This window comes from Oncorhynchus masou, chromosome 13 (assembly GCF_036934945.1).
Source record: "Oncorhynchus masou masou isolate Uvic2021 chromosome 13, UVic_Omas_1.1, whole genome shotgun sequence".
NCBI classification, from domain to species: Eukaryota; Metazoa; Chordata; class Actinopteri; order Salmoniformes; family Salmonidae; genus Oncorhynchus; species Oncorhynchus masou.
The window spans coordinates 573,764-645,852 of record NC_088224.1 but is presented as its reverse complement, the minus strand read 5'-3'; the positions used below and the strand labels follow the sequence as shown (position 1 = coordinate 645,852).

Genomic DNA, 72,089 nt, shown 5'->3' with positions numbered 1-72,089 from the left:
CAACAGATGTAGACCTCACAGTGTAATGCTTAATACAACAGGTGTAGTAGACCTTACAGTGAAATGCTGAATACAACAGGTGTAGTAGACCTTACAGTGAAATGCTTAATACAACAGGTGTAGTAGACCTTACAGTGAAATGCTGAATACAACAGGTGTAGTAGACCTTACAGTGAAATGCTGAATACAACAGGTGTAGTAGACCTTACAGTGAATTGCTGAATACAACAGATGTAGTAGACCTTACAGTGAAATACTGAATACAACAGGTGTAGTAGACCTTACAGTGAATTTGCTGAATACAACAAATGTAGACCTCACAGTGAAATGCTTAATACAACAGGTGTAGTAGACCTTACAGTGAATTGCGTACTTACAAACCCCTAACAAACAATGCAGTTAAAAAAATAGGCTATATACAGGGGTACCGGTCCAGAGTTAATGTGGAGGTTATATACAGGGGTACCGGTCCAGAGTTAATGTGGAGGTTATATACAGGGGGTACCGGTCCAGAGTCAATGTGGAGGCTATATACAAGGGGTACCGGTACAGAGTCAATGTGGAGGCTATATACAGGGGGTACCGGTCCAGAGTCAATGTGGAGGTTATATACAGGGGTACCGGTACAGAGTCAATGTGGAGGCTACATACAGGGTGTACCAGTACAGAGTCAATGTGGAGGCTATATACAGGGGGTACCGGTACAGAGTCAATGTGGAGGCTATATACAGGGGGTACCAGTACAGAGTCAATGTGGAGGCTGTATACAGGGGGTACCGGTACAGAGTCAATGTGGAGGCTATATACAGGGTGTTACGGTACAGAGTCAAGGTGGAGGCTATATACAGGGGGTACAGGTACAGAGTCAATGTGGAGGCTATATACAGGGGGTACCGGTACAGAGTCAATGTGGAGGCGATATACAGGGTGTTACGGTACAGAGTCAATGTGGAGGCTATAGACTGGGTGTTACGGTACAGAGTCAAATTGGAGGCGATATACAGGGTATTACGGTACAGAGTCAATGTGGAGGCGATATACAGGGTGTTACGGTACAGAGTCAATGTGGAGGCTATATACAGGGGGTACCGGTACAGAGTCAATGTGGAGGCTATATACAGGGGGTACCGGTACAGAGTCAATGTGGAGGCTATATACAGGGGGTACCGGTACAAAGTCAATGTGGAGGCTATATACAGGGGGTACCGGTACAAAGTCAATGTGGAGGCGATATACAGGGTGTTACGGTACAGAGTCAATGTGAAGGCTATATACAGGGTGTTACGGCACAGAGTCAATGTGGAGGCGATATACAGGGTGTTACGGTACAGAGTCAATTGTGGAGGCTATATACAGGGTGTTACGGTACAGAGTCAATGTGAAGGCTATATACAGGGTGTTACGATACAGAGTCAATGTGGAGGCTATATACAGGGGGTACCGTTACAGAGTCAATGTGGAGGCTATATACAGGATGTTACGGTACAGAGTCAATGTGGAGGCGATATACAGGGTGTTACGGTACAGACTCAATGTGGAGGCTATATACAGGGTATTACGGTACAGAGTCAATGTGGAGGCGATGTACAGGGAGTACCGGTACAGAGTCAATGTGGAGGCTATATACAGGGGTCACCTGAACAGAGTCAATGTGGAGGCTATATACAGGGGGCACCTGAACAGAGTCAATGTGGAGGCTATATACAGGGGGTACCGGTACAGAGTCAATGTGGAGGCTATATACAGGGGTACGGTACAGAGTCAATGTGGAGGCTATATACAGGGGTACCGGTACAGAGTCAATGTGGAGGCTATATACAGGGGGTACGGTACAGAGTCAATGTGGAGGCTATATACAGGGGGTACGGTACAGAGTCAATGTGGAGGCTATATACAGGGTATTACGGTACAGAGTCAATGTGGAGGCTATATACAGGGGTACCGGTACAGAGTCAATGTGGAGGCTATATACAGGGGGTACCGGTACAGAGTCAATGTGGAGGCTATATACAGGGGGTACGGTACAGAGTCAATGTGGAGGCTATATACAGGGTGTTACGGTACAGAGTCAATGTGGAGGCTATATACAGGGTGTACCGGTACAGAGTCAATGTGGAGGCTGTATACAGGGGGTACCGGTACAGAGTCAATGTGGAGGCTATATACAGGGTGTTAAGGTACAGAGTCAATGTGGAGGCTATATACAGGGTGTTACAGTACAGAGTCAATGTGGAGGCTATATACAGGGGGTACCGGTACAGAGTCAATGTGGAGGCTATATACAGGGGGTACCGGTACAGAGTCAATGTGGAGGCGATATACAGGGTGTTACGCTACAGAGTCAATGTGGAGGCTATAGACTGGGTGTTACGGTACAGAGTCAATGTGGAGGCTATATACAGGGGGTACCGGTACAGAGTCAATGTGGAGGCGATATACAGGGTGTTACGGTACAGAGTCAATGTGGAGGCTATAGACTGGGTGTTACGGTACAGAGTCAATTTGGAAGCGATATACAGGGTATTTCGGTACAGAGTCAATGTGGAGGCTATATACAGGGTGTTACGGTACAGAGTCAATGTGGAGGCTATAGACTGGGTGTTACGGTACAGAGTCAATTTGGAGGCGATATACAGGGTATTACGGTACAGAGTCAATGTGGAGGCTATATACAGGGGGTACCGGTATAGAGTCAATGTGGAGGCTATATACAGGGGGTACCTGTACAGAGTCAATGTGGAGGCTATATACAGGGTGTTACGGTACAGAGTCAATGTGGAGGCTATATACAGGGTGTTACGGTACAGAGTCAATGTGGAGGCTATATACAGGGTTGTACCGGTACAGAGTCAATGTGGAGGCTATATACAGGGTGTTACGGTACAGAGTCAATGTGGAGGCTATATACAGGGTGTACCAGTACAGAGTCAATGTGGAGGCTGTATACAGGGGGTACCGGTACATAGTCAATGTGGAGGCTATATACAGGGTGTACCAGTACAGAGTCAATGTGGAGACTATATACAGGGGGTACCGGTACAGAGTCAATGTGGAGGCTATATACAGGGTGTTACGGTACAGAGTCAATGTAGAGGCTATAGACAGGGGGTACCAGTACAGAGTCAATGTGGAGGCTGTATACAGGGGGTACCGGTACAGAGTCAATGTGGAGGCTATATACAGGGGGAACCGGTATAGAGTCAATGTGGAGGCTATATACAGGGGGTACCTGTACAGAGTCAATGTGGAGGCTATATACAGGGTGTTACGGTACAGAGTCAATGTGGAGGCTATATACAGGGTGTACCAGTACAGAGTCAATGTGGAGGCTGTATACAGGGGGTACCGGTACAGAGTCAATGTGGAGGCTATATACAGGGTGTACCAGTACAGAGTCAATGTGGAGACTATATACAGGGGGTACCGGTACAGAGTCAATGTGGAGGCTATATACAGGGTGTTATGGTACAGAGTCAATGTAGAGGCTATATACAGGGGGTACCGGTACAGAGTCAATGTGGAGTCTATATACAGGGGGTACCTGTACAGAGTCAATGTGGAGGCTATATACAAGGTGTTACGGTACAGAGTCAATGTGGAGGCTATATACAGGGTGTTACGGTACAGAGTCAATGTGGAGACTATATACAGGGGGTACCGGTACAGAGTCAATGTGGAGGCGATATACAGGGTGTTACGGTACAGAGTCAATGTGGAGGCTATATACAGGGGGTACCGTTACAGAGTCAATGTGGAGGCTATATACAGGGGGTACCGGTACAGAGTCAATGTGGAGGCTATATACAGGGGTACCGGTACAAAGTCAATGTGGAGGCTATATACAGGGGGTACCGGTCGAGAGTCAATGTGGAGGCTATATACAGTGGATACCGGTACAGAGTCAATGTGGAGGCTATATACAGGGTGTTACGGTACAGAGTCAATGTGGAGGCTATATACAGGGGGTACTGGTACAGAGTCAATGTGGAGGCTATATACAGGGGTACCGGTACAGAGTCAATGTGGAGGCTATATACAGGGTGTTACGGTACAGAGTCAATGTGGAGGCTATATACAGGGTGTTACGGTACAGAGTCAATGTGAGACTATATACAGGGGGTACCGGTACAGAGTCAATGTGGAGGCTGTATACAGGGGTACCAGTACAGAGTCAATGTGGAGGCTGTATACAGGGTGTACCAGTACAGAGTCAATGTGGAGGCTGTATACAGGGGGTACCAGTACAGAGTCAATGTGGAGGCTGTATACAGGGGGTACCAGTACAGAGTCAATGTGGAGGCTGTATACAGTGGGTACCAGTACAGAGTCAATGTGGAGGCTATATACTGTGGGTACCGGTACAAAGTCAATGTGGAGGCGATATACAGGGTATTATGGTGCAGAGTCAATGTGGAGGCGATATACAGGGTGTTACGGTACAGAGTCAATGTGGAGGCTATATACAGGGGGTACCGGTACAGAGTCAATGTGGAGGCGATATACGTGGGGGTACCGGTACAGAGTCAATGTGGAGGCTATATACAGGGGGTACTGGATGTCAGAAGGTGAATTCACCAATTTGTAAGTCGCTCTGGATAAGAGCGTCTGCTAAATGACTTAAATGTAAATGTAATGTACCGTTACAGAGTCAATGTGGAGGCTATATACAGGGGGTACTGGTACAGAGTCAATGTGGAGGCTATATACAGGGTGTTACGGCACAGAGTCAATGTGGAGGCTATATACAGGGTGTTACGGCACAGAGTCAATGTGGAGGCGATATACAGGGTGTTACGATACAGAGTCAATGTGGAGGCTATATACAGGGGGTACCGTTACAGAGTCAATGTGGAGGCTATATACAGGGTATTACGGTACAGAGTCAATGTGGAGGCTATATACAGGGGCTACCGTTACAGAGTCAATGTGGAGGCGATATACAGGGAGTACCAGTACAGAGTCAACGTGGAGGCTATATACAGGGTGTTACAGTACAGAGTCAATGTGGAGGCTATATACAGGGTGTTACGGTACAGAGTCAATGTGGAGGCTATATACAAGGTGTTACGGTACAGAGTCAATGTGGAGGATATATACAGGGTGTTACGGTACAGAGTCAATGTGGAGACTATATACAGGGGGTACCGGTACAGAGTCAATGTGGAGGCGATATACAGGGTGTTACGGTACAGAGTCAATGTGGAGGCTATATACAGGGGTACCGTTACAGAGTCAATGTGGAGGCTATATACAGGGGGTACCGGTACAGAGTCAATGTGGAGGCTATATACAGGGGGTACCGGTACAAAGTCAATGTGGAGGCTATATACAGGGGGTACCGGTCGAGAGTCAATGTGGAGGCTATATACAGTGGATACCGGTACAGAGTCAATGTGGAGCCTATATACAGGGTGTTATGGTACAGAGTCAATGTGGAGGCTATATACAGGGGTACTGGTACAGAGTCAGTGTGGAGGCTATATACAGGGGGTACCGGTACAGAGTCAATGTGGAGGCTATATACAGGGTGTTACGGTACAGAGTCAATGTGGAGGCTATATACAGGGTGTTACGGTACAGAGTCAATGTGAGACTATATACAGGGGGTACCGGTACAGAGTCAATGTGGAGGCTGTATACAGGGGTACCAGTACAGAGTCAATGTGGAGGCTGTATACAGGGTGTACCAGTACAGAGTCAATGTGGAGGCTGTATACAGGGGTACCAGTACAGAGTCAATGTGGAGGCTGTATACAGGGTGTACCAGTACAGAGTCAATGTGGAGGCTGTATACAGGGGGTACCAGTACAGAGTCAATGTGGAGGCTGTATACAGGGGTACCAGTACAGAGTCAATGTGGAGGCTGTATACAGTGGGTACCAGTACAGAGTCAATGTGGAGGCTATATACTGTGGGTACCGGTACAAAGTCAATGTGGAGGCGATATACAGGGTATTACGGTGCAGAGTCAATGTGGAGGCGATATACAGGGTGTTACGGTACAGAGTCAATGTGGAGGCTATATACAGGGGGTACCGGTACAGAGTCAATGTGGAGGCGATATACGTGGGGGTACCGGTACAGAGTCAATGTGGAGGCTATATACAGGGGGTACTGGATGTCAGAAGGTGAATTCACCAATTTGTAAGTCGCTCTGGATAAGAGCGTCTGCTAAATGACTTAAATGTAAATGTAATGTACCGTTACAGAGTCAATGTGGAGGCTATATACAGGGGGTACTGGTACAGAGTCAATGTGGAGGCTATATACAGGGTGTTACGGCACAGAGTCAATGTGGAGGCTATATACAGGGTGTTACGGCACAGAGTCAATGTGGAGGCGATATACAGGGTGTTACGATACAGAGTCAATGTGGAGGCTATATACAGGGGGTACCGTTACAGAGTCAATGTGGAGGCGATATACAGGGAGTACCAGTACAGAGTCAACGTGGAGGCTATATACAGGGTGTTACAGTACAGAGTCAATGTGGAGGCTATATACAGGGTGTTACGGTACAGAGTCAATGTGGAGGCGATATACAGGGTGTTACGGTACAGAGTCAATGTGGAGGCGATATACAGGGAGTACCGGTACAGAGTCAATGTGGAGGCTATATACAGGGGGTACCGGTACAGAGTCAATGTGGAGGCTATATACAGGGGGTACCGGTACAGAGTCAATGTGGAGGCTATATACAGGGGGTACGGTACAGAGTCAATGTGGAGGCTATATACAGGGTGTTACGGTACAGAGTCAATGTGGAGGCTATATACAGGGGGTACCGGTACAGAGTCAATGTGGAGGCTGTATACGGGGGTACCGGTACAGAGTCAATGTGGAGGCTATATACAGGGTGTTAAGGTACAGAGTCAATGTGGAGGCTATATACAGGGGGTACCGGTATAGAGTCAATGTGGAGGCTATATACAGGGTGTTACGGTACAGAGTCAATGTGGAGGCTATATACAGGGTGTTACAGTACAGAGTCAATGTGGAGGCTATATACAGGGTGTTACGGTACAGAGTCAATGTGGAGGCTATATACAGGGGGTACCGGTACAGAGTCAATGTGGAGGCTATATACAGGGTGTTACGGTACAGAGTCAATGTGGAGGCTATATACAGGGGGTACCGGTACAGAGTCAATGTGGAGGCTATATACAGGGTGTTACGGTACAGAGTCAATGTGGAGGCTATATACAGGGTGTTACGGTACAGAGTCAATGTGGAGGCTATATACAGGGTGTTACGGTACAGAGTCAATGTGGAGACTATATACAGGGTGTTACGGTACAGAATCAATGTGGAGGCTATATACAGGGTGTTACAGTAGAGAGTCAATGTGGAGGCTATATACAGGGTGTTACGGTACAGAGTCAATGTGGAGGCTATATACAGGGGGTACCGGTACAGAGTCAATGTGGAGGCTATATACAGGGTGTTACGGTACAGAGTCAATGTGGAGGCTATATACAGGGGGTACCGGTACAGAGTCAATGTGGAGGCTATATACAGGGTGTTACGGTACAGAGTCAATGTGGAGGCTATATACAGGGTGTTACGGTACAGAGTCAATGTGGAGACTATATACAGGGTGTTACGGTACAGAGTCAATGTGGAGGCTATATACAGGGTGTTACGGTACAGAGTCAATGTAGAGGCTATATACAGGGTGTTACGGTACAGAGTCAATGTGGAGGCTATATACAGGGTATTACGGTACAGAGTCAATGTGGAGGCTATATACAGGGTGTTACGGTACAGAGTCAATGTGGAGGCTATATACAGGGGGTACCGGTTCACGGTCAATGTGTCAATATGCGGGGGCACTGGTGTCGAGGTAATTGAGGTAATAATGTACATGTAGGTCGAGTTATTAAAGTGGCTATAAATAGATGATAACAGAGAGAAGCTGCAGCATAGGGGAATGGGGGTGCAAATAGTCTGGGTAGCCATTCTGTTCAGGAGTCTGATCACGTTGAGGGAGAGGTTGTTGTCCTGGCACCACAAGGTAAGGTCTCTGACCTCCTCCCTATAGCCTGTCTCATCGTTGTCGGTGATCAGGCCTACCACTGATATGTCATCGGCAAACTTAATGATGGTGTTGTTGTCTTGCCTGTCCGTGCAGTCATGAGTGAACAGGGAGTACAGGAGGGGACTGAGCACGCACCCGTGAGGGGCCCCTGTGTTGAGGATCAGCGTGGTGGATGTGTTGTTACCTGCCCTCACCACCTGGGGGCCCGTCAGGAAGTCCAGGATCTAGTTGCACAGGGAGGTGTTTAGTCCCAGGGTCCTAAGCTTATTGATGAGCTTTGAGGGTACTATGGTGTTGAACGCTGAGCTGTACACTACTTACCTAACCACTACTGACCTAACCACTAGTAACCTAACCACTACTGACCTACCCACTACTGACCTACCCACTACTTACCTACCCACTACTGACCTACCCACTACTGACCTAACCACTACTGACCTAACCACTACTGACCTAACCACTACTGACCTAACCACTACTTACCCACCCACTACTTACCCACCCACTACATTTACATTTACATTTAAGTCATTTAGCAGACGCTCTTATCCAGAGCGACTTACAAATTGGTGAATTCACCTTCTGACATCCAGTGGAACAGCCACTTTACAATAGTGCATCTAAATCATTAAGGGGGGGTGGTGAGAAGGATTACTTATCCTATCCTAGGTATTCCTTGAAGAGGTGGGGTTTCAGGTGTCTCCGGAAGGTGGTGATTGACTCCGCTGTCCTGGCGTCGTGAGGGAGTTTGTTCCACCATTGGGGGGCCAGAGCAGCGAACAGTTTTGACTGGGCTGAGCGGGAACTGTACTTCCTCAATGGTAGGGAGGCGAGCAGGCCAGAGGTGGATGAACGCAGTGCCCTTGCTTGGGTGTAGGGCCTGATCAGAGCCTGGAGGTACTGCGGTGCCGTTCCCCTCACAGCTCCGTAGGCAAGCACCATGGTCTTGTAGCGGATGCGAGCTTCAACTGGAAGCCAGTGGAGAGAGCGGAGGAGCGGGGTGACGTGAGAGAACTTGGGAAGGTTGAACACCAGACGGGCTGCGGCGTTCTGGATGAGTTGTAGGGGTTTAATGGCACAGGCAGGGAGCCCAGCCAACAGCGAGTTGCAGTAATCCAGACGGGAGATGACAAGTGCCTGGATTAGGACCTGCGCCGCTTCCTGTGTGAGGCAGGGTCGTACTCTGCGGATGTTGTAGAGCATGAACCTACAGGAACGGGCCACCGCCATGATGTTGGTTGAGAACGACAGGGTGTTGTCCAGGATCACGCCAAGGTTCTTAGCGCTCTGGGAGGAGGATACAATGGAGTTGTCAACCGTGATGGCGAGATCATGGAACGGGCAGTCCTTCCCCGGGAGGAAGAGCAGCTCCGTCTTGCCGAGGTTCAGCTTGAGGTGGTGATCCGTCATCCACACTGATATGTCTGCCAGACATGCAGAGATGCGATTCGCCACCTGGTCATCAGAAGGGGGAAAGGAGAAGATTAATTGTGTGTCGTCTGCATAGCAATGATAGGAGAGACCATGTGAGGTTATGACAGAGCCAAGTGACTTGGTGTATAGCGAGAATAGGAGAGGGCCTAGAACAGAGCCCTGGGGGACACCAGTGGTGAGAGCGCGTGGCGAGGAGACAGATTCTCGCCACGCCACCTGGTAGGAGCGACCTGTCAGGTAGGACGCAATCCAAGCGTGGGCCGCGCCGGAGATGCCCAACTCGGAGAGGGTGGAGAGGAGGATCTGATGGTTCACAGTATCGAAGGCAGCCGATAGGTCTAGAAGGATGAGAGCAGAGGAGAGAGAGTTAGCTTTAGCAGTGCGGAGCGCCTCCGTGATACAGAGAAGAGCAGTCTCAGTTGAATGACTAGTCTTGAAACCTGACTGATTTGGATCAAGAAGGTCATTCTGAGAGAGATAGCGGGAGAGCTGGCCAAGGACGGCACGTTCAAGAGTTTTGGAGAGAAAAGAAAGAAGGGATACTGGTCTGTAGTTGTTGACATCGGAGGGATCGAGTGTAGGTTTTTTCAGAAGGGGTGCAACTCTCGCTCTCTTGAAGACGGAGGGGACGTAGCCAGCGGTCAGGGATGAGTTGATGAGCGAGGTGAGGTAAGGGAGAAGGTCTCCGGAAATGGTCTGGAGAAGAGAGGAGGGGATAGGGTCAAGCGGGCAGGTTGTTGGGCGGCCGGCCGTCACAAGAAGCGAGATTTCATCTGGAGAGAGAGGGGAGAAAGAGGTCAGAGCACAGGGTAGGGCAGTGTGAGCAGAACCAGCGGTGTCGTTTGACTTAGCAAACGAGGATCGGATGTCGTCGACCTTCTTTTCAAAATGGTTGACGAAGTCATCTGCAGAGAGGGAGGAGGGGGGAGGGGGAGGAGGATTCAGGAGGGAGGAGAAGGTGGCAAAGAGCTTCCTAGGGTTAGAGGCAGATGCTTGGAATTTAGAGTGGTAGAAAGTGGCTTTAGCAGCAGAGACAGAGGAGGAAAATGTAGAGAGGAGGGAGTGAAAGGATGCCAGGTCCGCAGGGAGGCGAGTTTTCCTCCATTTCCGCTCGGCTGCCCGGAGCTCTGTTCTGTGAGCTCGCAATGAGTCATCGAGCCACGGAGCGGGAGGGGAGGACCGAGCCGGCCTGGAGGATAGGGGACATAGAGAGTCAAAGGATGCAGAAAGGGAAGAGAGTAGGGTTGAGGAGGCAGAATCAGGAGAAAGGTTGGAGAAGGTATGAGCAGAGGGAAGAGATGATAGGATGGAAGAGGAGAGAGTAGCGGGGGAGAGAGAGCGAAGGTTGGGACGGCGCGATACCATCCGAGTAGGGGCAGTGTGGGAAGTGTTGGATGAGAGCGAGAGGGAAAAGGATACGAGGTAGTGGTCGGAGACTTGGAGGGGAGTTGCAATGAGGTTAGTGGAAGAACAGCATCTAGTAAAGATGAGGTCGAGCGTATTGCCTGCCTTGTGAGTAGGGGGAAGGTGAGAGGGTGAGGTCAAAAGAGGAGAGGAGTGGAAAGAAGGAGGCAGAGAGGAATGAGTCAAAGGTAGACGTGGGGAGGTTAAAGTCGCCCAGGACTGTGAGAGGTGAGCCGTCCTCAGGAAAGGAGCTTATCAAGGCATCAAGCTCATTGATGAACTCTCCGAGGGAACCTGGAGGGCGATAAATGATAAGGATGTTAAGCTTGAAAGGGCTGGTAACTGTGACAGCATGGAATTCAAAGGAGGCGATAGATAGATGGGTAAGGGGAAAGAGAGAGAATGACCACTTGGGAGAGATGAGGATCCCGGTGCCACCACCCCGCTGACCTAAAGCTCTCGGGGTGTGCGAGAACACGTGGGCGGACGAAGAGAGAGCAGTAGGAGTAGCAGTGTTATCTGTGGTGATCCATGTTTCCGTCAGTGCCAGGAAGTCGAGGGACTGGAGGGAGGCATAGGCTGAGATGAACTCTACCTTGTTGGCCGCAGATCGGCAGTTCCAGAGGCTACCGGAGACCAGGAACTCCACGTGGGTCGTGCGCGCTGGGACCACCAGATTAGGGTGGCCGCGGCCACGCGGTGTGGAGCGTTTGTATGGTCTGTGCAGAGAGGAGAGAACAGGGATAGATAGACACATAGTTGACAGGGTACAGAAGAGGCTACGCTAATGCAAAGGAGATTGGAATGACAAGTGGACTACACGTCTCGAATGTTCAGAAAGTTAAGCTTACGTAGCAAGAATCTTATTGACTAAAATGATTGAAATGATACAGTACTGCTGGAGTAGGCTAGCTGGTAGTGGCTGCGATGTTGACACTACACTAATCAAGTCGTTCCGTCGAGTGTAATAGTTTCTACAGTGCTGCTATTCGGGGCTAGCTGGCTAGCTAGCAGGTTGATTGCGTTACGTTACCTTAAAAGAACGACAATAGCTGGCTAGCTAACCTAGAAAATCGCTCTAGGCTACACAATTGTCTTAGATACAAAGACGGCTATGTAGCTAGCTAGCTACGATCAAACAAAACAAACCGTTGTACTGTAATAGTTACTACAGTGCTGCTATTCGGGGCTAGCTGGCTAGCTACGTTAAAAGAACAACAATAGCTGGCCAGCTAACCTAGAAAATCGCTCTAGGCTACACAATTGTCTTAGATACAAAGACGGCTATGTAGCTAGCTAGCTACGATCAAACAAAACAAACCGTTGTACTGTAATAGTTACTACAGTGCTGCTATTCGGGGCTAGCTGGCTAGCTACGTTAAAAGAACGACAATAGCTGGCCAGCTAACCTAGAAAATCGCTCTAGACTACACAATTGTCTTAGATACAAAGACGGCTACGTAGCTGGCTAGCTACGATCAAACAAATCAAACCGTTGTACTGTAATGAAGTGAAATGAAAATGTGATACTACCTGTGGAGCGACGCGGAATGTTGACCGGGTAGTTGGAGTTCAATTCGGTAGACGTTGGCTAGCTGTTGGCTAGCTAGCTAGCAGCATTTCCTACGTTAAGGACGACAAATAGCTGGCTAGCTAACCTCGGTAAATTAAGATAATCACTCTAAGTCTACACACTCTAAACTGCACAATTATCTTGGATACGAAGACAGCGAAGACAACTATGTAGCTAGCTGACACTACGCTAATCGAGTCGTTCAGTTGAGTGTAATAGTTTCTACAGTGCTGGTGGACAGTGGATGTTAGCTAGCTGCTTAGCTAGCTGCTGGGCAGATACGTTAGGACGACGAAATACGATAATTATGCAATTATCGTTGATACAAAGACGGCTATGTAGCTAGCTAAGAAGAAATTGCTAAGATTAGACAAATCAAACCGTTGTACTATAACGAAATGTAATGAAAAGTTATACTACCTGCGGACCGAAGTGTAGATGCGACTACTTACCTAACCACTACTTACCCACTCACTACTGACCTACCCACTACTGACCTACCCACTACTGACCTAACCACTACTGACCTACCCACTACTGACCTAACCACTACTGACCTAACCTTTTAGCACCTCCTGGAGTGCTAATCAAAATACAGGGGTCCGCCCAGGTCTTACCTAGTGTGCATAGACAGTACATACTACAGGTTATGTATGCCTGCAGGCCTCTTGCCAAATACTCCCAAAGGTGCCTTCCCTTTCCCCCTGGGGAAAAATAAAACAAAATAGTTACTAACTTAAAGTGAACAATTTCAATCAAAAACACTGAGTCCTATTGGCATACACATACCTCAGAAGTAGAGGCTACAAAATAATTTAAACAAAACTGTTACTGGGCAACAACCAACACAGGACATCAAAGAAGCTCTCTCCTTTTGGCATAGGAGCACTGGCTTTTATCTGGCTGGAGAAGTTGGTAATTGGTAATTGAAAAAGGTGTTTCCCCTGAGGAGAGGCAGGGTTCAGAGCTCCAATCATCGATGGGGCCGACCAATCAGCTGCTTAGAATCCAGGAAGCCATTTCCTGAAATACCCACAACACAGAAACTGGGGAACGTAACAATGGCTACAGATGTGATTGCTGCAGGTCGGTAGTAATTTAGGCAACTTGCCTTAGAGTTCTTGGGCACAGGGACTATGGTGGTCTGCTTAAAACGTGTGGGAATTACAGACTCGGACAGGGAGAGGTTGAAAATGCCAGTGAAGACAGTTGCCAGTTGGTCAGCGCATGGTCGCAGTACACATCCTGGCAATCTGTCTGCTGACCTGTTTAAAGATCAAACTCACATCGGCTGTGGAGAGCGTGATCACACAGTCTTCCGGAACAGCTGGTGCTCTCATGCATGTTTTAGTGTTATTTGCCTCGAAGCGAGCATAGAAATGGTAGGCATGTGTCACTGAGCAGCTCTCGGCAGTGCTTCCCTTTGTAGTCTGTAATGGTTTGCAAGCCCTGCCACATCATACGAGCATCAGAGCTGGTGTAGTGCGATTTGATAGTCCTGTATTGTGATGCTTTGCCTTTTTGATGGTTCGTCTGAGGGCATAGCGGGATTTCTTATCAGCTTCCAGGTTAGAGTCCAGCTCCTTGAAAGCAGCAGCTCTAGCCTTTAGCTCAGTTTGGATGTTGCCTGTAATCCATGGCTTCTGGTTTGGGTGGTTTGCGAAAGCATTCACCCCCTTGGTATTTTTCCTATTTTATTGCTGTCACGTATGCTCCCTCTCCGGCCTCTAGGGCACCAGGCTGCTCGTTATGGCGCGCACCTGTCACCATCGTTACGTGCACCTGCTCTAGAGCAGTGATGTTTTGGGGCTGTTGCTGGGCAACACGGACTTTCAACTCCCTCCAAAAATGTTGGGGTTGAGATCTGGAGACTGGCTAGGCCACTCCAGGACCTTGAATGCTTCTTACGAAGCCACTCCTTCGTTGCCCGGGCGGTGTGTTTGGGATCATTGTCATGCTGAAAGACCCAGCCACGTTTCATCTTCAATGCCCTTGCTGATGGAAGGAGGTTTTCACTCAAAATCTCATGATACATGGCCCCACTCATTCTTTCCTTTACACGGATCAGTCGTCCTGGTCCCTTTGCAGAAAAACATCCCCAAAGCATGATGTTTCCACCCCCATGTTTTACAGTAGGTATGGTGTTCTTTGGAGGCAACTCAGCATTCTTTGGTCCTCCAAACACGACGATTTGAATTTTTACCAAAAAGTTCTATTTTGGTTTCATCTCACCATATAACATTCTCACAATCTTCTTCTGGATCAACCAAATGCTCTCCAGCGAACTTCAGACAGGCCTGGACATGCACTGGCTTAACCTTTGCGACTAGCAATCCCGTATCCGGGAGCGTAATCATAGCCTCAAATGCATTAGCATAACGCAGCGGACATAAATACCACTAGAAACTTTTCCTATTCATGGAAATCGCAAATGAAATGAATCAAATATATTCAAACACAAGCTTAGATGTTCAAAATATGCGTTACAGCCAACGCTAGACAAGCATTTGTGTAAGTTTATCATGGCATAATGCTATGCTAGGCTCTGCTGGCAGCAGGCAACATTTTCACGAAAATAAGAAAAGCAACCAAATTAAATCATTTACCTTTGAAGAACTTCAGATGCTTTCACTCAGGAGACTTCCAGTTAGATAGCAAATGTTCCTTTTTTCCAAAAATAATATTTTTGTAGGCGAAAAAGTTCCCGTTTCTTCATCATCCTTGGCTGAGAAATCGACCGGAAAATGCAACTACTACTTTTTTCAACACCCGTGTGGCTCTGGGATTTTTGCTCACCGTTCTTGTGATCATTTTGACCCCATGGGGTGAGATCTTGCGTGGAGCCCCAGATCAAGGGAGATTATCAGTGGTCTTGTATGTCTTCCATTTCCTAATAATTGCTCCCATAATTTGATTTCTTCAAACCAAGCTGCTTGCCTATTGCAGATTCAGTCTTCCCAGCCTGGTGCAGGTCTACAATTTTGTTTCTGGTGTCCTTTGACAGCTCTTTTGTCTTGGCCATAGTGGAGTTTGGAGTGTGACTGTTTATGGTTGTGGACAGGTGTCTTTTATACTGATAACAATTTCAAACAGGTGCCATTAATACAGGTAATGAGTGGAGGACAGAGGAGCCTCTTAAAAATAATAAGTTGCAGGTCTGTGAGAGCCAGAAATCTTGCTTGTTTGTAGGTGACCAAATACTTATTTTCCACCATAATTTTGCAAATAAATTTGTAAAAATCCTACAATGTGATTTTCTGGATTTTTGTTTATCATTTTGTCTGTCATAGTTGAAGTGTAACTATTTTGAGAATTACAGGCCTCTCTCATCCTTTTAAGTGGGAGAACTTGCACAATTGGTGGCTAACTAAATACTTTTTGCCCCACTGTATATGTCCATCTCTTTGGTTCCTTCCCTATATATGTCAATCCCTTTGGTTCCTTCTCTATATATGTCAATCCCTTTGGTTCCTTCCCTATATATGTCAATTCCTTTGGTTCTTTCCCTATATATGTCTTTCTCTTTGGTTCCTTCCCTATATATGTCTCTCTATTTGGTTCCTTCCCTATATATGTTACTCCCTTTGGTTCCTTCTCTATATATGTCTCTCTCTTTGGTTCCTTCCCTATATATGTCCCTCCCTTTGATCCTTCCCTATATATGTCACTCCCTTTGGTTCCTTCCCTATATATGTCACTCCCTTTGGTTCCTTCCCTATATATGTCACTCCCTTTGTTTCCTTCCCTATATATGTCACTCTCTTTGGTTCCTTCCCCAAGCGTTATTGTTTCTGCTTCATGTTTGTGTGTTGTTAGTGTTTCTTGTTTTGTATTATGTTGTTATGGTTACTTCATTTACAGGTTGTAATGCAAGGCCCTGTCCGGTCACTGTGGGGACGACGTCATCGATGCACTTATTGATGAAGCCAATGACTAATGTAAAAGAGTCCTGTAGCTTAGCATCTGCTTCATCTGATTACTTTTTTATTGATCGAGTCACTGGTACTTCCTGCTTTAATTTTAGCTTGTAAGCAGGAATCAGGAGGATATAATGATGGTCAGATTTGTCAAATGGAGGGCAAGCTTTTGTGTGTGGAGTACAGGTGGTCTTGAGTTTTTTCCTCTGGTTGCACATTTAACATGCTGATTGAAATTTGGTATGACGGATTTAATATTCCCTGCATTAAAGTCCCCGGCCACTAGAGCGCCGCCTCTGGGTGAGCGTTTTCCTGTTTGCTTATGGGGGAATACAGATCATTGAGTGCGGTCTTAGTGCCAGCATCAGTCTGTGTTGGTATATAGACAGCTACGAAAAAAACAGATGAGAACTCTCTAGGTTGATAGTGAGCAAAACCTTGAGAATTCCTTAGATGTCGTGCACCAGCTGTTATTTACAAAAATACATAGTCCGTCGCCCCTTGTCTTACCAGACACCACTGTTCTATCCTGCCGGTGCAGCGTATAACCAGCCAGCTCTATGTTGATAATGTCATTATTCAGCCACGACTCTGTGAAGCATAAGATATTACAGTTTTGAATGTCCCATTGGTAGTTTAATCTTCCGCGTAGGTCATCGAGGTAACTCTGGGTCTTCATTTCCTGTGGTGGTCCTCATGAGAGCCAGTTTCATCATAGCACTTGATTGTTTTTCAGACTGCACTTAAAGAAACTTTCAAAGTTCTTGACATTTTCCGGATTGACTGACCTTCATGTCTTAAAGTAATGATGGACTGTAATTTCTCTTTACTTATTTGAGCTGTTCTTGCCATAATATGGACTTGGTATTTCACCAAATAGGGCTATCTTCTGTATACAACCCTTACCTTGTCAGAACACAATTGATTGGCTCAAACGCATTAAGAAGGAAATAAATTCCACAAATTAGCTTTTAAGAAGGCACAGCTGTTAATTGAAATGCATTTCAGGTCACTACCTCATAAAGCTGGTTGAGAGAATGCCAAGAGTGTGCAACGCTGTCATCAAGGCAAAGGGTGACTATTTGAAAAAAAAACATTCAACACTTTTTTGGTTACTACATGATTCCATATGTGTTATTTCATAGTTGTGATGTCTTCACTATTATTCTACAATGTAGAAAATCGTTTTTTTTAAATAAAGAAAAACCCTTAAATGAGTCGGTGTTGTATTCTAAAATTTTGACCGGTAGTGTAGTTTCAAGTTTCATTGGTCATATGTACAAAGGATAGGCATGGAATACATCGGCCAACTAAATGCTTGGTTGTGGGTTCCTTCTCAACAATGTAACAGCAATTTTACCCCCTTTATTTAACCAGGCAAGTCAGTTAAGAACAAATTCTTATTTTCAATGGCTGCCCAGGAACAGTGGGTTAACTGCCTGTTCAGGGCCAGAACGACAGATTTGTACCTTGTCAGCTCAGGGATTTGAACTTGCAACCTTCCGGTTACTAGTCCAACGCTCTAACCACTAGGCTACCTGCCACCCACTCGAACCACTAGGCTACCTGCCGCCCGCTCGAACCACTAGGCTACCTGCCGCCCCTACACTCTAACCACTAGGCTACCCTGCCGCCTCTACACTCTAACCACTAGACTACACTGCCGCCTCTACACTCTAACCACTAGGCTACCCTGCCGCCTCTACACTCTAACCGCTAGACTACCCTGCCGCCTCTACACTCTAACCACTAGGCTACCCTGCCGCCTCTACACTCTAACCACTAGGCTACCCTGCTGCCTCTACTCTCTAACCACTAGGCTACCCTGTCGCCTCTACACTCTAACCACTAGGCTACCCTGCTGCCTCTACACTCTAACAACTATGCCACCCTGCCGTCTCTACACTCTAACCACTAGGCCACCCTGTCGCCTCTACACTCTAACCACTAGGCTACCCTGCCACCTCTACACTCTAACCACTAAGCTACCCTGCCACCTGCCGCAATAAGAAATGACGAAAGAGAAGAATAGGAACATAAAATCTCAGTAGAATAGAATAAATATTTTAGCATCAGTATAATACAGGAAGTCACAATTTTTATAGTCCAATATTTATTTAGATGATCAATTTACTGTCTCCTCATAAACAGGGAAAGTCACTAACACTGATGATACACACTCTCAAGGTAATGACGAGATAAACACACACCCACAAACACACACACACAGTCAAGCAGCCAAACGCCACGCCGTACGGTGTACACACACACACACGCACACACGCACACACACACACACACACACACACACACACACACACACACACACACACACACACACACACACACACACACACACACACACACACACACACACACATCTTTGTTGATGAAACAGCTTCAGCACTCGTACCACCAGATAACACTCCTGCCTGTGAGCTGGCCACCTGGCGTCACGGCTACACCAATGACACGGCTTTCTCCATACGGCTACACCAATGACACGGCTGGATTTCTGCTCACTTCCTGGGTAGTGACCCTCATTCAACCAATCAAGGCTGGGCGGGCCACACTCTTTTTAATGATTATCTCAGTGCTTGTCCTCCATGCCTCTTTCTCTCTCCTTCCATTTCTCTCTCCTCTCTCTCATTCTCTCTCTCTTTCTCTCTCCTTCCATTTCTCTCTCCCTTTCTCTCATTCTCTCTCTCTTTCTCTCTCCCTCCATTTCTCTCTCCCTCTGACTCATTCTCTCCCTCCATTTCTCTCTCCCTCGCTCTCTTTCTCTCTCCCTACATTTTTCTCTCTCTCTCTCCCCCTACCTCTCTCTCCCCCACCTCTCTCTCCCCCTGTCTCTCAACACACACAGTCAGACACTCGTGTTCATACAAATGCAGACCTTAATGTGGGAAAAAAACAGAAGATTGTATCCAAATGATAGATTTTTTTTGCTATTTTTCTTCCAGGTGTTAAGTCATGATAAGACGCTTGTGTGAAATAGGTTTCCGATAGCTTGGATAGATAACGTGGATATTACAAGTGTTATTTCTATTTAAACAGGCATTTAGATTAAACGTTTCCCTCTGTTCTCATATGTATTCTCTCATATTAAGGCGTAGTAGTAAAATACGTGATAAGGGCTTTAGATCCTCATTATTCTCTATGCTTGGTTAGGTGTGACTCGGGTGGGAAAATCTATGTTTTCTATTTCTTTGTGTTTTTGGCTGAGTATGGTTCCCCAATCAGAGGCAGCTGTCTACCACGCTGCACCTTGGTCCTACCACGCTGCACCTTGGTCCATCACGCTGCACCTTGGTCCTACCAAGCTGCACCTTGGTCAAGTCACGCTGCACCTTGGTTCTACCACGCTGCACCTTGGTCCATCACGCTGCACCTTGGTCCAGTCACGCTGCACCTTGGTCCTACCACGCTGCACCTTGGTCCTACCACGCTGCACCTTGGTCCATCACGCTGTACCTTGGTCCTACCACGCTGCACCTTGGTCCTACCACGCTGCACCTTGGTCCATCACGCTGCACCTTGGTCCAGTCACGCTGCACCTTGGTCCTACCACGCTGCACCTTGGTCCATCACGCTGCACCTTGGTCCTACCACCCTGCACCTTGGTCCTACCACGCTGCACCTTGGTCCATCACGCTGCACCTTGGTCCTACCACGCTGCACCTTGGTCCATCACGCTGCACCTTGGTCCTACCAAGCTGCACCTTGGTCCAGTCACGCTGCACCTTGGTCCTACCACGCTGCACCTTGGTCCTACCACGCTGCACCTTAGTCCTACCACGCTGCACCTTGGTCTGGTCACACTGCACCTTGGCTGGTCACGCTGCACCTTGGTCCAGTCACGCTGCACCTTGTTCCTACCATGCTGCACCTTGGTCCTACCACGCTGCACCTTGGTCTGGTCACACTGCACCTTGGTCCTACCACGCTGCACCTTGGTCTGGTCACGCTGCACCTTGGTCCAGTCACGCTGCACCTTGGTCCTACCACGCTGCACCTTGGTCCATCACGCTGCACCTTGGTCTGGTCACACTGCACCTTGGTCCTACCACGCTGCACCTTGGTCCATCACGCTGCACCTTGGTCTGGTCACACTGCACCTTGGTCCTACCATGCTGCACCTTGGTCCGGTCACGCTGCACCTTGGTCCAGTCACGCTGCACCTTGGTCCAGTCACGCTGCACCTTGGTCCAGTTACACTGCACCTTGGTCCTACCACGCTGCTTTTTTGTCTCTTTTTTTCAAGCGAAGGTCTTTTAAACACATTTGTTTGGTTCGCGTAGCAGAGAGAGAGAGAGAGATTTGATTTATCAGAATTGAATGAGTATTTTTGTTCATCTTATTACAGCTGGAAAGATACATTCTAAATGCTGGAAATTATTTATATTTTTCGGGAAAATCTATAAAAATGTTATTTAGGTAAAGTGCATTTACTGTTCAACATGTTATCAACATCTGTTTCCCCTGGAGGTTGAGGAATCTGTGGAATCTTTCTCTCAATTAATCTGGATTGATATGATAACAAACTCTCTCTCTCTGTCTCTCTCTCTGTCTCTCTCTCCCTCTATCTCTGTCTCTCGCTGTCTCTGTCTCTCTGTCTCTGTCTCTCTCTGTCTGTCTCTGTCTCTCTCTCTGTCTCTCTCTCTCTCTGTCTCTGTCTCTCTCTGTCTGTCTCTGTCTCTCTCTGTGTCTCTTTCTCTCTCTGTCTCTCTCTCTCTCTCTCTCCCTCTCTCTCTCTGTCTCTCTCTCCCTCTATCTCTGTCTCTCGCTGTCTCTGTCTGTCTCTATCTCTGTCTCTCGCTGTCTCTATCTCTCTCTCCCTCTCCTCCTTGCTAGGTGAGTCCGGCGCAGCCCTGTCGCGCCCACAGCGTCCCCTCTCGGCCCGGGTGGCCCACCACGGCCCCCCGGCCTCCTCCATGAAGGGGTATCATGTCAGCCGCAGCCTGTCCCAGCACTCTTCTGGCGGGGGGCACACACAATGTGACCCGGGCCCCGGCTCCGTCCGAGAGTACCACCGCCACCCCTCTGAACACTACGACCGGGCGGCGCACCCCTTCTACCCCCCCGGTGGTCCCCCAGAACCCCTAGCTCTGGAGCATCGCTCCCATACCCACTCTGGAGGGGGGACGTTCCCCCGCTCCCACCCCAACCAGCATCCCCCGACCCAGCAGCTGTACGACTCGTGTGAGGATTGTCTGTCCACGGTGGGGGGTCACGGGGGTAAGATGCATCGCACGCCTCCTAACCTCCAGGATCAGTTTGAAAAGCAGCTTCCCTTCCACCCTAACGGGTTTCACACCCTGCAGTACCAGAGGAGCGCCAGCGGGGGGGTGGAGCCGCGCGGCGAGAGCCCCTCCCGTATCCGCCACCTGGTTCACTCAGTCCAGAAACTCTTCGCCAAGTCTCACTCCCTCGAGGCGCCGTCGAAGAGGGAATACAATGGCACACGAGGAGGAGGGGGGCGGAGCGGAGGAGAGGAAGGTGGCGGGCATAATCATTCGGGCCACCAATCCCGTTCGGCGAGGCGCAGCAAGTCCCGCGAACGCTCCAAGAGCGGGGATGGGCGCCACGAATCCTCCAGCAGGCGGCACAGGAGCCGAACTGCGGGGTGGTGGAGCTCCGACGACAATCTCGATAGTGACAGCAGCTTCTTGGTAACCGGGGGCAACACCGGGCCAGGTGGTCGAGGTGGCGGGCGAGGCGGATACCCCACGGGCCACGAGAGTCTGGACGCTGCCATCCAGGAACTGACCATGAAAAAACTGCCCAGACAGGGGAGTGTACCACCAGGGTCCGGGCCGGGGGAGTGCATGGCCTGTACCACTCTGGCCCTGGCAGGGGGAGGGTGGCGGAGGGGGAGTGGCAGGGTACCATGGAGGGCCAGGACAACACTCTCTGAAGAGGAGCACGTGGTCGGCCATGACGGTCAGCCAGGCCAGAGAGGTGTACCCATCGTCTGTTCGGGGAGGAGGAGGAGGAGGCTATGACAAGGCCTTGGTACCTCTGGAGAACAAACTGAAGGAGAGGACCTTTCACTACCTACAGGTGGGTGGTAGGGAGGGTGGGAAGGAGGGTGTGAGGGTGGGATTGAGGGAAGGTTGGTGGGTGGATGGGGTGAGTTAGTGAGTGTGGGTGGGTGGGTGTGTGGGTGAGCGGGTGGGAGGGAGGGTGGTAGGTGAGAGGGAGGGGTGTGGGTGGGAGGGAGGGTGGTAGGTGAGAGAGAGGGGGTGTGGGTGGGAGGGAGGGTTGGAGGTGAGAGGGAGAGGTGTGGGTGGGAGGGAGGGGTGTGAGTGGGAGGGAGGGTTGTGGGTGGGAGGGAGGGAGGGAGGGTGGTAGGTGAGGGGGAGGGGTGTGGGTGGGAGGGTTGGAAGGTGTATGGGTGGGTGGGGTGAGGGATTGAGGGAGGGGGTTGGAGGGCGTGTGGGTTGGAGGGTGTGTGGGTGGGTGGGGTGAGGGATTGAGGGAGGGGGGTTGGAGGGCGTGTGGGTTGGAGGGTGTGTGGGTGGGTGGGGTGAGGGATTGAGGGAGGGGGGTTGGAGGGTGTATGGATGGGTGGGAGGGGGTGGGATTGAGGGAGGGGGGTTGGAGGGTGTGTGGGTGGGTGGGGTGAGGGATTGAGGGAGGGGGGTTGGAGGGCGTGTGGGTTGGAGGGTGTGTGGGTGGGTGGGGTGAGGGATTGAGGGAGGGGGGTTGGAGGGTGTATGGATGGGTGGGAGGGGTGTGGGATTGAGGGAGGGGGGTTGGAGGGTGTGTGGGTGGGTGGGGTGAGGGATTGAGTAGTGACCTTAAAGTGGCTGTTAACTCCAAAATCAAAGTTTGTTTCATTCCGTGTTCCACGCCTTGTGTAGATCCACCTTCCTGACTCTGGGAAAGATAGACGCCGTCTCAAATGATCAAACCTCACAGCGCTCTCCATATCTAACTCTTCCAGAAGAGCTGTTCAGATATTTGAATATAGCAGGGGAGAATATTTTGGAGCCTCATTTCAAAATGGTGTCATGCTACTTTAACTGATATTATACCTGTATATAAGAAACCAATCAAGCTTCTTTCACAATAATAACTTAGCATACGTCTCTAATGGCACCCTATTCCCTATGTAGTGCACTACTTTAGACCAGAGACCTATTCCCTATATAGTGGTACTACTGTAGACCAGAGCCCTATTCCCTATATAGTAGTACTACTATAGACCAGAGCCCTGTTCCCTATATAGTGCACTACTTTAGACCAGAGACCTATTCCCTATATAGTGCACTACTTTAGACCAGAGACCTGTTCCCTATATAGTGCACTACTTTAGACCAGAGCCCTGTTCCCTATATAGTGCACTACTTTAGACCAGAGACCTATTCCCTATATAGTGCACTACTTTAGACCAGAGACCTGTTCCCTATATAGTGCACTACTTTAGACCAGAGCCCTGTTCCCTATATAGTGGTACTACTTTAGACCAGAGCCCTATTCCCTATATAGTGGTACTACTGTAGACCAGAGCCCTAATGCTACCAAAATACTAACTGAGTATATGTAAACTTCTGACCCACTGGGAATGTGAAGAAAGAAATAAAATCTGAAATAAAGAATTCTCTCTACTATTATGCTGACTTTTCACATTGTTAAAATAAAGTGGTGATCCTAACTGACCTAAAACAGGGAATTTTTACTGAGATTAAATGTCAAGAATTGTGAAAAACTGAGTTAAAATGTATTTGGCTAATGTGCATGTAAACCTCTGACTTCAACAGTATATTCAAACCCTTTACTCAGTACTTTGTTGAAGCACCTTTGGCAGCGATTACAGCCTTGAGTCTTCTTGGGTTTTACGCTACAAGCTTGGCACACCTGTATTTGGGGAGTTTCTCCCATTCTTTTGTGCAGATCCTCTCAAGCTCTGTCTGGTTGGATGGGGAGTGTCAATGCAGTATACTATTGTATAGTATAATATACCAGTATTGTATATTATTGTACAACAGTATAGTATAGTATTGTAACGGCGTTCTTCGTTTGTTGAATGAGAGTCGGACCGAAATGCAGCGTGGTGGTTACTCATGTTTATTAGTGAAAACAAATAACCAAACTATACATGAAATAACGAATAAATACAAAAACAACAAACGGAACGTGAAACCTATTACAGCCTATCTGGTGAACACTAACACAGAGACAGGAACAATCACCCACGAAATACAAAGCGAAACCCAGGCTACCTAAATACGGTTCCCAATCAGAGACAACAAGAATCACCTGACTCTGATTGAGAACCGCCTCAGGCAGCCAAACCTAAACTAAACACACCCCTAATCAACTACAATCCCAATGCCTACAAAAACCCCAATACGACAACACAATAACATAAACCCAAGTCACACCCTGGCCTGACCAACTAATTAACTAAAACACAAAACACTAAGACCAAGGCGTGACAAGTATAGTATAGTATAGTATAGTATAGCATAGTATAGTATGGTATAGTATGGTATAGCACCGTACAGGATAGTATAGTATAGTATCGTATAGTGTAGTATGACATAGTATAGTATAGTATGGGAGCATGCAGTATAGTATAGTATAGTATAGTATAGTGTAGTATGGCATAGTATAGTATGGTATAGTATAGTATAGTATAGTATAGTATAGTATAGTATAGTATAGTATAGTATAGTATAGTATGGTATGGTATGGTATGGTATAGTGTACCGGTGTCATATTTTATAGTATTGTATAGCACCACAGTACTGTATAGTATTCCCGCATAGTGTATTATAATATTATAATATAATATAAAATTTCAGTACAGTTTACTATAGTGTACAAGTATAGCGTTTTATAGTATCATATAACAGTAGAGTATACTATATTATACCCGTATAGTTTAACAGTACAGAACAGTATACCAGTATAGTATATTCTAGTACAACAGTACAGTACAGTATGCCGGTATATATGTATAGTATAGTATAACAGTATACTATTGCATACCCGTATTGTATATTATAGTATCATATAACAGTACAGAGTAGAATAGCAGTATAGTATGGTATAGTATAACAGTACAGTGCAGAATAGCATAGCATAGTACAACAGTTCAGTACAGTATAGTATGGTATATTATGGTATAGTATAACAGTACAGTATATGGTATAGTAAATGATAGTACAGTATAACAGTATAGTACAGTAACCAGTATAATATCCTATAGTATGGTATAGCATAACAGTACAGTATACCAGTATAATATGCTATAGTATAGTATAACACTACAGTATATCAGTATAATATGCTATAGTATGTTATAGTATAACAGTACAGTATATCAGTATAATATGCTATAGTATGTTATAGTATAACAGTACAGTATATCAGTATAATATGCTATAGTATGGTATAGTATAACAGTACAGTACAGTACAGTATAATATGCTATAGTATGTTATAGTATAACAGTACAGCACAGTATAATATGCTATAGTATGGTATAGTATAACAGTACAGTATATCAGTATAATATGCTATAGTATAGTATAGTATAACAGTACAGTACAGTATAATATGCTATAGTATGGTATAGTATAACAGTACAGTATATCAGTATAATATGCTATAGTATGTTATAGTATAACAGTACAGTATATCAGTATAATATGCTATAGTATGGTATAGTATAACAGTACAGTATATCAGTATAATATGCTATAGTATGTTATAGTATAACAGTACAGTACAGTATAATATGCTATAGTATAGTATAACAGTACAGTATATCAGTATAATATGCTTTAGTATGGTATAGTATAACAGTACAGTACAGTACAGTATAATATGCTATAGTATGTTATAGTATAACAGTACAGTATATCAGTATAATATGCTATAGTATAGTATAACAGTACAGTATATCAGTATAATATGCTATAGTATGGTATAGTATAACAGTACAGTATATCAGTATAATATGCTATAGTATGTTATAGTATAACAGTACAGCACAGTATAATATGCTATAGTATGGTATAGTATAACAGTACAGTATATCAGTATAATATGCTATAGTATAGTATAACAGTACAGTATATCAGTATAATATCCTATAGTATGGTATAGTATAACAGTACAGTATATCAGTATAATATGCTATAGTATGGTATAGTATAACAGTACAGTACAGTATAATATGCTATAGTATGGTATAGTATAACAGTACAGTATATCAGTATAATATGCTATAGTATGGTATAACAGTACAGTATATCAGTATAATATACTATAGTATGGTATAGTATAACAGTACAGTACAGTATAATATGCTATAGTATGTTATAGTATAACAGTACAGTATATCAGTATAATATGCTATAGTATAGTATAACAGTACAGTATATCAGTATAATCTACTATAGTATGTTATAGTATAACAGTACAGTACAGTACAGTATAATATGCTATAGTATGTTATAGTATAACAGTACAGTATATCAGTATAATATGCTATAGTATGGTATAGTATAACAGTACAGTACAGTACAGTATAATATGCTATAGTATGTTATAGTATAACAGTACAGTATATCAGTATAATATGCTATAGTATGGTATAGTATAACAGTACAGTACAGTATAATATGCTATACTATAGTATAGTATAACAGTACAGTATATCAGTATAATATGCTATAGTATGGTATAGTATAACAGTACAGTACAGTATAATATGCTATAGTATGTTATAGTATAACAGTACAGTATATCAGTATAATATGCTATAGTATAGTATAACAGTACAGTATATCAGTATAATATGCTATAGTATGTTATAGTATAACAGTACAGTATAGTATATCAGTATAATATGCTATAGTATGTTATAGTATAACAGTACAGTATATCAGTATAATATGCTATAGTATGGTATAGTATAACAGTACAGTACAGTATATCAGTATAATATGCTATAGTATGGTATAACAGTACAGTATATCAGTATAATATGCTATAGTATGGTATAACAGTACAGTATACCAGTATAATATGCTATAGTATGGTATAACAGTACAGTATATCAGTATAATATGCTATAGTATGGTATAACAGTACAGTATATCAGTATAATATCCTATAGTATGGTATAGTATAACAGTACAGTATATCAGTATAATATGCTATAGTATGGTATAGTATAACAGTACAGTATATCAGTATAATATGCTATAGTATGGTATAGTATAACAGTACAGTATATCAGTATAATATGCTATAGTATGGTATAGTATAACAGTACAGTACAGTATATCAGTATAATATGCTATAGTATGGTATAGTATAACAGTACAGTACAGTATAATATACTATAGTATAGTATAACAGTACAGTACAGTATAATATGCTATAGTATGGTATAGTATAACAGTACAGTATATCAGTATAATATGCTATAGTATGGTATAGTATAACAGTATAGTATATCAGTATAATATGCTATAGTATGGTATAGTATAACAGTACAGTATATCAGTATAATATGCTATAGTATGGTATAGTATAACAGTACAGTATATCGCGGCGGCTCTTTCGTTCTTTATTTTCTGTTGTTATGCTCGCTGGCACTGTTCTTATCCCTTGCTAGCTAACTAGCTAGCTGCGGTTAACACAGTCACAACCTCTGCAGCCAGAATAACAACAAAGTTGCTGTTTTCTTATGACATTCATTTGGATACATCCATAACAATGAGCTGATAATGACCGATTTTGCCTGACATAATTAGAAAAGTTAGCTTCCCGTCAGGACATTAGTCAACACTGACTGTTCATGATGAGGAGCAGATCGTATTGTATATCAAACACAAGGCTACAAGCTAGCTAAACCGTTTGTTGCTAGCAAACCTGCCAATACGACAACCAAATTCAAAATTATTAGTTGCTGAAAACAGCTGGTGAAACTAGGAACATGAGGGAGGATTTGACAGCATAGCACCACCAAACTAGAAACGTGGGAAGATTTGACAGCAGAGCACCACTAAACTAGAAACGTGGGAGGATTTGACAGCAGAGCACCACTAAACTAGAAACACGAGGAGGATTTGACAGCATAGCACCACTAAACTAGAAACGTGGGAGGATTTGACAGCAGAGCACCACTAAACTAGAAATGTGGGAAGATTTGACAGCAGAGCACCACTAAACTAGAAGCGTGGGAGGTTTTGACAGCAGAGCACCACTAAACTAGAAACGTAGGAGGATTTGACAGCATAGCACCACCAAACTAGAAACGTGGGAAGATTTGACAGCAGAGCACCACTAAACTATAAACGTGGGAAGATTTGACAGCAGAGCACCACTAAACTAGAAACGTGGGAGAATTTGACAGCAGAGCACCACTAAACTAGAAACGTGGGAGGATTTGACAGCAGAGCACCACTAAACTAGAAGCGTGGGAGGATTTGACAGCATAGCACCACTAAACTAGAAACGTGGGAGGATTTGACAGCATAGCACCACTAAACTAGAAACGTGGGAGGATTTGACAGCATAGCACCACTAAACTAGAAACGTGGGAGGATTTGACAGCATAGCACCACTAAACTAGAAACGTGGGACGATTTGACAGCATAGCACCACTAAACTAGAAACGTACGAGGATTTGACAGCATAGCACCACTAAACTAGAAGCGTGGGAGGATTTGACAGCATAGCACCACTAAACTAGAAACGTGGGAGGATTTGACAGCATAGCACCAGCTGCATCATGACTGCAGCAGTAGGAACCAGAGAAATGATCGTCACTGTTCGTCACTCACCACATTAAGTCAAATGCCCCCAAAAACACATCTCTGCATAAGCAAATAAAGGCAAGCTCAGTTGTTCCTGGTTGGATCTGCATTTACAATGTATTCAAGCTCAGTTGTTCCTGGTTGGATCTGCATTTACAATGTATTCAAGCTCAGTTGTTCCTGGTTGGATCTGCATTTACAATGTATTCAAGCTCAGCTGTTCCTAGTTGGATCTGCATTTACAATGTATTCAAGCTCAGTTGTTCCTGGTTGGATCTGCATTTACAATGTATTCAAGCTCAGTTGTTACTGGTTGGATCTGCATTTACAATGTATTCAAGCTCAGTTGTTCCTGGTTGGATCTGCATTTACAATGTATTCAAGCTCAGTTGTTCCTGGTTGGATCTGCATTTACAATGTATTCAAGCTCAGTTGTTCCTAGTTGGATCTGCATTTACAATGTATTCAAGCTCAGTTGTTCCTAGTTGGATCTGCATTTACAATGTATTCAAGCTCAGCTGTTCCTAGTTGGATCTGCATTTACAATGTATTCAAGCTCAGTTGTTCCTAGTTGGATCTGCATTTACAATGTATTCAAGCTCAGTTGTTACTGGTTGGATCTGCATTTACAATGTATTCAAGCTCAGCTGTTCCTAGTTGGATCTGCATTTACAATGTATTCAAGCTCAGTTGTTCCTGGTTGGATCTGCATTTACAATGTATTCAAGCTCAGTTGTTACTGGTTGGATCTGCATTTACAATGTATTCAAGCTCAGTTGTTCCTGGTTGGATCTGCATTTACAATGTATTCAAGCTCAGTTGTTCCTGGTTGGATCTGCATTTACAATGTATTCAAGCTCAGTTGTTCCTAGTTGGATCTGCATTTACAATGTATTCAAGCTCAGCTGTTCCTAGTTGGATCTGCATTTACAATGTATTCAAGCTCAGTTGTTCCTAGTTGGATCTGCCTTGTATTCAAGTTCAGTTTGTGTGGTTGTTGGTTTATCTTTCTGTAACTTTGTCACAAGTGCAGTCTGCATGTGTAGGTGTTTATTGCGTCACAATTTTTTTATTTTTTTATTGTTTATTGACAGGAGTCCTGATATCTTATCCAACTGTCCCGTTATCTGGTTGTCCACTCTAGAACGCTCTTCTAGCCAATCAGAAACTAGCATTCACCAATGCTTTGGTATAATATACTCTACCATACACACCATCATATACTACAACATACCATTATACACTATACTATACCAGACTATAGTATACTACGTGGTACCATGCCACGCCACAGTATAACATACTAGGGCATACCATAATATACTATACTATACCATGATACACTACACTATACCATACCATACTATACAATACTATAATGTACCATACTATGCTATACTATAATGTACCATGCTATGCCACACTACACCATAATATTCTACACTCTACTATAATATACTATATAATACTTTAATATGCTATACCATAGTATAATATAGCGTATCATACCATACTATACTATGCTATACCGTAATATACCATAATATAATATAGCATGCCACACTATACTATAACATACTATATTATACCACACTATACTATTCTATAATATAATACAATATACCATAATATACTATTCCACACTATATTACACCACACTATACTATTCTATAATATAACATGCCATAATATAATATACCATATCATATTACAATATACTAACTATAATATACTATACCATACTATAATATACTATACCACACTATATTATACCACACTATACTAATCTATAATATAATATACCATAATATGATATACCATAATATACTATACCACACTATACTAATCTATAATACCATATACCACAATATAATATACCATAATATACTATACCACACTATACTAATCTATAATACAATATACCATAATATGATATACCATAATATACTATACCACACTATACTAATCTATAATACCATATACCATAATATAATATACCATAATATACTATACCACACTATACTAATCTATAATACAATATACCATAATATAATATACCATACCATATTACAATATACTATACCATACCATACCATACTATAATATAATATACCATACTATACTAATCTATAATACAATATACCATAATATAATATACCATACCATATTACAATATACTATACCATACCATACCATACCATAATATACTATACCACACTATACTAATCTATAATACAATATACCATAATACAACATACTATACCATACTATAATATACTATACCATACCATACCATACCATACCACACTATAAAATAGCATTCCATACTATACTATACTATACTAGGCCATACCATAATATATTATATCATAATATACTATACCATACTACAATATACCATACCATAATATACTATAATATACTATGGCATGCCATACTATACCATATACCATATTATAATATACCAAACCATAATACACCATGCTATACCATATACCATACCATAATATACTATAATATACTATGGCATGCCATACTATACCATATACCATGTTATAATATACCATACCATAATACACCATGCTATACCATATACCATATTATAATATACCATACCATAATACACCATGCTATACCATACTATAGCATACTATAATATACTATACCATACTACAATATACCATACTATAATATACTATACCATATGCCATACTATACCATATACCATATTATAATATACCATACCATAATACACCATGCTATACCATATACCATATTATAATATACCATACCATAATACACCATACTATACCATATACCATATTATAATATACCAAACCATAATACACCATGCTATACCATATACCATACCATAATATACTATAATATACTATGGCATGCCATACTATACCATATACCATGTTATAATATACCATACCATAATACACCATGCTATACCATATACCATATTATAATATACCATACCATAATACACCATGCTATGCCATACTATAGCATACTATAATATACTATACCATACTACAATATACCATACTATAATATACTATACCATATGCCATACTATACCATATACCATATTATAATATACCATACCATAATACACCATACTATACCACATACCATATTATAATATACCATACCATAATACACCATGCTATACCATATACCATATTATAATATACCATACCATAATACACCATGCTATACCATATACCATATTATAATATACCATACCATAATACACCATGCTATACCATATACCATATTATAATATACCATACCATAATACACCATGCTGTACCATACTATAGCATACTATAGTATCAGTCCCTGATTTAGAGTGGAACAACAAATCAGGGAAACTGGTTGGTGGTTCAGAGTTGAATTTGACGGCTGTAGAAGGAGGTGTCCAATTGAACCAGCTGCAGGTCTTAACTCTAAATGAAATATGATTACTATAGTATATAATACTATAATATACCATACCACACTATACTATAACACACCATACTACTATAATATTCTATGCCATAATATTCTGTACCATTCCATACTATACTATAATTTACTGTCAGCTTCTCTGTGAGTGTGCGTGCACGTGAGGGTACAGTATTTATAAGTGGGTTGATGTTCTGTGTACATCTCTGTCTGCTTCAGGCTCACGCTCTATTTCTCTTTCTGTATTAGTGTTTTTCAAGCTGTCAGAGTTTCTCTCTCTCTGTAAGTCTCCGTTTCTCCTTCTGTCTTTCTCTCACATAACTGACGTTTTGTGCTGTGCAGTCGGCATGTTCCTGTACCTGTCTCTCTCTCTGTCTCTCTGTCTCTCTGTCTCTCTCTCTCTCTCTCTCTCTCTCTCTCTCTCTCTCTCTCTCTCTCTCTCCCTCTCTCTCTCTCTCTCTCTCTGTCTCTCTCTCTGTCTCTCTCTGTCTCTCTCTCTCTCTCTCTCTCTCTCTCTCTCTCTCTCTGTCTCTGTCTCTCTCTCTCTCTCTGTCTCTCTCTCTGTCTCTCTGTATCTGTCTCTCTCTCTCTCTCTCTGTCTCTCTCTCTCTCTCTCTCTCTCTCTCTCTCTCTGTCTCTGTCTCTCTCTCTCTCTGTCTCTCTCTCTGTCTCTCTGTATCTGTCTCTCTCTCTCTCTCTCTCTCTCTCTCTCTCTCTCTCTCTCTGTCTCTCTCTCTGTCTCTCTCTGTCTCTCTCTCTGTCTCTCTCTCTCTCTCTCTCTCTCTCTGTCTCTGTCTCTCTCTCTCTCTCTGTCTCTCTCTCTGTCTCTCTGTATCTGTCTCTCTGTCTCTCTCTCTGTATCTGTCTCTCTCTCTCTCTCTCTGTCTCTCTCTCTCTCTCTCTCTCTCTCTCTCTCTCTGTCTCTGTCTCTCTCTCTCTCTGTCTCTCTCTCTGTCTCTCTCTGTCTATCTCTCTGTCTTAGAGAGAGTGTGTGTGATTCTCCCTTGGTGTTATTGGTATAGATTAGAATGTCTCCTTCTCCTCCCTGTCTAAATCTCTTGCTGCATTAAAATAGTTAAAAACAAAGTGTTTGTATTTTAAATCAGGAAACTTTCCCCAAGTTCAGAAATCCTCGTTTGATTCAGGATTTCCTGTTTATTCCTTCCTTATTCCTGTTTATTCCTTCCTTATTCTGGGAATCTTTAAACTGGGTTTTCTGGCAAAGTTCCTAGATTTGTTCTAAAGCCGAGTAATAGTTGTCGATGTCTTGATGTTCAATTGATGGGAATGTGATCTAACACTTTTTACCTTAAAAAATTATTTAACAAAATAACACTAGATATTTATTTTTAAAAATGCATGTGATGAATGTGTCACTACTAAGGGTCTTCACTCTCCCTGTGTGTGTGTGTGTGTTTTGTGTGTTTGGTGTGTGTGTGGTGTGTTTGGTGTGTGTGTGGTGTGTTTGGTGTGGTGTGTCTGTGTGTGTGGGGTGTGTTTGGTGTGTGTGTTTGGTGTGTGTGTGTGGTGTGTGTGGTGTGCGTGTGTGTTGTGTGTGTCTTTCTACTTTTGTGTGTTCATACATTTGCATTTTTGTGTGTGTGTGTGTGTGTGTGTGTCCAGGTCCCGTCAGACGGGGTGGAGTGGGGTGGTCCTGACGGAGGGGGGGAGATCCCCTGCAGGCGCATGCGAAGTGGCAGCTACGTCAAGGCCATGGGAGACGACGACTGTCAGGACTCTGACGCCAGTCCTAAAGCCTCTCCTAAAACCACCATCATCGCCCAGAGAGAGGCCTTCAGACGCTCTGTCAGCATGGACCACAGGTCATCTGCCACCAAGTAAGGGGAGGGGGCAGCGGGGGCGGGGGGGGGGGGTGTTGTCATACTAACGTCACGTAGGAAATCTGTCACCTCGTTGATGATGGTGAGGATGATGATGAAGATGAGTTGGAGGAGCTGGAGGTTGACTGTTCATCTTACTGTGTGTGTGTGTGTGTGTGTGTGTGTGTGTGTGTGTGTGTGTGTGTGTGTGTGTGTGTGTGTGTGTGTGTGTGTGTGTGTGTGTGTGTGTGTGTGTGTGTGTGTAGGTACTCATGTAAGCAGTGTGTAGATTCTACTCTACCCTATGCTAACAGCCGAACCAAGCCCAAAAGTCACGCCCGCTCTCGGAGCTACACTCGTTCTCTAACCAGTTCACAGGTAAGACTTTTCAGATGCTACAGATGCTAGCTATGCTAGCTGCCGTTTTACTAGTTCTTAACCAACTATTCTATTCTGTTAGTTTTTCACATTGTTTGTGGCTTATTTTGTACATACTGTTGCTGCTGCCATCTCTTACGACCGAAAAGAGCTAAGCTGTCAATTATATTCTAGCATCTTGTCCTGACAAAATATCCCGTTTACTACGGGAACGTTATTTTGCCAAAAATGAAAATACTGCCCCCTAGTTACAAGAAGTTTTAATAAACAAACTAGAAATAACGGGTGTAGTAAATACAATCCAATCCATGTGTCACTCAGTGTGTAGTTACACTGGCGGGCCCCGGTGGCAATCCTCCCTTCCTCCTCTGAGGAGCCTCCACTGACATACAAACAGAACCACTCTCTCTCTCTCTCTTTCTCTCTCTCTCTCTCTCTCCTCTCCAATCCTCTCTCTCTCTCTCTCTCTCTCTCTCTCTGTCTCTCTCTCTCTCACTTTGTCTCTCTCTCTCTGTCCCTCTCCTCTCTCTCTCTCTCTCTCTCTCTCTCTCTCTCTCACTCTCTCTCTCTCTCTGTCTCTCTCTCTGTCTATATGTCTCTCTCTCTCCTCTCCTCTCCTCTCCTCTCCTCTCCTCTCCTCTCCTCTCCTCTCCTCTCCTCTCCTCTCCCTCCTCTCCTCTCCTCTCTCTCTCTCTCTGTCTCTCTCTCTCTCTCTGTCTGTCTGTCTCTATCTCTCTCTCTCTGTCTCTCTCTCTCTGTCTCTCTGTCTCTCTGTCTCTCCTATCCTCTTCTCTTCTCTTCTCTCCTCTCCTCTCCTCTCCTCTCCTCTCCTCTCCTCTCCTCTCCTCTCCTCTCCTCTCCTCTCCTCTCCTCTCCTCTCCTCTCCTCTCCTCTCCTCTCCTCTCTCTCTGTCTCCCTCTCTCTCTCTCTGTCTCTCTCTCTCTCTCTCTCTCTCTCTCTCTCTGTCTCTCTCCTCTCCTCTCCTCTACTCTCTCTCTCTCTCCGTCTATGTCTCTCACTTCGTCTCTCAATTTGAATTCAATTCAAGGGCTTTATTGGCACGGGAAACATGTTAACTTTGCCAAAGCAAGTGAGGTAGATAATATACAAAAGAGAAATAAGCAAAAGTGAAATAAACAATACAAATTAACAGTAAACATTACACTCACATAAGTTACAAAATAATAAATACATTTCAAATGTCATATAAAGTGTACAGTGTGCAAATACAAATACACAAGGGACAATAAATACCCATAAATATGGGTTGTATTTACAATGGTGTTTGTTCTTCACTGGTTGCCCTTTTCTTGTGGTAACAGGTCACAAATCTTGCTGCTGTGATGTCACACTGTGGGATTTCAGCCAGTAAATGTGGGAGTTTATACAAATTGGGTTTGTTTTCTAATTCTTTGTGGATCTGTGTAATCTGAGGGACATATGTGTCTCTAATATGGTCATACATTGGACAGGAGGTTAGGAAGTGCAGCTCAGTTTCCACCTCATTTTGTGGGCAGTGTGCACATAGCCTGTCTTCTCTTGAGAGCCATGTCTGCCTACGGCGGCCTTTCTCAATAGCAAGGCTAAGCTCACTGAGTCTGTACATAGTCAAAGCTTTCCTTAATTTTGGGTCAGTCACAGTGGTCAGGTATTCTGCCGCTGTGTACTCTCTGTTTAGGGCCAAATAGCATTCTAGTTTGCTCTGGGTTCTTTTGTAAATTGTTTCCAAAGTTTCAAGTAATTATCTTTTTGTTTTCTTTTTGTTTTCTCATGAATTGGTTGGGTTGTGTTGCTGTCCTGGGGCTCTGTGGGGTGTGTTTGTGTTTGTGAACAGAGCCCCAGGACCAGCTTGCTTAGGGGACTCTTCTCCAGGTTCATCTCTCTGTTGGTGATGGCTTTGTTATGGAAGGTTTCCTTTTATCTCTCTCTCTTTCTCTCTGTCTCTCTCTCTCGTTCTCTCTCACTCTCCTCTCTCTTTTCTCCTTCTCTCTCTTTCTCTCTGTCTCTCTGTCTCTCTCTCTTTCTCTCTCTCACTCTCCTCTCTCTTTTCTCCTTCTCTCTCTCTTTCTCATCTCTCTCTCTCTTTCTCCTTCTCTCTCTTTCTCCTTCTCTCTCTCTGTCTCTCTCTCTCGTTCTCTCTCACTCTCCTCTCTCTTTTCTCATTCTCTCTCTCTCTCTGTCTCTCTGTCTCTCTCTCTTTCTCTCTCTCACTCTCTTCTCTCTTTTCTCCTTCTCTCTCTCTTTCTCATCTCTCTCTTTCTTCTTCTCTCTCCTTCTCCTTCTCTTTCTCTCTTTCTCTCTGTCTTTCTTTCTCTCTCTCTCCTGTAGCTGGGTGACTCTCTGAATCGTCAGTTTGAGGCGGTGTGTGAGACCATGTTTGGAGAGATTGAGAGTCAAGCGGTGGAAGCCTTGGATCTACCTGGATGCTTCCGGACCCGTTCCCATAGTTACGTCCGCGCCATCCAGGCCGGCTGTTCCCAAGACGACGACTGCCTGTCCGTCTTCTCCATATCGGGACCCCAGGGTAGCATCAAGGGAGGGGCCAGTGAGTTTGTGTGTGTGGTATCGGGTATTAAACCCATCTGTGTTTGCGCTTTAGATCCAAAGAATTAGGACTCAAGTCTTCAGGTCATCATAATAGGATTGTTCCCACACACACCGCTGGCCTAGTCTCTCTAGTCATTCCTCCGTTCTCTGTATCCTCTCTCTCTATCTCCCTCGCTCCATTTCTCCATTTCTCCATCTCTCCATTTCCCTCTCTCTATCTCCCTCCCTGGTTTAATCTCTCTCTCCTCTGTCTCCATAACGATGACTGGAATGTTTATTATTATCATCATTACTCACTGTCTCCAGCTGCTCTCCAGCACTCCCTTTATCTCTCCCTCTCTCCTTCCCTTTATCTCTCCCTCTCTCCTTCCCTTTATCTCTCCCTCTCTCCTTCCCTTTATCTCTCCCTCTCTAACTTTATATCTCCCTCTCTCCTGGGGTGGCAGGTAGTCTAGTGGTTAGAGCATTGGGCCAGTAACCGAAATCATTGGGCCAGTAACCGAAATCTCATTCTCTCCCTCTCTCTTTCAAATCAAATCAAATCAAATGTATTTATAAATTTACAAATTTATTTATACAGCCCTTCGTACATCAGCTGATATCTCAAAGTGCTGTACAGAAACCCAGTCTAAAACCCCAAACAGCAAGCAATGCAGGTATTGAAGCCCGTTGGCTAGGAAAAACTCACGAGAAAGGCCAAAACCTAGGAAGAAACCTAGAGGCCAGGCCAGTCCTCTTCTGGCTGTGCCGGGTGGAGATTATAACAGAACATGGCCAAGATGTTCAAATGTTCATAAATGACCAGCATGGTCGAATAATAATAAGGCAGAACAGTTGAAACTGGACCAGCACGGCCAGGTGGACTGAGGACAGCAAGGAGTCATCATGTCAGGTAGTCCTGGGGCATGGTCCTAGGGCTCAGGTCCTCCGTGAGAGAGAAAGAAAGGGAGAAAGAGAGAATTAGAGAACGCACACTTAAATTCACACAGGACACCGAATTGGACAGGAGAAGTACTCCAGATATAACAAACTGACCCTAGCCCCCGACACATAAACTACTGCAGCATAAATACTGGAGGCTGAGACAGGAGGGGTCAGGAGACACTGTGGCCCCATCCAATGATACCCCCGGACAGGGCCAAACATCTCTCACTCTTTAACTTTATCTCACTCTCTCCTTATTTATCTCTCCCTCTCTCTTTCCCTTTATCTCTCCCTCTCTCTTTCCCTTTATCTCTCACTCTCACCTTCTCTTCTCTGATGTCTAATCATTCTTGTGTTCATACTCTCTATTTCATTTCCTTTAACTCTCAGAGTTCTCTCCTCCTCGTTATCTCTCAGAGTTCTCTCCTCCTCGTTATCTCTCAGAGTTCTCTCCTCCTCGTTATCTCTCAGAGTTCTCTCCTCCTCGTTATCTCTCAGAGTTCTCTCCTCCTCGTTATCTCTCAGAGTTCTCTCCTCCTCGTTATCTCTCAGAGTTCTCTCCTCCTCGTTATCTCTGAGTTCTCTCCTCCTCGTTATCTCTCAGAGTTCTCTCTTCCTCGTTATCTCTCAGAGTTCTCTCCTCCTCGTTATCTCTCAGAGTTCTCTCCTCCTCGTTATCTCTCAGAGTTCTCTCCTCCTCGTTATCTCTCAGAGTTCTCATTTCCTCGTTATCTCTTAGAGTTCTCTCCTCCTCGTTATCTCTCAGAGTTCTCTCCTCCTCGTTATCTCTCAGAGTTCTCTCCTCCTCGTTATCTCTCAGAGTTCTCTCCTCCTCGTTATCTCTCATATCTCTTTCTGTTTTTCCCTTTGTTTTCTTTCTCTGTCGTTCAGAATCTACTGTGTGTGTGTGTGTGTGTGTGTGTGTGTGTGTGTGTGTGTGTGTGTGTGTGTGTGTGTGTGTGTGTGTGTGTGTGTGTGTGTGTGTGTGTGTGTGTGTGTGTGTGTGTGTGTGTGCGTGTCCTGTGTGTCTCTCTCCAGTGAGCTATCATCAGTACTTTACAGGGCTCATATTTTCTGGCTTAGACCTGAAAATCCCCAGAGATTTATCAAAGCTTCTATGAAGAGTCAAATACTCACAACACAACACACTCACTCACTCACAACACACACCTACTCACACACCCACTCACACACCCACTCACAACACACACCCACTCACACACCCACTCACAAAACACACCCACTCACACACCCACTCACACACACACACCCACTCACAACACACACCCACTCACACACCCACTCACACACCCACTCACAACACACACCCACTCACACACCCACTCACAACACACACACACTCACACACACACACCCACTCACAACACACACCCACTCACACACCCACTCACACACCCACTCACAACACACACCCACTCACACACCCACTCACACACACACACCCACTCACAACACACACCCACTCACACACCCACTCACAACACACGCCCACTCACAACACACACCCACTCACACACCCACTCACAACACACACCCACTCACACACCCACTCACAACACACACCCACTCACACACCCACTCACACACACACACCCACTCACAACACACACCCACTCACACACCCACTCACACACCCACTCACAACACACACCCACTCACACACCCACTCACACACACACACCCACTCACAACACACACCCACTCACACACCCACTCACACACCCACTCACACACCCACTCACACACCCACTCACACACCCACTCACACACCCACTCACACACACACACACCCACACACACACCCACTCACAACACACACTCACTCACAACACACACCCACTCACACACCCACTCACACACCCACTCACACACCCACTCACACACCCACTCACCCACCCACTCACACACCCACACACACACCCACTCACCCACCCACTCACACACCCACTCACACAACCACTCACACACCCACCCACACACCCACTCACACACCCACCCACACACCCACCCACACACCCACCCACACACCCACCCACACACCCACCCACACATCCACCCACCCACACACCCACCCACACACCCACCCACCCACCCACCCACCCACCCACACACCCACCCACACACCCACCCACCCACACACACACCCACCCACACACACACCCACTCACACACCCACCCACCCACACACACACCCACCCACACACACACCCACTCACAACACACACCCACTCACACACCCACTCACACTCACACACCCACTCACAACACACACCCACTCACACACCCACTCACAACACACACCCACTCACACACCCACTCACACACACACACCCACTCACACACCCACTCACACACCCACTCACAACACACACCCACTCACACACCCACTCACACACACACACCCACTCACAACACACTCACACACCCACTCACACACACACACTCACACACCCACTCACACACCCACTCACACACCCACTCACACACACACTCACACACCCACTCACACACACACTCACACACCCACTCACACACCCACTCACACACCCACTCACACACCCACTCACACACCCACTCACACACCCACTCACACACACACACACCCACACACACACCCACTCACAACACACACTCACTCACAACACACACCCACTCACACACCCACTCACACACCCACTCACACACCCACTCACACACCCACTCACACACCCACTCACACACCCACACACACACCCACTCACCCACCCACTCACACACCCACACACACACCCACTCACCCACCCACTCACCCACCCACACACACACCCACTCACCCACCCACTCACACACCCACTCACACACCCACTCACACACCCACTCACACACCCACTCACACACCCACTCACACACCCACACACACCCACACACCCACACACCCACACACCCACTCACACACCCACTCACACACCCACTCACCCACCCAAGCAGAGAGCTTTTCTTTTTGGGTGAGGCTCATCACTTCTTCCTGAGACAAGTGGGTCGGAAATTAAGAAGCTAGGCGAGCAAAGCGTTTAAAAACGCTGTGTCTATGTGTATCCACTGCAGAGGACTGTGTGTGCTTGAGGTTCCTCATTTCAATATTCCTCACAGGAAATGGATTTATCGTCTTAAGAAAATAGTACAGTTAGCTCAGAGGAACAGACATACTGTATTCAGAGGAAGATACTGACAGCTTTCTCATTTATTCTCTCTCCCTCTCGTTCTCCCACTGTCTCCCTCCCTCTCCCTCTCTCTCTCTCTCTCTCCCTCCCTCTCCACCTCTCCCTCCCTCTCCCTCCCTCTCTCGCTCTCTCTCCCTCTCGTTCGCTCTGTTTGTATATTTCCTTCAGTCTCTCTCTCTGTATCTGTCTCTCTCTGTCTCTCTCTCTCTCTCTCTCTCTGTATCTCTCTCTCTCTCCCTCTCTCGCTCTCGTTCGCTCTGTTTGTATATTTCCTTCAGTCTCTGTCTCTGTATCTCTCTCTCTCCTCTCTCGCTCTCGTTCGCTCTGTTTGTATATTTCCTTCAGTCTCTGTCTCTCTCTGTCTCTGTATCTCTCTCTCTCTCTCTCGCGCTCTCGTTTGCTCTGTTTGTATATTTCCTTCAGTCTCTCTCTCTCTGTATCTGTCTCTCTCTGTCTCTCTCTCTCTCTGTATCTGTCTGTATCTGTCTCTCTCTCTCTGTATCTCTCTCTCTCTGTATCTCTCTCTCGCTGTCGCTCTCTCTCTCTGTCTCTCTCTTTCTGTCTCTGTCTCTCTCTGTCTCTCTCTCTGTATCTGTCTGTATCTTTCTCTCTCTCTCTCTGTATCTCTCTCTCTCTCTGTATCTCTCTCGCTCTCGCTCTCTCTCTGTCTCTCTCTCTTTCTGTCTCTGTCTCTCTCTGTCTGTCTCTCTCTCGCTGTCTTTCTCTGTCTCTCTCTCTCTCTCTCTCTCTCTCTCTCTCTCTCTGTATCTGTCTCTCTCTCCTCACATGCACCACACCACATGTGCTTCTGTCTCTGTCTCTCTCTGTCTCTCTCTCTCTCTCTCTCTCGCTGTCTTTCTCTGTCTCTCTGTCTCTGTCTCTCTCTCTCTCTCTCTCTCTCTGTATCTGTCTCTCTCTCTCCTCACATGCACCACACGACATGGGCTTCTGTCTCTAAAATGGAGGATGTATTTTAGCAGCTGGTATTTCAAATGGCAGTGATTACAATCTCTTTCTTCTCTCTGTCTCTATTCTTCCTTCGCTTTCTGTTCATCCTTCTCCTCCCTTCTCTCTCTTTTCATACCCTTGATTTTGGTATCATTCTACAATGATTAGATTCAGATAGTAACTATTGATTATATTCTTCCTCTCTCCCTATCTTCCTCCATCCCATTCTCTATCTCCCTCTCGTTCTCCCACTGTCTCCCTCCCTCTCCCTCTCTCTCTCTCTCCCTCCCTCTCCACCTCTCCCTCCCTCTCCCTCCCTCTCCATCTCTTCCTCCCTCCCTCTCCATCTCTCTCTCCCTCCCTCTCTCTCTCTCCCTCCCTCTCCATCTCTTCCTCCCTCCCTCTCCATCTCTCTCCCTCCCTCTCCCTCCCTCCCTCTCTCACCCTCTCTCTCTCCCTCCCTCTCCACCTCTCCCTCCCTCTCCCTCCCTCTCCCTCCCTCTCCATCTCTTCCTCCCTCCCTCTCCATCTCTCTCTCCCTCCCTCTCCATCTCTCTCTCCCTCCCTCTCCATCTCTCCCTCCCTCCCTCTCTCACCCCTCTCTCTCCCTCCCCTCTCTCTCTCTCTCTCCCTCCCTCTCATATCTCTCTCTCTAACCCTTCATCTTCCTCTCCATCTCCCTCCTCGCCCTCCCCCCTCTCTCTCTCTCTCCAGTTTTCCCATACCGTAAGGGTGGCCCTCCCCCACTCCCTCCTCGTATGTCCAAGCCTATCATCTCTGTGAGGGCTCAGAGTAGTACAGAGTCTACCCAGGATGCCTACTTCCAGAACACAGGCCAGCCTGCCCTGGGACGACCCAGGCAACACCACAGCCACTCTGTCGACCTGGGAATCACTGATGGTAGGTCAACTAAGTCTAAATGCACCTTTTGCATAAATTCATAACATTTTGGATGAGTGAGATTTGGATGAGTGAGTTGAGGATGAGTCAATGGGTAAACTTGTGGAGGCCTCCCGAGTGGCACAGTGGTCTAAGACATCGCAGTGCTAGTTGTGCCACTAGAGATCCTGATTTAAGCCCAGGCTCTGTCGCCGCCGTCCGCGACCAGGGGCCCCATGGGGGGCGCAGAATTGGCCCAGTTGGCCCAGCGTCGTCCGGGTTAGGGGGAGGGTTTGGCCGGCAGGGATGTTTTCTTGTCCCATCACGCTCTAGCGACTCCAAGGCCGGCCAGGCGCATGCATGCTGACGCGGTCACCAGGTGTTTCCTCTGACACATTGGTGCGACTGGCTTCCGGGTTAAGTGTGTCAAGAAGTGGCTTGGTTGGGTTGTGTTTCGGAGGACGCACGGCTCTCGACTTCGCCTCTCCTGAGTTGCAGAGATGGAACAAGACTATCAATTGGTAAAAAAATTAAATACGTATATATATATATATATATATATATATATATATATATATATATATATATATATATATATATATATATATATATACACTACCGTTCAAAAGTTTGGGGTCACTTAGAAATGTCCTTGTATTTGAAAGAAAAGCTCTTTTTTTTTGTCCATTAAAATAACATCAAATTGATCAGAAATACAGTGTAGTCATTGTTAATTGTGTTATTGACTATATGTTGTAAATGACTATTGTAGCTGGAAAAGGCTGATTTTTTTATGAAATATCTACATACTGTTGGTGTACAGAGGCCCATTATCAGCAACCATCACTCCTGTGTTCCAATGACACGTTGTGTTAGCTAATCCAAGTTCATAATTTTAAAACATTACATTACAAAAGGCTAATTGATCATTAGAAAACACTTTTGCAATTATGTTAGCACAGCTGAAAACTGTTGTGCTCTGATTAAAGAAGCAATACAACTGGCCTTCTTTAGACTAGTTGAGTATCTGGAGCATCAGCATTTGTGGGTTCGATTACAGGCTCAAAATGTCTAGAAACAAAGACTTTTCTTCTGAAACTCGTCAGTCTATTCTTGTTCTGAGAAATGAAGGCTATTCCATGTGAGAAATTGCCAAGAAACTGAAGATCTCGTACAACACTGTGTACTACTCTTTTCCCAGAACAGCACAAACTGGCTCTAACCAGAATAGAAAGAGGAGTGGGAGGCCCCGGTGCACAACTGAGCGAGAGGACAAGTACGTTGGAGTGTCTAGTTTGAGAAATTGGAGTCCTCACAAGTCCTCAACTGGCAGTTTCATTAAATAGTGCCCGCAAAACACCCGTCTCAATGTCAACAGTGAAGAGGAGACTCCGGGACGCTGGCCTTCTAGGCAGAGTTCCTCTGTCCAGTGTCTGTTCTTTTGCCCATCTTAATCTTAATCTTTTATTTTTATAGGACAGTGTGAGATATGGCTTTTTCTTTGCAACTCTGCCTGTGTGTCTGGTCAGACCTCCAGGGGATCCAGTCTAACTACATCATGTATCTCCTGTCTGTCTCTGTAGTTGTGGTGTCTGGTCAGACCTCCAGGGGATCCAGTCTAACTACATCATGTATCTCCTGTCTGTTTCTGTCTCTGTAGTTGTGGTGTCTGGTCAGACCTCCAGGGGATCCAGTCTAACTACATCATGTATCTCCTGTCTGTCTCTGTCTCTGTAGTTGTGGTGTCTGGTCAGACCTCCAGGGATCCAGTCTAACTACATCATGTATCTCCTGTCTGTCTCTGTCTCTGTAGTTGTGGTGTCTGGTCAGACCTCCAGGGGATCCAGGGAAGGAGGTTACTACACAGGACCAGGACAAGGCCGCTCCCGCCAGCACTCCAACTCAGCCGAGAGTCTGGACGGGGTCCTCCGGGGCGGCAGGGAGATGATGCCCTATGGAGGAGGAGGACAGGGACCCGTCAGAGTCAAACATAGTGGCTCCGCGGATAGTCTCCTGGAGGGGCCCAGGGGAAGGGAGAGGGGAGAGAGGGATATGAGGCGGGCAGGGGGGGTCTGTGGAAGTCTGCCTCCCTCCCACAGAACAGTATGGTGCTGAGTAAGATGGGAGGAGGAGGAGGAAGAGGAGGTGGACAGGAGGAGAACAAGACGGAGGGAAGAGGAAGGAATTGGAGGCCTTCTATCGCTGTACAGGTTTGAGGAGGGCTTTTTTTACGTGTCATTTTTTTTTATAGAGATTAATCATTTATTCCCATGTTTCTGTTTGTTTATTTCACTGTGTTGTTTGTTTGAATGAAATCTGACCTTTGACCCTGTGCGTGTGTGTGTGTGTGTGTGTGTGTGTGTGTGTGTGTGTGTGTGTGTGTGTGTGTGTGTGTGTGTGTGTGTGTCAGGTGGACAGCCCGGGGACCCTGACAGACTCGGACGCGGAGAGCAAGGCTCTGAGAGAGGTTCACTCTATAGGAGTGCAGGTGGAGGAGGACAAGAGGTACTGTTATAACACTCAATACTGTTGTAAGACCACTTATAACACTTACATAAACAGTCATGAACTACATGGGGCTGCAGGTGGAAGAGGACAAGATGTACTGCTGTAATTACAGCTTAATAACACATCTAAAGGTTTACAAATGGCGCCACTGTAAGGAGAAATATTGTTTTTTTTTACACCAAGTCTAAGAGAGGAGTTGTATTCCTCCTCACTGCCTTCATCTCTACTCTGTCTCTGTCTCTGTCTCTGTCTCTGTCTCTGTCTCTCTCTCTCTCTCTCTCTCTGTCTCTGTATCTCTCTCTCTCTCTCTCTCTCTCTCTGTATTTTTTTCTCTCTCTCTCTCTCTCTCTCTCTCTCTGTCTCTGTATCTCTCTCTCTCTATGTCTGTATCTCTCTCTCTGTCTCTGTATCTCTCTCTGTCTCTCTCTCTCTCCCTCTCTCTCTCTCTCTCTGTCTCTCTCTCTCTGTCTCTCTGTCTCTGTATATCTCTCTGTCTCTGTCTCCCTCCCTCTCTCTCTGTCTCGCTCTCTCTCTCTCTCTCTCCATCTCTATCTCTCTCTCTGTCTCCCTCTCCCTCTCTCTCTCGCTCTGTCTCTCTCTGTCTCTCTCTGTCTGTCTCTCTGTCTCTGTATCTCTCTCTGTCTGTCTCTCTCTCTCTATGTCTCTGTCTCACTGTCTCTGTATCTCTCTCTGTCTCTGTCTCTCTCTCTCTCTCTCTCTCTGTCTCTGTCTCTCTGTCTCTGTATCTCTCTGTCTCTGTCTCCCTCTCTCTCTCTGTCTCTGTCTCTCTTTCTCTTTCTCTCTCTCTCTCTCTCTCTCTCTCTCTCTGTCTCTCTCTCAATTCAATTCAATTCAAGGGCTTTATTGGCATGGGAAACATGTGTTAAAACATTGCCAAAGCAAGTAAGGTAGATAATATATAAAGTGAATATATAAAGTGAAATAAACAATAAAAATTAACAGTAGACATCACACATACAGAAGTTTCAAAACAATAAAGACATTACAAATGTCATATTATATATTATATTATATATACAGTGTTTTAACAATGTACAAATGGTAAAGGACACAAGATAAAATAAATAAGCATAGATATGGGTTGTATTTACAATGGTGCGTGTTCTTCACTGGTTGCCCTTTTCTCGTGGCAACAGGTCACAAATCTTGCTGCTCTGATGTCACACTGTGGAATTTCACCCAGTAGATATGGGAGTTTTTCAAAATTGGATTTGTTTTCAAATTCTTTGTGGATCTGTGTAATCTGAGGGAAATATGTCTCTCTAATATGGTCATACATTGGGCAGGAGGTTAGGAAGTGCAGCTCAGTTTCCACCTCATTTTGTGGGCAGTGAGCACATAGCCTGTCTTCTCTTGAGAGCCATGTCTGCCTACGGCGGCCTTTCTCAATAGCAAGGCTATGCTCGCTGAGTCTTTACATAGTCAAAGCTTTCCTTCATTTTGGGTCAGTCACAGTGTTCAGGTATTCTGCCGTTGTGTACTCTCTGTGTAGGGCCAAATAGCATTCTAGTTTGCTATGTTTTTTTGTTAATTCTTTCCAATGTGTCAAGTAATTATCTTTTTGTTTTCTCATGATTTGGTTGGGTCTAATTGTGCTGTTGTCCTGGGGCTCTGTAGGGTGTGTTTGTGTTTGTGAACAGATCCCCAGGACCAGCTTGCTTAGGGGACTCTTCTCCAGGTTCATCTCTCTGTAGGTGATGGCTTTGTTGTGGAAGGTTAGGGAATCGCTTCCTTTTAGGTGGTTATAGAATTTAACGGCTCTTTTCTGGATTTTGATAATTAGTGGGTATCGGTCTAATTCTGCTCTGCATGCATTATTTGGTGTTCTACGTTGTACACGGAGGATATTTTTGCAGAATTCTGCATGCAGAGTCTCAATTTGGTGTTTGTCCCATTTTGTGAAGTCTTGGTTGGTGAGAGGACCCCAGACCTCACAACCATAAAGGGCAATGGGCTCTATAACTGATTCAAGTATTTTTAGCCAAATCCTAATTGGTATGTTGAAATTTATGTTCCTTTTGATGGCATAGAATGCCCTTCTTGCCTTGTCTCTCAGATCGTTCACAGCTTTGTGGAAGTTACCTGTGGCGCTGATGTTTAGGCCAAGGTATGTATAGTTTTTTGTGTGCTCTAGGGCAACAGTGTCTAGATGGAATTTGTATTTGTGGTCCTGGTGACTGGACCTTTTTTGGAACACCATTATTTTGGTCTTACTGAGATTTACTGTCAGGGCCCAGGTCTGACAGAATCTGTGCATAAGATCTAGGTGCTGCTGTAGGCCCTCCTTGGTTGGTGACAGAAGTACCAGATCATCAGCAAACAGCAGACATTTGACTTCGGATTCTAGTAGGGTGAGGCCGGGTGCTGCAGACTTTTCTAGTGCCCGCGCCAATTCGTTGATATATATGTTGAAGTGGGTGGGGCTTAAGCTGCATCCCTGTCTAACCCCACGACCCTGTGTGAAGAAATTTGTGTGTTTTTTGCCAATTTTAACCGCACACTTGTTGTTTGTGTACATGGATTTTATGATGTCGTATGTTTTACCCCCAACACCACTTTCCATCAGTTTGTATATCAGTTTGTATAGCAGATCCGCTCTCTCCACTGGCTTCCAGTTGAAGCTCGCATCCGCTACAAGACCATGGTGCTTGCCTACGTAGCTGTGAGGGGAACGGCACCGCAGTACCTCCAGCCTCTGATCAGGCCCTACACCCAAACAAGGGCACTGCGTTCATCCACCTCTGGCCTGCTCGCCTCCCTACCACTGAGGAAGTACAGTTCCCGCTCAGCCCAGTCAAAACTGTTTGCTGCTCTGGCCCCCCAATGGTGGAACAAACTCCCTCACGATGCCAGGACAGCGGAGTCAATCACCACCTTCCGGAGACACCTGAAACCTTCAAGGAATACCTAGGATAGGATAAAGCAATGCTTCTCACCCCCCTTAAATGATTTAGATGCACTATTGTAAAGTGGCTGTTCCACTGATGTCAGAAGGTGAATTCACCAATTTGTAAGTCGCTCTGGATAAGAGCGTCTGCTAAATGACTTAAATGTAATGTAAAGACCCTCATACCAAATTGAGTCGAAGGCTTTTTTGAAATCAACAAAGCATGAGAAGACTTTGCCTTTGTTTTGGTTTGTTTCGTTGTCAATTAGGGTGTGCAGGGTGAATATGTGGTCTGTTGTACGGTAATTTGGTAAAAAGCCAATTTGACATTTGCTCAGTACATTGTTTTCATTGAGGAAGTGTACAAGTCTGCTGTTAATGATAATGCAGAGGATTTTCCCAAGGTTACTGTTGACGCATATTCCACGGTAGTTATTGGGGTCAAATTTGTTTCCATTTTTGTGGATTGGTGTGATCAGTCCTTGGTTCCAAATATTGGGGAAGATGGCAGAGTTAAGGATGATGTTAAAGAGTTTTAGTATAGCCAATTGGAATTTGTTGTCTGTATATTTGATCATTTCATTGAGGATACCATCAACACCACAGGCCTTTTTGAGTTGGAGGGTTTTTATTTTGTCCTGTAACTCATTCAATGTAATTGGAGAATCCAGTGGGTTCTTTAATAGTTGTTTCTAAGATCTGTATTTGATCATGTATATGTTTTTGCTCTTTATTCTTTGTTATAGAGCCAAAAAGATTGGAGAAGTGGTTTACCCATACATCTCCATTTTGGATAGATAATTCTTCGTGTTGTTGTTTGTTTCTCTCTCAATTCAATTCAAGGGCTTTATTGGCATGGGAAACATGTGTTAACATTGCCAAAGCAAGTGAGGTAGATAATATATAAAGTGAATATATAAAGTGAAATAAACAATAAAAATTAACAGTAAACATTACACATACAGAAGTTTCAAAACAATAAAGACATTACAAATGTCATATTATATATATTATATATTATCTCTCTCTCTGGCTCTGTCTCTCTGTCTCTGTATCTCTCTGTCCCTGTCTCCCTCTCTCTCTCTGTCTCTCTCCTCTCTGTCTCTGTCTCTCTCTCTGTCTCTCTCTGTCTCTGTCTCTCTCTCAATGTCTCTCTGTCTCTGTCTCCTCTCTCTCTCTGTCTCTGTCTCCCTCTCCCTCTCTCTCGCTCTCTCTCTCTCTCTCTCTCTGTCTCTCTCTCTCTTTCTCTCAATTCAATTCAATTCAAGGGCTTTATTGGCATGGGAAACATGTGTTGACATTGCCAAAGCATCTCTGTCTCTCTCTGTCTCTTCCTTTCTGTCCCCGGGTGTCACATTCTCACACTTTTCCGGGTGTATACACAGTAGTCATGGTTACACCCAGTTATTATCGAAGTTGAATCTGACAAAGGAAAAAATTCCCTCAATCTCCCTCATCAGTCTGTCTCTGCATGAATAGTGTCCGTGTGTATTTACAGTAGATACAGCCCAACCCTCCTCCCCTCCTCTCCTCCCAGGCGTGCTCGGTTCAAGCGCTCCAACAGCGTGACGGCCGGCGTCCAGGCAGACCTGGATCCAGAGGGGGTTACCCAAGCCTCACCATCGCTGTTCCTACCCAGGATAAGAGCCCCCAGTTCGACTGCTCCTTCCAGAGACACTCCTCCGAGCCAGGGTCAGCCGACCAGTATGCAGAGTACCACCGCACGGTCAGTGGTTGGGTTAGTTAGTTAGTTCGCTAGTTGGTAAGTAAATGAGCTAGTTGATTAGTTAGTAGTTAGTTAGTAAGTTAGTTGGATAGCAGTTGGTTAGTTACATAGTTGGTTAGTTTATTAGCAGGTATTTATTTAGTTAGTGTAACGGCGTTCGTCTGTTGAAGGAGAAGCGGCCAACATGCAGCGTGGTGGTTAGTCATGTTCTTTAATGAAAATGAACTAGACATGAAATAACTTAAATATACAAAACAACAAACAGAACGTGAAAAACCTATACAGCCTATCTGGTGACAACAAACACAGAGACAGGAACAATCACCCACAAAATACTCAAAGAATATGGCTGCCTAAATATGGTTCCCAATCAGAGACAACGATAATCACCTGCCTCTGATTGAGAACCGCCTCAGGCAGCCATAGACTATGCTAGACACCCCACAAAACCCCAAGACAAAAACATACCACAATAACCCATGTCACACCCTGGCCTGACCAAATAAATGAAGACAAACATAATATACTTCGACCAGGGCGTGACAGGTAGTTAGCAGTTAGTGAGTGAGTTAGTTAGTTAGCAGTTAGTGAGTTAGTTTGTTTGTTAGCAGTTAGTTAGTTAGTTGGTTCGTTTATTTGCAGGTATTTGTTTCATTAGTTAGTTAGTTAGCAGTTAGTTAGTTAGCAGTTAGTGAGTTAGTTAGTTTGTTTATTTGCAGGTATTTGTTTCGTTAGTTAGTTAGTTAGTTAGTTAGTTTGTTTGTTAGCAGTTAGTTAGTTAGTCTGTTAGTTAGTTAGTTGGTTGGTTTATTTGCAGGTATTTGTTCTGTTAGTTAGCAGTTAGTTTGTTAGTTCGTTAGTTAGTTAGTTTGTTAGTTCGTTAGTTAGTTAGTTTGTTAGCAGTTAGTTAGTTAGCAGTTAGTGAGTTAGTTAGTTTGTTTATTTGCAGGTATTTGTTTTGTTAGTTAGTTAGTTAGTTTGTTTGTTAGCAGTTAGCAGTTAGTGAGTTAGTTAGTTTGTTTATTTGCAGGTATTTGTTCCGTTAGTTAGCAGTTAGTTTGTTAGTTCGTTAGTTAGTTAGTTTGTTAGCATTTTGTTGGTTAGTTAGCTAGCTATCAATTAGGTAGATAGTTAGTTAGTTTGTTAGTTTGTTAGTAGCAGTTAGTAGTAGTTAGCCTCTCAAGCTCCTGCGTGAGGATAATATGCAACGCCAGTTTGGCTGCTTTATGTTTGTTATTTTCAATACATTTACATTTACATTTAAGTCATTTGGCAGACGCTCTTATCCAGAGCGACTTACAAATTGGTGAATTCACCTTATGACATCCAATACATCATTAAATGACTTATCTACTTCCTGTCCTCTTCATCCCAATTGGGACTTCAGTACATCATTAAATAACTTATCTACTTCCTGTCCTCTTCATCCCCATTGGGACTTCAGTACATCATTAAATAACTTATCTACTTCCTGTCCTCTTCATCCCCATTGGGACTTCAGTACATCATTAAATAACTTATCTACTTCCTGTCCTCTTCATCCCCATTGGGACATCAGTACATCATTAAATGACTTATTGACAATTGAAGTCAGAGGGTTACATACACCTTAGCCAAATACATTTTAACTCAGTTTTTCACAATTCCTGACATTTAATCCCAGTAAAAATTCCCTGTTTTAGGTCAGTTTGGATCACCACTTTATTTTATGATGTGAAATGTCAGAATAATAGTAGAGACAATTATTTATTTCAGCTTTTATTTCTTTCATCACATTCCCAGTGGGTCAGAGGTTTACATATACTCAGTTAGTATTTGGTAGCATTGTCTTTAAATTGTTTCACTTAGGTCAAACATTTCAGGTAGCTTTCCACAGGCTTTCCACAATATGTTGGATGAATTGTGGCCCATTCCTCCTGACAGAGCTGATGTAACTGAGTCAGGTTTGTAGGCCTCCTTGCTCGTACACACTCTTTCAGTTCTGCCCACACATTTTCTATAGGATTGAGGTCAGGGCTTCGTGACGGCCACTCCAATACCTCGACTTTGTTGTCCTTAAGCCATTTTGCCTCAACTTTGGAAGTATGCTTGGTGTCATTGTCCATTTGGAAGACCCATTTGTGACCAAGCTTTAACTTCCTGACTGATGTCTTGAGCTTTTGCTTCAATATATCCACATAATTTTCTTACCTCATGATGCATCTATTTTGTGAAGTGCACCAGTCCCTCCTGCAGCAAAACCATCCCACAACATTACGCTGCCACCCCTGAGCTTCACGGTTGGGATAGTGTTCTTCGGTTTGCAAGCCTAACCCTTTTTCCTCCAAACATAACGATGGTCATTATGTCCAAACAATTCTATTTATGTTTCATCAGACCAGAGGACATTTCTCCAAAAAGAACAATCTTGGTCCCCATGTCCAGTTGCAAACCGTCGTCTGTATTTTTTATGGCGGTTTTGGAGCAGTGGCTACTTCCTTGCTGAACGGCCTTTCAGGTTATGTCGATATAGGACTCGTTTCACTGTGGATTCCTCAGCATCTTGACAAGGTCCTTTGCTGTTGTTCTGGGATTGATTTGCACTTTTCGCACCAAAGTATGTTCATCTCTAGGAGACAGAACGTATCTCCTTCCTGAGCGGTATGACGGCTGCATGGTCCCATGGTGTTTCTCCCAAGGATGAACCAGTCTATTAAAAAAAATTGGAGGTTTTGGCTGATTTATTTTGATTTTCCCATCACGTCAAACAAAGAGGCACTGAGTTTAAAGGTAGGCCTTGAAATACATCCACAGGTACACCTCCAATGTTACTCACATGATGTCAATTAGCCTATCAGAAGCTTCTAAAGCCATGACATAATTTTCTGGAATTTTCCAAGCTGTTTATATGCACAGTCAACTAACTTAGTGTATGTAAACTTCTGACCCACTGGAATTGTGATGCAGTGAATTATAAGTGAAATAGTCTGTCTGTAAACAATTCTTGGCAAAATGACTTGTGTCTTGTAGTAGTAGATGTCCTCACCGACTTGCCAAAACTATAGTTTTTTAACAAGACACTAGTGGAGTGGTTGAAAAACTAGTTTTAATGACTCCAACCTAAGTGTATGTAAACTAGTTTTAATGACTCCAACCTAAGTGTATGTAAACTAGTTTTAATGACTCCAACCTAAGTGTATGTAAACTAGTTTTAATGACTCCAACCTAAGTGGATGTAAACTAGTTTTAATGACTCCAACCTAAGTGGATGTAAACTAGTTTTAATGACTCCAACCTAAGTGGATGTAAACTAGTTTTAATGACTCCAACCTAAGTGGATGTAAACTAGTTTTAATGACTCCAACCTAAGTGGATGTAAAGTAGTTTTAATGACTCCAACCTAAGTGGATGTAAACTAGTTTTAATGACTCCAACCTAAGTGTATGTAAACTAGTTTTAATGACTCCAACCTAAGTGCATGTAAACTAGTTTTAATGACTCCAACCTAAGTGTATGTAAACTAGTTTTAATGACTCCAACCTAAGTGTATGTAAACTAGTTTTAATGACTCCAACCTAAGTGTATGTAAACTAGTTTTAATGACTCCAACCTAAGTGTATGTAAACTAGTTTTAATGACTACAACCTAAGTGTAAGTAAACTAGTTTTAATGACTCCAACCTAAGTGGATGTAAAGTAGTTTTAATGACTCCAACCTAAGTGTATGTAAACTAGTTTTAATGACTCCAACCTAAGTGGATGTAAAGTAGTTTTAATGACTACAACCTAAGTGTAAGTAAACTAGTTTTAATGACTCCAACCTAAGTGGATGTAAAGTAGTTTTAATGACTCCAACCTAAGTGTATGTAAACTAGTTTTAATGACTCCAACCTAAGTGTATGTAAACTAGTTTTAATGACTCCAACCTAAGTGTATGTAAACTAGTTTTAATGACTCCAACCTAAGTGGATGTAAACTAGTTTTAATGACTCTAACCTAAGTGTAAGTAAACTAGTTTTAATGACTCCAACCTAAGTGTAAGTAAACTAGTTTTAATGACTCCAACCTAAGTGTATGTAAACTAGTTTTAATGACTCCAACCTAAGTGGATGTAAACTAGTTTTAATGACTCCAACCTAAGTGTAAGTAAACTAGTTTTAATGACTCCAACCTAAGTGTATGTAAACTAGTTTTAATGACTCCAACCTAAGTGTATGTAAACTAGTTTTAATGACTCCAACCTAAGTGTATGTAAACTAGTTTTAATGACTTCCGACTTCAACAGTGCTTCCTGTCCTCTTCATCCCCATTGGGACTTCATTACATAATGATAATCCCTCCTCTTCATCCCCATTGGGGCTTCATTACATAATGATAATCCCTCCTCTTCATCCCCATTGGGACTTCATTACATAATGATGATCCCTCCACTTCTTCCTATTAAACAACACAAAGTTACAATCTTCACTTAAAACTATCCTCTCCATCAAACTAACTTGACTTGCTTTGAATTAAACCCTTTTATTCTTTTAGGGAGCTTAAGTCACAAACTTCCTCAATCAGGTTCTGTGTTGAGTTGTTTAATGTTGAGCCTTAGTTTATCAACTAGTATAACTGGTTGTTTAATGTTGAGCCTTAGCTTATCAACTAGCATAACTGGTTGTTTAATGTTGAGCCTTAGCTTATCAACTAGCATAACTGGTTGTTTAATGTTGAGCCTTAGCTTATCAACTAGCATAACTGGTTGTTTAATGTTGAGCCTTAGCTTATCAACTAGCATAACTGGTTGTTTAATGTTGAGCCTTATCTTATCAACTAGCATAACTGGTTGTTTAATGTTGAGCCTTAGCTTATCAACTAGCATAACTGGTGTTTAATGTTGAGCCTTAGCTTATCAACTAGCATAACTGGTTGTTTAATGTTGAGCCTTAGCTTATCAACTAGCATAACTGGTTGTTTAATGTTGAGCCTTAGCTTATCAACTAGCATAACTGGTTGTTTAATGTTGAGTTGCTTATCAACTAGCATAATGTTTAATGTTGAGCCTTAGCTTATCAACTAGCATAACTGGTTGTTTAATGTTGAGCCTTAGCTTATCAACTAGCATAACTGGTTGTTTAATGTTGAGCCTTAGCTTATCAACTAGCATAACTGGTTGTTTAATGTTGAGCATAACTTAGCTTATCAACTAGCATAACTGGTTGTTTAATGTTGAGCCTTAGCTTATCAACTAGCATAACTGGTTGTTTAATGTTGAGTTAGCTTATCAACTAGCATAATGGTTGTTTAATGTTGACCCTTAGCTTATCAACTAGCATAACTGGTTGTTTAATGTTGAGCTAAGCCTTAGCTTATCAACTAGTAGAACTGGTTGTTTAATGTTGAGCCTTATCTTTTCAACTAGCATAACTGGTTGTTTAATGTTGAGCCTTAGCTTATCAACTAGCATAACTGGTTGTTTAATGTTGAGCCTTAGCTTATCAACTAGTATAACTGGTTGTTTAATGTTGAGCAACTTAGCTGGTTTATCAATGTTAGTAGAACAGGTTGTTTAATGTTGAGCCTTATCTTTTCAACTAGCATAACTGGTTGTTTAATGTTGAGCCTTAGCTTATCAACTAGCATAACTGGTTGTTTAATGTTGAGCCTTATCAACTAGTAGCTTATCAACTAGCATAACTGGTTGTTTAATGTTGAGCTAAGCCTTAGCTTATCAACTAGTAGAACTGGTTGTTTAATGTTGAGCCTTAGCTTATCAACTAGCATAACTGGTTGTTTAATGTTGAGCTAACTTACCTTACCTTATCAACTAGCATAACTGGTTGTTTAATGTTGAGCTTATCAACTAGCATAACTGGTTGTTTAATGTTGAGCCTTAGCTTATCAACTAGCATAACTGGTGGTTTAATGTTGAGCTAAGCCTTACCTTACCTTATCAACTAGCATAACTGGTTGTTTAATGTTGAGCCTTAGCTTATCAACTAGCATAACTGGTTGTTTAATGTTGAGCCTTAGCTTATCAACTAGCATAACTGGTTGTTTAATGTTGAGCCTTAGCTTATCAACTAGCATAACTGGTTGTTTAATGTTGAGCCTTAGCTTATCAACTAGCATAACTGGTTGTTTAATGTTGAGCCTTAGCTTATCAACTAGCATAACTGGTTGTTTAATGTTGAGCCTTAGCTTATCAACTAGCATAACTGGTTGTTTAATGTTGAGCCTTAGCTTATCAACTAGCATAACTGGTTGTTTAATGTTGAGCCTTAGCTTATCAACTAGCATAACTGGTTGTTTAATGTTGAGCCTTAGCTTATCAACTAGCATAACTGGTTGTTTAATGTTGAGCCTTAGCTTATCAACTAGCATAACTGGTTGTTTAATGTTGAGCCTTAGCTTATCAACTAGCATAACTGGTTGTTTAATGTTGAGCCTTAGCTTATCAACTAGCATAACTGGTTGTTTAATGTTGAGCCTTAGCTTATCAACTAGCATAACTGGTTGTTTAATGTTGAGCCTTAGCTTATCAACTAGCATAACTGGTTGTTTAATGTTGAGCCTTAGCTTATCAACTAGCATAACTGGTTGTTTAATGTTGAGCCTTAGCTTATCAACTAGCATAACTGGTTGTTTAATGTTGAGCCTTAGCTTATCAACTAGCATAACTGGTTGTTTAATGTTGAGCTAAGCCTTAGCTTATCAACTAGCATAACTGGTTGTTTAATGTTGAGTCTTAGCTTATCAACTAGCATAACTGGTTGTTTAATGTTGAGCCTTAGCTTATCAACTAGTATAACTGGTTGTTTAATGTTGAGCTAAGCCTTAACTTATCAACTAGTAGAACTGGTTGTTTAATGTTGAGCCTTATCTTTTCAACTAGCATAACTGGTTGTTTAATGTTGAGCCTTAGCTTATCAACTAGCATAACTGGTTGTTTAATGTTGAGCCTTAGCTTATCAACTAGTAGAACAGGTTGTTTAATGTTGAGCCTTATCTTTTCAACTAGCATAACTGGTTGTTTAATGTTGAGCCTTAGCTTATCAACTAGCATAACTGGTTGTTTAATGTTGAGCCTTAGCTTATCAACTAGTATAACTGGTTGTTTAATGTTCTAAGCCTTAGCTTATCAACTAGTAGAACAGGTTGTTTAATGTTGAGCCTTATCTTATCAACTAGTATAACTGGTTGTTTAATGTTGAGCTAAGCCTTAGCTTATCAACTAGCATAACTGGTTGTTTAATGTTGAGCCTTAGCTTATCAACTAGCATAACTGGTTGTTTAATGTTGAGCTAAGCCTTAGCTTATCAACTAGTAGAACTGGTTGTTTAATGTTGAGCCTTAGCTTATCAACTAGCATAACTGGTTGTTTAATGTTGAGCTAAGCCTTACCTTACCTTTTCAACTAGCAAAACTGGTGGTTTAATGTTGAGCTAAGCCTTACCTTACCTTATCAACTAGCATAACTGGTTGTTTAATGTTGAGCTAAGCCTTACCTTACCTTAGCTTATCAACTAGCATAACTGGTGATTTAATGTTGAGCTAAGCCTTACCTTACCTTAGCTTATCAACTAGCATAACTGGTTGTTGCTACTGGTTGTCTCCAGGTGCACACCCAGGGCCAGTGGACCTACAGAGAAGACTCTGTCCAGGATGGTTACGCTACAGACAACCACCAGATCCCCCGCTACCCCCGCGGGCCCACTCCCCCTACCTCTCGCTGCAGACCGTGGAGGCTGGACAGGTACACCCCAGCCCTCGCTGGAGGGGGGCCCCGGAGTCTGCCTGACTCTGGTCGCGCTCGCCCTGTCTGAGAGACGGAGAGTTTTTCCTACGCCTCCTTCAGATGGAGGTGGAGAGGATGGAGGGATGGTGTCAGAACATGGAGAGAGAGGCGGAGGAGAACGATCTGCCGGAGGAGGGTGAGGAAAGGGGAAGGAGGGGGGGAGACGTTGGATGAGGGGTGGGGACTGTCAGAAAGAGGACTAAGTTATAGGAAATACGGACTGGTTTAAACCTCAGCTCACAAATTACACACGTTTTACTTTCTACTTCCTGTGTACTGACTCCCCCTCTTCCTGTTTCCTGTGTGTTTCCTGTGTGCTTCCTGCTTCCTGTGTGTTTCCTGTCCAGTTCTGGAGCTGATCCGTAACGCGGTGGGCAGTGCCCAGATGCTCATGTCTCAGAAGGTCCAGCAGTTCTTCCGTCTGTGCCAGCAAAGCGTGGTGGGGTGTGTGTGTGTGTGTGTGTGTGTGTGTGTGTGTGTGTGTGTGTGTGTGTGTGTGTGTGTGTGTGTGTGTGTGTGTGTGTGTGTGTTTGGTTTTACTACCCTTGTGGGGACCAGAAATCCTAGATAGTAAACCAAGGGGAAGAATCTCATACAAGCGGGGACATTTCAAGGAAAAAGCCTATTTTAGGGTTAGGGGTTAGGTTTAGGTTAAGGGTTACAATTAGGGAGTGTCTGTGTTCTCTCTGTGTTCTCTGTCTACCTATGAAGAACTCTGAAGAACTAACTATGGCCATTTATTCTACAGTTTATTCACAGTTTTCTCCTAACTGGTTCTTATGATTCCCACCCTACTTATAATTTTTTTTTTTTTTACCCTTCCCTCACCCCTCCAGGACCCCTCAGCATACCCCCAGCCCACCTCTCAGGACCTGTCCGGGCTCTGGGACCTGCTCCAGCTCAACATGGAAGACGTCAGGGTCAAGTTCCAGGACCTCCAGAGGCTCAAGGACTCCGGCTGGAGGCTTCCCCCAGACAAGAAGGTGAGAGCTGGGGTGTCGGCTTGACCCTGCCTCCTGATCCTGGTTCATTCCCCAGAGTGTCAAGATGGCGGTGTGTCAGAGAGTGGCACAGATGGTGCTGCTGCCCCCGCGAGCAAGCCCTGGTTGTGAAACTGCACAACGTCGTAAGAAATTGAGGAGCGAGGCTTTGAGCCGAAATGGCATTGAGCTCTAAAGCTTTGTGTTAGTTCTGAATGAAAGGAACTGAGCCTGTTTGAGCTCAAATGACTGAGTGTTGTTTCCAAGTTTATGGCAATACTTCTGACATACAGAGCATTCAGAAAGTATTCAGACCCCTTGACTTTTTCCACATTTTGTTACGTTACAGCCTTATTATAACATTGATTGCATTTTCCCCCTCAAATCTACACACAATACCCCATAATAATGACAAACCAAAAACAGGTTTTTAGGATTTTATGCAAATGTAAAAAAAAATGAACAAAAAAAACTTAAATATTACATTTATATAAGTATTCAGACCCTTTACTCTGTACTTTGTTGAAGCACCTTTAGCAGCGATTACAGCCTTGAGTCTTCTTGGGTTTGACGCTACAAGCTTGGCATACCTGTACTTGGGGAGTTTCTCCCATTCTTCTCTGCAGATCCTCTCAAGCTCTGTCAGGTTGGATGGGAAGCGTCGCTGCAAAGCTATTTTCAGGTCTCTCCAGAGATGTTCGATCGGGTTCAAGTTCAGAGACTTGTCCCGAAGCCACTCCTCCGTTGTCTTGGCTGTGTGCTTAGGGTCGTTGTCCTGTTGGAAGGTGAACCTTCACCCCAGTCTGAGGTCCTGAGTAGGTTTTTATCAAGGATCTCTCTGTACTTTGCTTCGTTCATCTTTCCCTCGATCCTGACTAGTCTCCCAGTCCCTGCCACTGAAAACATCCCCACAGCATGATGCTGCCACCACCATGCTTCACCATAGGGATGGTGCCAGGTTTCCTTCAGACATGACGCTTGGCATTCAGGCCAAAGAGTTCAATCTTTGTTTCATCAGACCAGAGAATCTTGTTTCTCATGGTCTGAGTCCCTTAGGTGCCTTTTGGCAAACTCCAAGTGGGCTGCCATATGCCTTCCTTCTGGCCACTCTTCTGTAAAGGCCTGATTGGTGGAGTGCTGCAGAGATGGTTGTCCTTCTGGAAGGTTCTCCCATCTCCACAGAGGAACTCTGGAGCTTTGTCAGAGTAACCATCTCCCTGACCAAGGTCCTTCTCCCCGAGTGCTCAGTTTGGCCCGGCGGCTGACTCTAGGAAGTGTCTTAAACTTCTTCCATTTAAGAATGATGGAGGCCACTGCGTTCTTGGGGACCTTCAATGCTGCAGAATGTTTTGGTACCCTTCCCCAGATCTGTGCCTCGACACAATCCTGTCTCAGAACTCTATGGACAATTCCTTCAACCTCATGGCTTAGTTTTTGCTCGGACATGCACTGTCAACTGTTGGACCTTATACAGACACCTTATATAGACAGGTGTGTTCCTTTCCAAATCATGTCCAATCAATTGAATTTACCACAGGTGGTCTCCAATCAGGTTGTAGAAACATCTCAAGGATGAACGATGGAAACAGGATACACCTGAGCTCAATTTCAAGTCTCCTAGCAACGGGTCTGAATACTTATGTAAATAAAGGTATTTCAGTTGTTTTTTTTTGTTTTGTTTTTACAAATTTGTTTTTAAAAAAGTAAATATTTTTTGCTTAGTCATTATATTGTGTGTAGATGGATGAGTAAAACGTAACAAAATGCACTGTGTTGTTTATTTACATCTGATATATTGTTTTAGGAGAGACAGGAAGTTCTAAACTCCCAGGAGCAACTATGATCTATTGTTCTTCCTCTGTTTATTCACACACTGATCCATACTGGTGTCTTTATTTGGTCTGAATATTATTTTTCCCTTTGTATTGTTTAATGGTTTTTACATCTCATTACTTGTCTGTCCACCGCTACAATCTTCTATTTGTCCTTAATCCTCTCATTTTCTCACTCAACCCTTTCCCTCATTCTCCCATGACCCTGCTCCGTCCTTCCATAATGTCCACCCCCATCCCCCTCTTCCTCTCATCCTCCCTCCCCTCATCCCCCTCCTCTCATCCCCCTCCCTCATCCCCCTCCTCTCATCCCCCTCTTCTCCTCATCCCCCTCTTCCCCTCACCCCCTCATCCCCCTCTTCCTCTCATCCCCCCCTCCCCTCATCCCCCCCTCCTCTCATCTCCTCTTCTCCTCATCCCCCTCTTCCCCTCACCCCCTCATCCCCCTCCTGTTATCCCCCTCTTCCCCTCATCCCCCTTCCCCTCATCCCCCTCATCTCCCCTCCTCTCATCCCCCCTCCTCTCATCCCCCCTTCCCCTCATCCCCCTCACCCCCTCTTCCCCTCATCCCCCCTTCCCCTCATCCCACCTCTCCTCATCCCCCCTCATCTCCCCCTCCTCTCATCCCCCTCCCCTCATCCCCCCTCCTCTCATCCCCCTCTTCCCCTCATCCCCCTCTTCCCCTCACCCCCTCCCCTCATCCCCCTCTTCCCCTCACCCCCTCCCCTCATCCCCCCTTCCCCTCATCCCCCCTTCCCCTCATCCCCCCTTCCCCTCATCCCCCATTCCCCCCTTCCCCTCATCCCCCTTCTCCTCATCCCCCCCTTCCCCTCTTCCCCCTCAGGATGACAAGAAGCTTCCTCCCCACTACCAAAGAAGCCAGCTGGGGGTGAGCGGCAGTCTGCGTGCCGACAGCGTCAACGACCCCTCTGTGGAACGAGGGGTAGGAGGAGGCGGAGGGGTGCTGGTGATGGCCCGGAGCGGGAGTGTGGGACGGGCCGTGCCTGTCCGGGGAGAAGTCCTTAGACCTGGGGGACAGACAGAGGACGGAAGCACGCAGGAGAATGCTCCAGACCAAGAGGTCCTCTTCCTTCAGACAGAACTCAGCCACGGAGAGCGCCGACAGCATCGAGATCTACATCCCAGAGGCTCAGACCCGGCTCTGAACATGGAGATACAGCCCTTTATCCCAGTGAACAGAACCGACCCGACGCCTAGGACAGCCTAAATATAGAGATATAGCTAGCTATCCCACCCTAGAACGACCACAACCATTAAGATCTACATCCCGGAGGCTCAGACCCGGTTCTGAACACTGGAACCAACTAAACGTGGAGATACAACCTATTCCCTGAGGATCCTAGATCAACCAAAACTCTCCCAAGTTCCATACACTGATCCCCCCCTCCTCTCCCAATGACGATATAGGCCATACTGACTTTCTCAAGCCTTCACTGTTGGGGGATGCTGGGTCCCATCGTCATGCCATTCCAAGGACAAGGCAAGACAGAAGGGGAGAGCCATTTGTGCCCTGGAACTTTGAATCCCCAATAAACAAACACAAACAATCTGTAGCGAGAATGATGACTCCGGGTTCACACACGTTTATTTCCCTCATCTTAGTCGGAGAGAGAGAGAGATAGAGCTGTAAAATACAGTGACTGAAAGGTCTAGTCATGCAATAGTAGCATGTCTGTGCATGCCTGTCCACCTATAGCGTAGCCTAGCCAAGCCTGGAATAGCCTAGCCTATCTTAGCCTCAGCTCATCTTAGCCTCTTAGCTCATCTTAGCTTATCTTATCCTCTTAGCCTATCTTAGCCTAGCTTCCATCTTCACAGGAAATAAGGGCTTCACAAATCTCAACCACTCTTGTGGGAGCAGATTCTCCCTCTAAATGGCCACTCAACATCACCCAAGGCTCTAAGGTAATCTCAATATCAACTAGCTACCGTTCGACGCCATTTGGCTAGTTGGCTACATCCTCTGAAGACTGTGTTAACACACACTCACTCAACATTCAACTACGGATGACATTTAACCTACACGCCTCCTGCACATGTCCCAGTCAACACTCATTCACCTAAGGTTTTATTCTCTCACGACTACTTCCTATTGGCCCGAGCATCCATCAATCTACCAGCTGTCTGGGTAGCAGTGTACTGTTTGAAGGAGAGTGTGGTTTTTCTTTTTTGTTCATCGTTTTGAACGATGCTGTTCACCAGCTATCTAGTGTGGCATGGTATACTTGACAGCCAGTGAACATCACAAACAAACAAAAAACCTTGAAGCGGTTTTCTTTTTTTAGATATTCCTTCTAAAGTGTAAAATGTTTGGCAGTGGGTGGATGGTATGATTCTTTTTTTTTTAGTTTTAGAGTTTTAGAGTTTTTCAGAATATTGAAATTTCACAACAGGGGATCCTTTTTCACTGTGAGACAATGGCACCCCTGGTGGCCAAAGGAGAATCACAGAATCACTGTCAGAGGAGGAGGAGGAGGGTGTGTGGGATTGGGGAATATCGCCCTCATGAAAACAGGAGACTTACGTAGCAAAAGAGTCTTATGTACTTTTTAGATATATTTATTACATTTCCAACAAAAATGCTTTTTCAAGATTGGATCGACCAAAGCAAAATGGCAAAATGAATCGAAGAGCTGCCAAGGGCCCCAGACGATGTCTCTGCCTCTCAGCTTCCTCCTCCTCTATGTAACTTCAGCACAAGACACGCCCTTCCAACAGAGAGAGGGATTAACTCCTTGCTCCCCCTCCCCCTCTCTCTCTTCCTGTCTCTCTCTCTTCCTGTCTCTCTCTCTCTGCCTCTGTCTCTCTCTCTTCCTGTCTCTCTCTGTCTCTGTCTCTCTCTCTTCCTGTCTCTCTCTGTCTCTGTCTCTCTCTCTCTTCCTGTCTCTCTCTCTCTCTGTCTCTCTGTCTCTCTCTCTCTGTCTCTCTCTCTCTGTCTCTCTCTCTCTCTGCCTGTCTCTCAATTCAATTCAATTCAAGGGGCTTTATTGGCATGGGAAACATGTGTTAACATTGCCAAAGCAAGTGAGGTAGATAATATACAAAAGTGAAATTAACAATAAAAATTAACAGTAAACATTACACATACAGAAGTTTCAAAACAATAAAGACATTACAAATGTCATATTATATATAATATATACATTCTCCCTCTCTTCCTCGCCCCCCCCCCTCTCTCTTCCTGTCTCCCTCTCCTTCCCTTTCTCTCTTCCTGTCTCTCTCTCTCTCTCTCTCTTCCTGTCTCCCCTCTCTTTCTCTTCCAGTCTCCCTCTCTCCCTTTCTCTCTTCCTGTCTCCTCTCTCTCTCTCTCTCTCTCTTCCTGTCTCCCTCTCCCTCTCTCTCTTCCTGTCTCCCTCTCTCTCCCTTTCTCTCAGAAGCCTTGTCATGTGTTGCCTATACAGTGAAACAGAGAGAAGGCACAGTACCATACAGTAGGCTGGGTGGGTCACATGGTCTTATCTGTCTCCAATAACAAAGGAATTATTGCTGAGTTTTTTTGCCCTAGAAAATTTTCAAGGGGCTCTGAAATACTGTGGATTTGAAGAAAAAAAAAACATTTGAAAGAGACAAAAACGGGAAAGAAATATATGATTTCCTCCAAGCCGTGTGTTTGCACTCGCAAGTATGGGTGACATTTTGCGATGAACAAGGGCTGCGTTTTGCAGTGTGTGTGTTGACTTGTATTTTTGAGCGATATACTTGAAGCCCAATTGTGAGGTGATTCTGTTATCATGACCTGGCTATTCCTTTTATATAATCAGAAAATGTAATGAGCTGAAAATGTAATATTTAATGTGAGATGTATATTTTAGTATGTTGTTGACCTACATTTCTAGATTCGTAGAGATGTAAAGGAAATACACATAGAAAGATGTGGAACTATAACTATGGTACTATAAACTACAGCATTGTGTAATATTACAGATATTTGGCATATCGTTTTTCAAATGTGATTAATTAACGTGTAGGAGTGGTATGGTCCAATTCACAGGGTATAACTGATTAATTAACGTGTAGGAGTGGTATGGTCCAATTCACAGGGTATAACTGATTAATTAACGTGTAGGAGTGGTATGGTCCAATTCACAGGGTATAACTGATTAATTAACGTGTAGGAGTGGTATGGTCCAATTCACAGGGTATAACTGATTAATTAACGTGTAGGAGTGGTATGGTCCAATTCACAGGGTATAACTGATTAATTAACGTGTAGGAGTGGTATGGTCCAATTCACAGGGTATAACTGATTAATTAACGTGTAGGAGTGGTATGGTCCAATTCACAGGGTATAACTGATTAATTAACGTGTAGGAGTGGTATGGTCCAATTCACAGGGTATAAATAGTATCTGCTATTTGACAAATATGCTCTTTATATCAACAGTCCAACCCCTCTCTCTGTCTCTCTGTCTCTCTGTCTCTCTCTCTCACACTCTGTCTCTCTCTCTTCCCAACTCCATGTGCCTAACCAGCTAGATGTGTTTTTTTTTTCTTGTAACATACTAAAGGTTTATACACAAATATGTCAATATTCTGGAGAGAAATATTATGGGAAAGTATGTGATTCAGTTGAGTAAGGCAGAGGTCTATCTTTCCTCTAGATAACGCTGTCGTCCTTTTTAGGACGCCCAGTTCGCGGAGATTCCATTCACACTAAATGCCGGCATATGCTCCATAGGAAATGTAGTAGAGATGAAATGTCTTTTATTAAAAGGCTGCAATGCTTGTAACCCCAAATGCGGATTTGCCTTCCACCTGAGTTCCAAACGTGCCCCTGCATCCCCAAAGATATTGCGTTAAGTGTTGAAACCTCTCAAGACAAAACAAAAGCACAAAGACAGAAATCACTGCACCTCTTTCCACTGTCAGCGATTCTCCCGAAGACAGTTTCTCCTAAGGATTATCTACTTGAAGCACGAGCACGACACACGGAGGGAGGTTTCACCCAGCCTCGGAACAGCCTCGGAACAGCCTCGGAACAGCCACGGAACAGTCTCGGAACAGTCTCGGAACAGTCTCGGAACAGCCACGGAACAGTCTCGGAACAGCCTCGGAACAGTCTCGGAACAGCCTCGGAACAGCCTCGGATCAGCCTCGGATCGGAACAGTCTCGGAACAGCCTCGGAACAGCCTCGGAACAGCCTCGGAACAGCCTCGGAACAGCCTCGGAACACTCTTGGAACAGCCTCGGAACAGCCTCGGAACAGCCTCGGAACACTCTTGGAACAGCCTCGGAACACTCTTGGAACAGCCTCGGAACAGCCTCGTCATATTTTAACACCCCGCTTGTTATTCTTTCAAAGGGAGTAACAACGTCAAAATGAATCGTAGTATAACCTGGCCTTCGTGCCTTTTAAACAGGTCTGTTAAAAACACATTTTCTGCAGATGGATGCAACTGCCATAGACTGTCAACTGTGTGATAGACTGTCAACTCCTCTACTCTCTGTGATAGACTGTCAACTCCTCTACTCTCTGTGATAGACTGTCAACTCCTCTACTCTCTGTGATAGACTGTCAACTCCTCTACTCTGGGATAGACGGTCAACTCCTCTACTCTCTGTGATAGACTGTCAACTCCTCTACTCTGTGATAGACTGTCAACTCCTCTACTCTCTGTGATAGACTGTCAACTCCTCTACTCTTTGATAGACTGTCAACTCCTCTACTCTCTTTGATAGACTGTCAACTCCTCTACTCTGGGATAGACGGTCAACTCCTCTACTCTGTTATAGACTGTCAACTCCTCTACTCTGTGATAGACTGTCAACTCCTCTACTCTGTTATAGACTGTCAACTCCTCTACTCTCTGTGATAGACTGTCAACTCCTCTACTCTGGGATAGACTGTCAACTCCTCTACTCTCTGTGATAGACAGTCAACTCCTCTACTCTCTGTGATAGACAGTCAACTCCTCTACTGTACATTTGATTTGCTGGATCTTCGTGGGTTCAACCAGACTGAGACTCACTCTTGAACAATGGGCCTGGGTTCAACCAGACTGAGACTCACTCTTGAACAATGGGCCTGGGTTCAACCAGACTGAGACTCACTCTTGAACAATGGGCCTGGGTTCAACCAGACTGAGACTCACTCTTGAACAATGGGTCTGGGTTCAACCAGACTGAGACTCACTCTTGAACACTGGGCCTGGGTTCAACCAGACTGAGACTCACTCTTGAACAATGGGCCTGGGTTCAACCAGACTGAGACTCACTCATGAACAATGGGCCTGGGTCTTACCTCCAGGTTCACACTGGGTCAATTGCTAACTCTGGATACAGCACAAGGACAAACAAGTGGCCAGTTTCACCCCCTACAAATGTTCAAACATCATTCAAACTACCAGTACCTCAATTTCTAGCAGTATCTTGAACCCTGACCTTAGTCACACGTCCTTACAATGGTGAGGCCAAGAACATACTCCACAATAAGAAGGGAGGTCGCAGTGATTGAACCCTCTACTGGGTCTACCTGGTCATCTGGTCTCAGAGTACAGGCACAACCCCGACAATCACAGGCAGAGAGATGGCACAGCAGCCATGGGAGGAGGGCGTTGTGTCCTGGTAGCACTGAAGAGCTTGAAGCTGTGTGTGTGTGTGTGTGTGTGTGTGTGTGTGTGTGTGTGTGTGTGTGTGTGTGTGTGTGTGTGTGTGTGTGTGTGTGTGTGTGTGTGTGAATGACCACACTGTGACGTCCACCTCCAGCAGGCTCAATGACAAACTCCCTCGAAACCATCATGAAATGGGTCAGAGATAACTGAGCAATTACAAATACCCTGCCACCCTTACCACGTTAATACCCTGCCTACCCTTACCACGTTAATACCCTGCCACCCTTACCACGTTAATACCCTGCCTACCCTTACCCGTTAATACCCTGCCTACCCTTACCAAGTTAATACCCTGCCTACCCTTACCATGTTAATACCCTGCCTACCCTTACCACGTTAATACCCTGCCACCCTTACCACATTACCCTTACCACATTAATACCCTGCCTACCCTTACCACATTAATACCCTGCCTACCCTTACCATTAATATTAATACCCTGCCTACCCTTACCACATTAATACCCTGACTTCCACATTAATACCCTGCCTACCCTTACCACGTTAATACCCTGCCTACCACGTTAATACCCTGCCTACCCCTACCACGTTAATACCCTGCCACCCCTTACCACGTTAATACCCTGCCTCCCTTACCACGTTAATACCCTGCCTACCCCTACCATGTTAATATCCTGCCTACCACATTAATACCCTGCCTACCCCTACCATATTAATACCCTGCCTACCCCTACCACGTTAATACCCTGCCTACCACATTAATACCCTGCCTACCCCTAGCATGTTAATACCCTGCCTACCCCTACCATGTTAATACCCTGCCTACCACTACCACATTAATACCCTGCCTACCCCTGCCATGTTAATACCCTGCCTACCACACTAATACCCTGCCTACCACATTAATACCCTGCCTACCCCTACCATGTTAATACACTGCCTACCCTTACCACGTTAATACCCTGCCTACCCCTACCATGTTAATACCCTGCCTACCACATTAATACCCTGCCTACCCCTACCACGTTAATACCCTGCCTACCACATTAATACCCTGCCTACCCCTACCATGTTAATACCCTGCCTACCCCTACCATGTTAATACCCTGCCTACCACATTAATACCCTGCTTAACGCTACCATGTTAATACCCTGCCTACCACACTAATACCCTGACTACCACATTAATACCATGCCTACCCCTACCACGTTAATACCCTGCCTACCCCTACCATGTTAATACCCTGCCTACCACATTAATACCCTGCCTACCCCTACCATGTTAATACCCTGCCTACCACACTAATACCCTGCCTACCACATTAATACCCTGCCTACCCCTACCATGTTAATACACTGCCTACCACATTAATACCCTGCCTACCCCTACCATGTTAATACCCTGCCTACCACACTAATACCCTGCCTACCACATTAATACCCTGCCTACCCCTACCATGTTGATACCCTGCCTACCCCTACTACATTAATACCCTGCCTACCACGTTAATACCCTGCCTACCCCTGCCATGTTAATACCCTTCCTACCCCTACCACATTAATACCCTGCCTACTCCTACCACATTAATACCCTGCCTACCACACTACTACCCTGCCTACCCCTGCCATGTTAACACCCTGCCTACAACATTAATACCCTGCCTACCCCTATCATGTTAATACCCTGCCTACCCCTACCACGTTAATACCCTGCCTACCCCTACCACGTTAATACCCTGCCTACCCCTACCACGTTAATACCCTGCCTACCCCTACCACATTAATACCCTGCCTACCCCTACCACGTTAATACCCTGCCTACCCTTACCCACGTTAATACCCTGATACCCCTACCACATTAATACCCTGCCTACCATTACCACGTTAATACCCTGCCTACCCTTACCAAGTTAATACCCTGCCTACCCCTACCATGTTAATACCCTGCCTACCCCTACCATGTTAATACCCTTCCTACCCCTACCACATTAATACCCTATCTACCACATTAATACCCTGCCTACCACATTAATACCCTGCCTACCCCTAACACATTAATACCCTGCCTACCCCTAACACATTAATACCCTGCCTACCCCTACCACATTAATACCCTGCCTACCCCTACCACATTAATACCCTGCCTACCCCTACCACATTAATACCCTGCCTACCCCTACCACATTAATACCCTGCCTACCATTACCACGTTAATACCCTGCCTACCCTTACCAAGTTAATACCCTGCCCATCCCTACCATGTTAATACCCTGCCTACCCCTACCACATTAATACCCTGCCTACCCCTACCATGTTAATACCCTGCCTACCCCTACCACATTAATACCCTGCCTACCACATTAATACCCTGCCTACCACATTAATACCCTGCCTACCCCTACCACATTAATACCCTGCCTACCCCTACCACATTAATACCCTGCCTACCCCTACCACATTAATACCCTGCCTACCCCTACCACATTAATACCCTGCCTACCCCTACCACATTAATACCCTGCCTACCCCTACCATGTTAATACCCTGCCTACCACATTAATACCCTGCCTACCCCTACCATGTTAATACCCTGCCTACACCTACCACGTTAATACCCTGCCTACCATTTTAATACCCTGCCTACCCCTACCACATTACTACCCTGCCTACCACGTTGAAAACCTTCCTAATCCCTACCACATTAACTTCTTGAAACTCCCATCCCGGATCCGGGTTTGTGACTAAAGCCTCAGGCTCATTAGCATAACGCAACGTTAACGATTTCTGAAAATCGCAAATAAAATGAAAATAATGCGTCTGCTCTCAAGCTTAGCCTTTTCTTAACAACACTGTCATCTCAGATTTTCAAAATATGCTTTTGAACCATATAAATTGACTAATTTGTGTAAGAGTATGCAAAGCTAGCATAGCATTTTGAGTAGCATTTAGCACGCAACATTTTCACAAAAACCAGATAACCAAATAAATAAAATCATTTACCTTTGAAGAGCTTCTGATGTTTTCAATGAGGAGACTCTCAGTTACATACCAAATGCGCAGTTTTTCCTGAAAGCGTCTGTGTGTAGGAGAAATCGTTCCGTTTTCTACATTGCGTCTGGCACCGAAACGAACCGAAAATTCAGTCACCTACAACGTAAAACTTTTTCCGGATTAACTACATAATATCGACTGAAACATGGCAAACGTTGTTTGGAATCAATCCTCAAGGTGTTTTTTCACATATCTCTTCATTGATATGCAGTTTGTGGAAGCTTGCTTTCCTCTCTGTATCCCATGGGAAAATACTGGCAGGTGACTTTGCGCACCAATTTCGGCGCAGGACACCGGGCGGACACCTGGTAAATGTGGTCTCTTATGGTCAATCTTCCAATGATCTGCCTACAAATACGTCACAATGCTGCAGACACCTGGGGAAACGACAGAAAGGGCAGGCTCATTCCTCTCGCATTCACAGCCATATAAGGAGACAATGGAAAACAGAGCCTCAAAAATCCTTGTCATTTCCTGGATGCCATCTCATCTTGGTTTTGCCTGAAGCTCACGTTCTAGGGCACGCACAGAGAATATCTTGGTTTTTCTGGACACGTCAGAGTGTTTTCTTTCGAATGCTATCAATTATATGCATAGTCGAGCATTCTTTTTGTGACAAAATATCTTGTTTAAAACGGGAACGTTTTTCATCCAAAAATGAAATAGCGCCCCATAGATGTAAGAGGTTAATACCCTGCCTACCCCTACCTTATTGATACCCTGCCTACCACGTTAATATCCTGCCTACCGCTACCACGTTAATACCCTGCCTACCCCTACCTTATTGATACCCTGCCTCCCACGTTAATATCCTGCCTACCGCTACCACGTTAATACCCTGCCTACCCCTAACATGTTAATACCCTGCCCACCCATACCATGTTAATACCCTGCCTACCCCTACCACATTAATAACCTGCCTACCCCATTAATACCCTGCCTACCGCTACCATATTAATACCCTGCCTACCCCTACCACATTAATAACCTGCCTACCACACTAATACCCTGCCTACCACATTAATACCCTGTCTACCCTTACCACATTAATACCCTGCCTACCCCTACCACATTAATACCCTGCCTACCACATTAATACCCTGCCTACCCCTGCCATGTTAATACCCTGCCTACCACATTAATACCCTGCCTACCCCTACCATGTTAATACCCTGCCTACCATATTAATACCCTGCCTACCCCTACCACGTTAAAAACCTTCCTAATCCTACCACGTTAAAAACTTTCCTAATCCCTACCATAGTAATTCCCTGCCTACCACGTTAATACCCTGCCTACCCCTACCACATTAATACCCTGCCTACCACATTAATACCCTGCCTACCACATTAATATCCTGCCTACCCCTACCTTGTTAATACCCTGCCTACCACGTTAATACCC

At 44.7% G+C, this 72,089-nt stretch overlaps 1 pseudogene; it reads left to right on the top strand.

Moving 5' to 3' along the window:
* Positions 1–21,303: 21,303 nt before the first annotated feature.
* On the top strand, positions 21,304–62,241 carry LOC135551329 (disks large-associated protein 2-like; annotated as a pseudogene).
* Positions 62,242–72,089: the final 9,848 nt, after the last annotated feature.